We start from the raw sequence: 68985 nt of genomic DNA, 5'->3' as shown, positions 1-68985 counted from the left end.
AGTATTATTTTTGCATTCACACTGCCTTTCATCCAGAACTCCAATAAAAATGCTAAATATTACTCATCTGGCTTTACAGATGAGGAAAGTAAGACAAGAGATTAAATGACTTATCCGAAATCCCCAGCAAGTCAGTGGCCAGGAGAGGAACGCAGCTCAGAGCCTTCACTCTCATCCCACACTCTAATTGAGAGAAAATCGTGCTCTAGTTCTCCTGCTGATGCTCTCTGTGCCTGCGTTACAAATGCACAGTGCAGAGAATTTTGCTTCCAGGTACAAATCACAGCTGCTGATACTGATCTATAAATCCTTGTTCTTTATGGCTCAGGTCCTAGCGAGGTATCTCCTTCCCTGGGGACCACCGTGCTGGGAGCGAGCAGGTGAATCACTGTTTCTTAATGCATATAGCTGGAGGCAGGGCAATCTCAGCAGAGGCATTTCCACATTTTCCTTCTGCGCAGGACTCGGCCCCGCCAGGCTCAGCAGCGGGGCTCAGTCTCGCCTCTCGCAGTGGGGCAGTGGCTGTGGCGGAATCATCTGCCTTCAAGGATGCTTAACGCTGAGGGTCAAGCAACTTGTTTCCTCTGAATACAAGCTTTATCATGAGATCTGTGAATTTAGGAAGTTACTAGCTCTGTTAAAACACGAGTCTGTATCTGGAAAACATGCAGAGACAAAATATCAGTAATTACAGCTTTTAAAACAGCAGTTAAGTCAGTAAAAACTACTCATTCCTGCAGATTACAAGCTGCACAAGGGGACTCTTCTTATGTCCTTTAAGAGGCTCAACATACATGGAGGTATGTGAACATTTTGCAAGGCTTTACCCACAGTTTCCTTTGAAATTAAAGGTTTAATAAACTTTGGCCCAGATATCAATGCATCTGCAGCTTTTCCCACTCAGCACAGCTGACTGAAGAATTGTATGGTAGCCAGTGAATCAAACACTTATCTATTTCATGGGTTGTGGACCATCTTCTAAGTTTCAAAACAATAAGGGTCCGGGCACACTCAGGGCCTGACTCAGCAAGACAACGTCTGTTCTGGGAAGGTTGACTTTTTTCAGCTTTCTGCAGGTCTGAATGGAAGCTGATAACATTTTCTGCTGCGTCAGACTTTGCAAGGACATGGAATTAGATCTGGATGAACATGAACCTGGTAATGAAGTGATTAGAAGAGGAGAAAGGGGTCCAAGTTCAGCTGCAGTCAGAGGGAATTTTCCTACTGAGTTCAACAGGGAATAAAGCTGGGTCTTCGTTTCGCCCAGCCCCACGTGCTGCCCTTCTCCTGCAGCGGGAGGGATGCAGCCCCACACACAGACCGCCGGCGCAGGAGCCCGCTTTGCTGCTGCACCTTATCTCGTGTGCAGTGGGCGCTTGCGCGTCAGCAAATGCAGTCTGTCAACAGGGTGTTAAATCCCGTGTCCGCACCTTGTCTCTCCCTCGGTGCATTTTCCAGTTTATAACAAACCCTACTATTCAGGGACATCGACAGTATTACTGACATCATCACTTACACCTTCTTGAAGTGGGTAAAACCTGCTGACACCCCCACCCAGTGGATTTCTACTCCAGACGACCTCAGCAACAACACGAGGTTATGAGGCAAAGAGAGTCGAGTCTCCACACCGTGTCACGGAGAGGGTACGACCTGGTACCTCTTGGACACAGCCCAAGATACCCAGTGGCCCTTAACATTGCAGTTTTGTAAAAAACACTGTAACTTACCACAACCCTTCCATTTGTATGAAACACGGGCTGCCGCAGGAGTGTCTTTTCTGACCTCTGATCTAAATCCATTGCAATTGTTAAACCCCACCAGCACTTCTCCTATGTGGCAGCAGTGAAGGACTGAAGGGAGGAACCGCTACCCCCAGCACCTGCAGCAGGTTTGCGATTCTTCCCTGGTTTTGCAGCCAAGTTGCAGGGGTTGCACTGAAAATTTATACAGAGAAATGAAAATTAATCATAATCTCTCAGGACTTTTTTTTTTTTTCCATTCCAAAATAACCATTGCCCAATTGGATAAATTATCACAGGCCCAGCTGATGTAAATATCTAGCTAATATCCATTTGCTGATTTAATGAAATCCAGAAACAATTTGCAATCACATAATGAGCTTGGATTCCTGGCTGATAGAATCACAGGAGCAGAGAGCAGAAGTCAGCTCAGTAACACACATCAACAGCACATTTAAATGAAATTGTATTTGACACTGTACAGGGTAATAACGCATTATTATTGCTCTAGTCATTAAAAGTAAAGGTGCTGACTGCATGATGATCGTATCCTGATTATATGAACTTAAACTGCAGGAAAAAAAAGAAAGGAACTGGACCTCTCTAAACTTAAAATAATAGTTTTTTAAACTATAGTGAGGGAAGAATTGGGAAAAAATGCTCATTACAAAGATCTCAACATGAGTTTTTGAAGTGCAAACATAATATTTTCTTTACAGATGAGATTGCAGTGTACCATTAGGAATAATGACTTAATTATGTAATTATCAGTGCATATGCACATCACTGACAGCGACTCCTTCGGCTGGGAAGGCGGCCGCAGGGGTCACTGAGCACGCGCTTCGTCTCCCCCGGGCAGCCCTGCAGCGCCCGGGTGCGGAGCTCGAGGGTGCAGCGTCCTTGCTGGGGACCAGACCGTAAAGCATCACTCAGCACACACCAGCAGCTGACAAGAGGAGGCGGGTGGGCTCCACAGCCACCAGCCCGTTATCGGAGCAGACAGACAGGACCAGGGAGACTCCGCTGCTGCGGACGCCATCCCTCCTCGGACTGCAGCACACCTATTTTTCCGTGCCCGCTGTCGGACTGGGTGAAGCTACAGGGTAATTAGGCAGATGAGCAGAGGGGTGTGGAAGCTGGGGATGGAGGGCTGGTCCCAAGGCTGTGCTCCACGGAAGGTCTAGCAGAGTGCCAAAGGGGAAGCCCAGGCGGGCTGTTCCATGAGCTACAACCCTGGGGCAGCAGTGCTGCTGCCGTTCTCTCCCAATTCAGCCAGTACCGTGAAAGTTGCCCGAAAACACAGGAAAGGCTGAACCCCAACTGGAAGCTACAAATGCTAAAGTACTTTCCAGCCTTAAAGATGCTTCCCCCTGCGAGCACAGGGACTGCCGAAAGGATGAGGAGGCAGGAACAGGGCTCCCTTTACCACATGAACCAGCAGCCTGCGCCTTCCTCCTGCGTGACTTCCACTGGTCTCTCTGAAAGGGACATAGGATGGAGGCTTCTTATGCAGCTTCCCAAACGAGGAAGCGCACCAGAAACGCCCAGTGTCAGTCTGGTGACAGCTCTTTGCGATTCTGCAGAGCGGGGAGAAAGGCAAAGACTGATATGGGGTTCTGATTCGCAGGTTTTATAAACAAATATCATCGGAGGCTGCGAAACTCGCTGGGGGAGGAAGCACAAATCACGCTTCCCACTGCTCAGGTATGGCAGGAAACTGCTTATTATCATACACAGGGTTTCCCATTTTTTAGTCTAATGGCAGCATAATGGGCTGCTTTTACAATTTGCTTTCTGTGAGCAAGAATTTACTTGTCCAAAACTGCAGCAGCCTGGCATTTACTGCCAGAGGAGACTGTTGGCAAGGAAATGACCCCGAGAGAGCTCAAACAGGAGCTGAGACATTAGCCTGTGTACCTCTCCTGTCTTTAATCACAGGTGTTGGCTGTGAAGCTATATTTGAGTTAGTCTTCCAAGCAATCTGTTATCCCCACTACATTGCCCATCTATTCATGGCAGAGAGCTGCTACTGAGCAGTTTGCCGTGTCTGGTTTTGGATGGCAGAGGCGATTTTGTGTTTCAGAAGCTGGGAGACACAACGGGAGATGGTCCCAGCTTGGGGTGGTGTCTATCCCAGCAGCAGCTCATACCTACACAAATGGCCTGGCCAAGTAGAAACAGGCGTGATGCAGAGGATGGTGACAGGAGGTCCATATCATTTTTATGGCAGCAGCCTGGAGGCCCAGAAGGGAATACCCTCCACACACAGCTCTGCACACATACTGCTTTCAGTGGAAAGCTCGGCTCTTCTCTGGTAAGGAAATCGGAGGAGGTATTGCCTGCAGTTCCTTCACCCTGGGACTTTCTCCAGCTACTGATGTTTCATCCTTCCTCCCAGCCCACTCGTAAACATGGGTATCTACAAAGGGGAAACGCCAGAGCCGTCCCACCCCGCTGCTAAGCGGAAAGCCACCTGCCTCGTGCTTGTGCTGGCCAGTGAAAGTGAAAACAACAACAACAACAACAAATTTTACTCATCCATGAAAAGGAAAGTTCCTTACCCCAGGCGAGGGCTGCACGAGGCCATGCAGTACACTCCGGGATTCACTCTCAGAGCAGCCACTGGTGAGAACCGAGCACAGGGACACGCGTTTGTAGGACACTTGACAAACCCTCCGACCTGGCAGGTCTGGGTAATGTGGCCGTGTGGAGACCCGTGCAACACAGCACAGCGCCTGATTCTGCCCTCGTTTATCCCATGGACAAACTGGGAAGCGACTTGATCAAAGCTGCTGAATTAGCATGAGACAAGGCCAAAACGAGGGGACTGAAGCTCCCAGAGCCCCACACAGGAACGGCCGGGAGAAGCACCATCCCAAGCACAAAGGGCCGGGACAGCAGAGTTCAAGATGAGCAATAACAAGTGTTATTCTTTCAGCTGTCAAACTGCGCTCACAGCCCAAAGGCAACCTCAGCCGCATATTTTCTGCTATTACCCAACTTCTTCCTGTAGAGCCGAGCACTCGCTCACCCCACACGACTAGGTGGTGCCTTGGTGTGTCACCCCGGCACCAAACCTCATCCTCCCCAAGCAGTCCTCAGCTGGTTTCACCTGTTTCTAGGACAGATGCAGCTTCCAGGTTTCTACTTCCATTTTGTAGAAATCGGGCAGTATAGGGAAGGGGCAGGAAGTATGGGGGAAAAGAAACAGGAAAAATTAAAATAAAAGTTAAATGTTAAGGTTTTAAGTACTAGAGGAAGTCAGAGACATTCCTTTGACTTTGTAGATATACTGGTAACCACATACAATGAGGCAAACATCGCCTTGAGATTATGTGTCACATACATTGAAGTAGGAGAAAACCTAACTCAGCAAGTGCTTGCTCCCATGTTTCCCTTTCATGGGTTTTAAGCAGAAACACTTATTTTAAGTGTTTAAGCTTAAACACTTATTTTGTTTAAGCATGGTCACACAATGACAGCAGGATAGCCAGGGGGTAATTTTTGATTAGTAGGTAAAAGTAGCAATCCAGCTATTTGTCTACAAGCTGCTGGAAACCCCTTGAGATTTATGAGATTTCTTCTCTACCTGTTACCTGGTTTCTCCCAGTTGACAGCTGGTCCCTTCCAGGGTCAGTCCTGGTGGCTGCCAGCATCCAGGGATGGGACACGGCAGGAACTACAAGTCCTCAGACAGTCCTTCTCCCACTCTCACCCATACCAGTCATCCCAGGTCACCAGCAGCCAGTCAGAGCAGGCCCAGGGCTGCAGGACAGGGTTTATAAAGACTTCAGTGAGTTAATAATGAACTCACCTGTACCTGGATAAGAGATGTGTGTTTCCAATTAGTGCTGCTCTGCTGTCCTAAGTGGGCTTAATCATCCCATAGCCTCGGAGACCCTCCGGCACACTCCAGCAATCTCTTACTCCTTCTGCTTTCAGCTGTTCGCGGGGGCTTGTCTTAAAACAGCTGTTCCAGGAAAGGCTGTTTCTCAGCTCTTTTTATTTGTTGCTCCACTATAATTACGATTACAATAACACTTAGCCTTACGATAGCACTCTTCATTTTCCAATTGCTTCCTGAACGCAAGCTAATAACACTGGCTTTGTGCTTCTTGCTCAGGAAAGAGGAGGTATTTTCTAAGAGAAAGGCCGTTACTTTATGTTAACAGTAAAGCAAAGACTGAACAAGAGGGAGCGTGAGGCACCTGTGTTGCCTCACAGCCTGTGCTGAAAAGAAAAATGTTCTGCTCCCAAGTACGGTCGCCTTCGCCCTTTTGGGCAGAAGCAGTGTAGCCCGGTCACCGTCCCGCTGGCAACGCAACCACGAATTCCTCTCTGAAATCAGCTGTTGCCTCCTCACCAGGTCATGAGTCATTTCCACTCCAGTTGTGACTCAGTTGACTGGAAACTTTGGCTGAGTAAGAACTGGATGTCTCGCTTGTGGCTCTCCAACCCTCATGAAGTTTCTCTCCGTGGAGCCCGTGGGCGGGCAGCCCAGCGCTGGCGCCGCCTCGGGGGCTGGCAGGGCCACCCCGCGGGACCGGACACCTGCGGCAGCACCCGCTGAGCTGCCTCTCTGCAACCAAACATCATGGAAAGTGGTAAACTCTTCAAAAGACGAGCCACCGTGCCTGTCGCTAGCGAGCAGCGTGTGTGTCTGCATCGCCAGCAGAAAAGCAGCCCAATTACATCCTAGAAACATTTGGGGGTGCTTTGGTTTTCAACACTTTCCTCTGTCGCCCTTTGAAAAGAAAGTGTTTGTATAAATAACAGCAGATGCTTTTCAAAACAGCTCATCTCCCAGCCAGTGTTTAGCAATAGAAATGAGCAAAGATAAAACAGTTGCATATGATGTGAGAAACACAGCAGATGGGTTTGCGGGGAGAAGCGGGGCGGCCTGTGCCGTGCCAGCGCGCGCGGCCTCTCTCGCTGTCTGCCTGCACAGACTGCAGCGCGCGGGGCGGCGGCAGCCCCCTCCTGCCACTCGGCACCACCAGAAACCCATAGGGCCGCGGGGGTTTCGCCGGCTCGTTGCAGCATTAGCGAGGCTGTCTGGGCGCGAGGCGCCGGCTCAGCACGGTGAGATACGGTGCCGGTGCCTCAGAGCCCATCACGTGCATCTCGGGCCCCTCTGCTGTGGCTCTGCCCGGGGGCAGCGGCTGCGGGGGACCCCTCGTCCCGCTGCGTGGCAAGTGCTGTCCCCCCCCGTCCCGAGCGCTCCTTGCGAAGCACGGCCAGCCCTGCCGTGCAGCTCCAGCCTTCCCCGCGCCCTTCGCTGGTCACCCGGGATGGGGTTTGCAAAACTCATAACTGAGCCCAGAAGGTAGGAAATGGAGCATTTCCTAAAAGCACTGTTTGGTAATAATTTCCATATTACAAGGAAATGAGTAATAACTCTGAACTCCCGCTGAGGCAGGGCTCTTGATGGTGGTATCTGAGAAGAGAAGCTTTACCTGGGGACAGGCTCGTGGCTCGCACCTCTTTGTGACCAACTGCACGGAACGTTGGCTCCTCTCCCGGCATTAACATGCAAAACCTTCAAGATCTTTTCCGTCAACTCACAAGCCTTCAGAACAAATGCAGCCATTTGTTCTCATACGCAGTGCTTTGGTTTCCTTCTCTATTTGCCACCCAAACCTCTTGCTTTCCGCAGGCGTGCCCACTGGCATATGGCAAACTCTTGTACAGGACCGTGATGATGATGTAGGTGTAGGACTGACCACGGGGAAGATTAAGGTCTCACGGACTAAAGTAGTACCGTCATTTATGCCAGGCAGTGCCAAGTATTGGGAAAAAAGCTGAACCCACTGATGTCCCAGCGCACAGCCCAGCAATGGCCTGAGCAGTGTTGGGGCAAACAGCCGGGTTTTGGGTCACCTAGCTTCTTGGCTTCCCACTAAAACGGACGGGTGGACGTTGGACCGAGCCCCGCTCCAGGCAGGACCAGCGAGGAGCAGGTTGCCGGCGCTGCACCTGCGCGGTGGGGAGGGCTGGAGGGAAGCTGTGCTCCCAGGGCTGCTCTCCCAAGGAAGCGGCGTGCCGGGGATGGGGGGTTTATCTGCCGGGAGATCTCACACTTACTCAAAACAGCCAGGAAGTCTCCCGAGAGCTGCCGTCCCATCTGATATACCAGAATGTGTACTGAGCTCGGGGGGTGACTGCGGCCAGTTCTTAGAGTTACCTTAATAACACAAAACTCCACTCGTATTTCCAGAGTTACAGAAACCGCAAAGATATCAGCCCATTTAATCGCTTGTTTTACTGCCTGCGCTGTATGTTGCGGTGAGGTGCCGCATACCAGACTGACGGGTTCTCGCTGATGGCTCCTGTCACCACCGCACGCTGCTGCCGGGGCACGTCCCCGGGAGGGAGCCAGGGCTCCCGTCCCCGCCAGCAGCTCCTTTGCTCCTCCGCTGGGCTCTGTGCCCTCCAGCCCTCGCAGAGAGCGGAGCCTTCCCAACCCGCAGGTGTCCCGGCAGCCCGCACACAGGGTTTTTCCAGTGAGGTTTGATGCAGAAAGAGAATGACTAATATCTTGCACTTGCTAAGAAATGTCCTCGGTGTGGTTCTTCCAGTGTCACCCGTCTTCTCTGTGCACGGTGACTCGCACTGTGACCGGCACATCCCTACAGAGCAAACCCCTGAGCTGCCTGCCCACCGCCCTCACCCTGCCAAACCTGTGGTGCCTTTAGCTGAGCGCTGCTGGTGGCAAGGACATCGGCTACTGAGGACAACAGGCGGGTTTGGGCCTGGACCCTCTGATTTGGAGCTGTTTCTCCCCCAAGCCCAGCCAATACTCCCCCGGCACTGGTGACACGCCTGTGGCCCCGACCCCACAGCCCCTGTGCCAGCGAGGAGGAGAAGGAGGAGGAAGACAGGAGCTTCCTGCTCACCCAGCCGTGGGTGAGCCCACAGCAGGTAGAACAGTCTTCGAGAACTGGCACATGGGGATGGAGCGGGACCAGCCCTCCTTCTCAAAGGCAGCGTGGTGGGATGGCAATGCAGGGCTTTGACAGCGCGCACCCACCACTCTTGGGCGATGTTAGGGAGGACTGCAGCTTCTCCACCCTTTAAAACACGTCAACTGACCCACTCCCCCAAAGATGTGCCGCAGCACGGCTGGGCTGGACCCACGGGGTGCCGGGCAGGGCAGCGAGTTCCCCCCTTCCAAAGCTGGGTCCGGAGCAGGTACGTTTCCAGCAAAGGCCCCCGAATGACATCGCTGAGCCTCTCCTCCCCGGGGCGGCACAGCCTTCCAGGCTGCAGCTCAGGGTGGCCATAAATCGCCCATTTGTCAGTGGCCTTGCTATTTTGAGAGCCAATTACAATGTTTGCCTTGGGTATCCAAGGAACCTGAAATGCTGCGATTTATCCTCACACGGCATTATCTGCCGTGGACCCTTGGCCACGTGCTCGTCAGGACAGCAGTACCGGGGCTGCCCTGAAGATCCTTCCTGCCTTAATGACTGCAGAGCACAGCGTGAGGCCACGGCGATGCCAGGCAGGCAAGGGGGAACAGGATTTCCTCCATAAATTAAACTTCCACGAGATAAGGAAATCAAACACTTGCCAGTGTGCAGCAAACTGCTTCATACAGGGACAGCACTTGTCGATGGGTCTGTCTTCTCCGGGCACAGCTCTTCTCCCTGCTGAGCCGAGCGCTGAGTTTTGGGGACAAGGACCAGCTCGAGAGGTACAGCAGCTGTCCCACCGGGAGGGGGCACATGCTCACAGCTGGGGCGATGCAAACCCCATGCTGCCTGGACTCCATCCTGCCACCTAATAATGGCGGTTATATATACGTAAAAGTCAATCTCTTTATGTATATGTGTGTGTCCCACCCGGCTCTTAGCCCAGGTGCCCTCCCCATGCTCTGCTCGCACGGGTCCCACTGCTGCTGGCGTGGTCCCAGGGAGGGTCCTGCGTTCCCCCTGCTCCATCCCCGCACGGAAACCTCGAGCGGGTGCGATTTGCATTTCCCGCTGCCAAATGAGTGCAGCCCAGCTCAGCGGTTTCACCCCCACGTGTCTGAAGCGGAGCGGAAACGGTGAGGAGCTGAGGAGATGGAAACACCAATGCTTTATCTCAGCGTGCTTCCAGACATGCATTTGTTTCAGCAAAAAATTGTACTGGTTGTGCCATCCCACCTCCTGTAAACACGGCCATCCCATCGCCTCGCAGCTCCTCCTGCAGCTCTGAGGTGCTGTAAAGCTGCACAAAATAGGCACTAAATCTTATTCTTAGGCCAGTAAGAAATGTTATCATTTAGCCAGAAATACACTCAGTTTAAATTCCTTTCCACTGTAAGTGTATTGCAATTCCTCCCACGCTAACCTGTCTTACAGGCAAACGCCAGATACATCGTTATGAGACTCCCAAACTGTGTATTGAAGCAAGTGTTTAAGAACAATTTATTTCCCTAAAAATCAGGGTAGCAATCTTGGCAATGAGTGTCATTAGAAAAGCTGTTTTCTACTACAATGAGATCTGTGTGTGTTTTGCCGCAAACAGTAAAGAAAAATAAATCCCTTTTTTTTTCCCCTAAAGAACCAAAAAACATCTCTTGAGTTAATTGTAGAACAAAAGAGGCCTTGATTTCTGCTGTACATCATGGAAAGGGCTGGATCCAAATATATATAAATTAAAAATAAAAAGGTATAAACAATGCTTCCTTCCTAAAGAGCCTCCCCGGTGAGCCTGGACCCTCTGCCTCCGGCTCATCTTCCTGTTTGCGGCGGCTGCTCCGGCGCGGAGCCGAGCCCCCGGGGAGACTCCGGGCACTCTGTGCCCTCTCAGCACCGCTGCCCTGGAAAACAGTTCGTTTTCAATAGCGTCTCCAATCAAATAAAGCCCAAAAGTTTTTCCTTCCTCCCCGGCACCTTCGTTTGTGACTGTCCTTCGTTTTCTGTGGCGGGAAGCTGTTGCTGCGCGGGACGGGCACAGCAGCCGCCTGCCGTGGCGGCACCGAGGGGATGTACTGCAGAACGGGACCGAACCTCCCGGCAGAGCCCGAGCCCGGGGCCCAGCGAGTGGGCGCTGCCGCTGCGGGACCCCACGTGGGGACACGGCGGGGGCTTGGGGGATGCGGGGAGCACCGGCCCCGCGGATGCCCCGCGCATCAGGAGTGCTGCGCCTCTCTTGTTTTGGAGCCATGGGCTCCTACGCCTTCAGAAAGGGCCTGTGGGGTTTCATATGTTCATTCCCGTGCGAATTACTGTTCCTCGGGGGAAAGCCTCTGCTTCCACCTCCCAGAGGATTACTGCAGCCACAGCACCAAATCCCTCTGTTCGTTACACCCGTGTAAATCTAGAGTAAATCCTTTTAAGCCATTGGGGCCACTCTGGGCTTACCCAGACGTAAATGGCCGTACTATAAATAAGACCATAGTTTGATTAGGGAAATAAAGGTAGGAAAAAAAAATCACTTAAGAGATATCCAGGGGAACTACAAGCTCCCCCTCCCAAGTAGTTATGCTGTCGATGATGAATTAATCCATGAATGCCAGTCAGAGAGTGAGTCTTGTTTCATAAATCAATTACACAGATATTCCTATCCCTGAGCGCTCACCCACAGCGGGAGATTTCCACAAAACACAGCCGGTGAGAAGCCAGACCCGGGGGAAGGCAAAGGATGGAGCGAGGCACTCCCAGAGCCCACAGCCTTCGCCCTCGTGGCAACCAAATTCCAGGTGGTCCTGACCCAGGAGTCCCCAGTTCCTGAGGTCGGAGACATCCCGCCGGGCTCCCGCAGCTCGGGGAGCGGACAGGGCAGTAGAGCGGATGGAGAGAGCTGAGAAAGGGGCAATGGGACTCGATTAACCCCCCAGCCACTCATCAATATCCCCTGGGGGCTTCAGCAGCATCCGGACCCGCCTGCCATGTGGCTCGGAGGGGGCAGAGGAGGCACAGCGCGGCAGCAGCCCCCGGGAGCTCCTGTCCCTGCCCGGAGAGAGCCTGAGCGCTGCACGCTTCCCACGCTGCTGCTGCAGCCCTGTCTGCGTAGCCATGAGCCCCACTGCCTTGTACCGGTCTTTCCCTGGGCAGAAACCAGGCATTATCGGGTTTATTACATGTAATAACATTCTGCATATGATAAGCAGCTTTCATGCCGAGAAACGACGGTGCTTTACAAGCTGCAGCGTGACCGTTTCTCCTGGAAGCTGCCCAGGGTGAAGGTGACTGAACCCGTCCAGCCCACGGCACTGCCGGGCACGGGTGAGGGTGTAAGGGAGGGTGAACTCTGGTCAAGTATGCAGAGAGTTTGGAGAGGCTGAAAATAATTCTCTAACTTGAAAGGTAGCCAGGGCAAAGGAAACAGCAGTGCTATTCAGAACGTGTTAATGGGCTTTTAAATGACAACAAATGGCCGTGCCTTCAGCTTGATATTGGATGGAAGAGGCTGTATCTTCAGTCATTTGTCTAAATTTTGGATTTTCACTCAGGAAAAAGAAAGGCAGGCGTGTATTGTTCGAAAGTGAGCAAATGCTTTGCAGACCTCTGTTTAAGCACCATGAATACAGCTCATTTCCAGAGGGCTTTTCAGAGCCCAGCTGCAATCTCTGTGTACACCTCGGTAATACTCACCTAATCCGGGACACTTGTAGGCTGAGATGCAGCTAAACATTCAAAATTAAGAATAGTTCAGTGACCCCGTATCAAGCACCTATATCTATTGTGATGGATGTTAGCGCCACACATTCAGGGCAGGGTCAGCGCAGCCCTTCTTGGAGACAAACCGATACGGAGAAGCTGCGAAATGGGGTTTCCACCCCGTGTCCTCCATCCCCGGGTCCAGGAAGGGCAGCAGCAGCGGTGGAGCTCCAGCGGCTGCTCACCAGCAGAGCAAGGGCACTCTCCTCCCTCTCTCTCTTAAGAGAAAGGGGCTACTGTAAGTTGCAGTCCACTGCAGTTAAATAATTTGCTGATGGTCAAAAATAAGAGCTGGGAAAAGAGCTCAGGCCCTTGGCTCTGGTGTGTCGCCCTGTGCTGCCTCCCCCAGCCTTACCATACTTAGATGCAAAATTATCAGCAGGAGAGTTTATAAAACATCAAAACAGTTTCTCTCACATCAGCTAGACAATTTGTATAAATAGTGCCTCTTTAAAGAATCTCCTGCCGGCTCAAACCTCCCTTTCATCTCCCCGTGATTTATTTTATGCTATTTTTATGGGATTTTAAAACAATCCCTAATGAAGAGTGAGGATGGAAAGTTCTGTGCTGTGCAGAAGAGTCCTGGGCGGTGGTGGGTGCGCAGTGGGCACTGAGCTCCGCGGTGGGCACCGAGCTCCACAGCAGGCACCGAGCTCTGCAGGATCCCCGTTTGCTGCCACCTGCCAGGTGCCCGGCAACAGCCCCGCGGAGAGGCTTTCAAAAAGAAATGGTGAGATAATTTCCTCTCCTGCTACATGGGAGGTGAATGCTCAAAACTGCTGTCGCTTGGTGGGTGACGTCTCTGTATCGCTGTGCAAGAAGTCGCAGAAGCATCTCTGGGAACAAAACATTCCAAAAAGCTGCATTTCCCAAGTGTTGCAGCACCACTTGAAAGAGCAGAAGAAACCATCTGAGTCCTGTTTGTTCTGCAAAAGAAACAGGCTAGCACCACGCCGGGCAGGCTCAGACGAATACAGAGAAATTCTTATTTACAGGAGCCTGGGCAGGGACAGCCCTGGGCTGGGCTGGGGGAGATGGCAGCGCCACGATGGCACTATCCGCAGGGAAACGGGGTGGCCAGCCTGGTCCTTCGCTTTGCGAAATCGTCACTGCTGCACGAGGGAGCGATGGGGTTTGTTCAGCTCTCTGCCGCGTCGGTACTGGGACCTGGGATGGCCGCAGGCATCACCATATCTCGCTCTGGCCGCAGTTTTCCTCCCCTCCTGCCAGGTTTGCCGGGGGGTGTGCTGGGTGCCCGTGAGCAGCTCTCCTGCAAACACAGGGCAAGGGGGAGTTCATGCCACGGCGGCGAACGCTTTGGTGCCGGCGTTACCCGGGCTCTGCCAGGCCTGGGAGAGGTGCCAGCTCTGCGAGAGGAGAGCGCCCTGCGTGTGCGGGGGGATGCGGTGAGTGTCCTCAGCCCCTCCGGCAGCGCGGGGCCGGCACTGCACACGCGCGCACGCACGCCAAACCCACACCGAACACCAAACCTCCACAGCTGGAGGCCGGGGGTGTCTAACCCAGGGGTAGGTGCGCTGCGGGAGCAGCAGCTCCGCACGACGTGGGGCAATGGCGTGGCACCAACAGCAAAGGCAGCGCTGCGCTTTCTGCCCGGCTTCTCCGGCATGATGTGACGCGGTGGGACAAGGACCAGCCCACTGCCGTGTGATGTGTCGCAGTGCCAAAAGTCACCCGGTGTTAATGGGGAAGGGAGAGGAGGGCCAAGACCGTGGAAGGGTTCTGGCTACTGCACAAACGGGGGTCAGCTCTTCGCAGTGGCCCCCAAATCCTTTTGGCCCATAACTAATGGCTCAGCGGGAAAAACACAGCGTGATACAGTTCACTCACAGCCCCGGGTACTTTGAGAGACAGGAACAGCCTTGGGCAGGGGGAGCGGGATAACGAGGGGAATTGCTGATCCCATGGGACCCTTGCCATGCGGGTGAGCAGATTTGGCATCAAATGGGGTCCTGTGCCGCTTGCTCTGCCCTGGCTGCGGCTCCACCGGCTCTGTAGACACACCCAAAAAACCCCATAAAAAACTCCAACTATAATGCAATTAATTTTGAAATACATAAAAGTATAATTTGTCCGAGCCCCCGTCCCTACGTTCCCGCCCTGTTTGTACTCGGAGTACAGGGACTGACACCCAGCAGCCGTTTCAAAGCCGCAGCAGCCCTGGCCCTGCCGTCCGGTGGCAAACCCACCGCGCCATACTGGTTTGACAGCCCGGGCTCCCTCCCACACAGGCGCTGCGCTCCCTAACGAGCTGAGCAAGAAGAGCAGAGACACTCACTCCCAGGTTTCGGGAGGTTTTTAAACTCCAAAGCCACATAATCCAGCTGAGCAAAACCACACAGGGAGCGTAAGTATCACCCCAGTTCTTGCTGTTTTCCGAGTACAGGTTTCGCTCCCGGAGCAGCACCTCTCCCCTCGGGGCGCAGGGCAGCGCAGGGCATCTCCCCCCGCTCCGGGACCCCGGCGGAGGCGGCTCTGCCTGGGCGAAGCAGCAGTGTCCGGCCGGCGCTGCCCGCAGCGAGCAGCCTCCCAGGGAAGGGACGCCATCCCCAGACATGGAGACGGCTGCTGCGGGGGACTTTCACTGGCCCCCTGGACTTAAAATGACCGAAACTCTGCCCATCACGGGGCAAAGCCTGCTTGGGAGAGGCGCAAACCCACTCGACAGGAAACATTTCAGGGCAGCTTCTCCCTGCTCGCCCAGCCACACTCTGGCCGTGTTTCGGCAGGTTGTCAGCGTGCCCTCATCCCCACGGCGGAGCCCTGGGAGCGATGCCGGCTGCTCCTCTCCCACTGCAGTGTCAGGCGGCGGGCAGGAGGGACGGGCTGTCTCTGCAGGAGGTGCCCAGGTCATCACGCATGCTCCTTGAGAAATCAGGCAAAGCCACAGATTGCCATCTCCCAGGAATTAAAATTCCGAGCGAACGCCAGCGATGCAGGTTATCCCAGCGCTGCCGTGGTCCTCGCGGCATTCGCACTCTTTATTACCCCCCCGATGTCTCCCACTGTCACACCTGAGGCTAAGGCTGCCCGGAGGGCTGTGGTCACGCGTGCTGTGGGCTCCATGTGCTGTGGGCTCCACGTGCCAGCGCCGGCGGTGCAGAGGGCCGGGGGTCAGTGGGGGCAGAGGCCGAGGCTGCTGCTCGGCCATCCGGCGGCTGCCGCAGGCACCGGTGCGTCTCTCTGCACCATCTGCCGGCTCTGGCCACTGCTGTGCACACCGAGTCCGGCGTTTTACACACTCTCCAGCTTTACTGCTCTGCTTTAACTAACCCTCAGGACCAGCCAAGACTGAGACTGTGCACTGCTGTTGCACTGGGGAGCAGTCAGCAGCAGATACGCGTTTGCAGCCTTTTCTGGCTGTTCGAAACACTGCGGATGAGTCACCCGGCGAATTCCCCTGATTTCCAGCACGGTTCAAGCTCGGGGAACGGGATGTGGAAGGGAAGAAGAGCTTTCCAGATCTGATTCTCCACTGACAATTTGCTTTTGAGAGTGGTTGAAATCATCTTTGGAACAAAATCTGGATTCTAAGGACAGTGAACTTTGTCTTTCAGCAAAGCTGTATGTGTACCGGGTGAAGAGTTTTCTTCACATTTTCCCATCTGTGAGAAATACTGACTGTTTTTTTAACATCACTGTGCCCCCATACCCAATGGGGTGGTGAAACAATGCCCGAATTGGAAGTTTCAGAAGGAAACCAGAAGGACCCTGCTCCTGTCCAGCCCTTCCCAGCTCACAGAGCACTCTGCCAAGACCAGATCGACCCTCCTCTTTCCACGAATGGGGAAACTGAGGCACGGAGCAGTGACACGACATCGGTCACCAGTGCCAGGCTCCAGACTCATTCTGGCTCGTTATTCACCCGACCACAATCACTCTCTGTTAAACCAGATGTGACCCTGCTTCACATTCACATCCTCTCTCTGCTTTGCTTCCACTTCCTTTCCAGGCAGGGAAGAGCCAGGGCAGCGCTCGCCACTCACCGCCTCTTGGTTTATGGGCTGCACCTTTTCTTTTTTTTTCCTTTGAGGTAAACATTCAATTTTAAAGTCTCAGAAAAAAAGCCCTCCTCCACACCTCCTGGCACAAGAGCAGAAGCTGTCAGAAAGTACGGAAAGAGGAATGAGAGCACGGTACATTGATGCCTCAAAGCGCTGAGACCCGGCTGCAGCGAGCGCGGGCTCCGGGGGGGCGGCCGGGAGCCCCGAGCCCAAGCGGGGAACATGGGCAGGGCTGCCTGCATGGAGGATGCCTTTTTCTGCCTGCAAGTGTTGTACAGCCCCGCCAGGACAAAGGCGGCCGTCGCTGCTGTTGACTCACACGATAAGATCATTGTGTGGGATTTTTTTTTTTTCCTGCATCTTTGTGTCACTTAGAAATATATTTTTTTTCTAGAAAATCTGTTGTCCTCCCCTCCACCCGCAATGTGGAAAGGGAATCTGTGCTCAAAGCCGCAGCTGAGGTTGCAGATAGACCTTCCCTTCCTGATCCTTATCTCACCAGGATGTAGGAGGATCCTTGGGGAATAGCTGGAAGCCTTTCGCTGGAGCCATCCAAGGAGCGAGCAAGCTGACTACAGCCTTTAAATGGCAAATCCATCAAGTGCTCGGGGACCAGGATCCCAAACGCTGTTTAACCCCATCGAACTATGACATCCCCGGGCTCTGCCGCACGGGAGCCGCCCCGGCTCTGAGCCCAACCTGCCCCGGGCATGTGCTCCTCCTTGAGCCACCTTCTCCGCAGAGCTCTGTGGGCACCGCCGCGTCAGCTAAAGAACAGGATCTAAAAATACTCCTTCGAATCCTAATCTAAACCAAAGCCTTAAATTGCTGGCTCACAAACTTGTTCCAGCTGCGAGCTGCTCACAGGCGGGTAGTTTTGCATGGCAGCAACTCCACGGCTGAGTTTCTCTCTTGGGCAGGAGCGGGGGACGGCAGAGCCGGCCGGGTGCCACGCAGCAGGACTGGGAGTAAAAGGTGGTGGGGAACAAAAAGGGGTCTGGTCCTTTCCTCCACCTTGGGCTGGGTCACACCAGCTCTTCTGGGCGCAGCTCTGAGCTACAGCCGGGAGCTCTCGACAGCACCGTGGCCGTGGGGAAGGTCAGAGCCGCCCTGGGTGACCGGAGAGGGATGGGGGTCGGTGGGTGCTGAAGCTGCCAGTGACAGCCATGAACCCAGGGGCTGATGAAGACGGTATCATCCACCTCAGCATCATCCTCCCCCTCATCCAGAGCAGACTGCTGAGATGTCTGACAAACTCTCTGCTTTTGCTCGATGGCTGATGCCCACCTGATACCATGGAAGAATGAAAAAATGACCCCTGGACCCCCGGGCAGCCAAGCTTGATCCTTCTTACAGTCCCTCCTGCTGCCAGCCTTATCGGCCTGCACGAGGTGGCCTGCTTCAGATCACAACTGTTTTTATGAAAAAAAATATTACTGTATGTGGCAGCAAAGGTGTCCAAATAGTCCAACGACACCAACACAACCAGCAGAAGGATTATATAGTATGGCAGCGCATATTTATGTGTACACAAACACACAGAGTATAAATATCAGCAGCGATAAGCGGAGGATTGTTAGCACCGACGTACAGAGCTCTGTGGTCTGAGCTCAGCCATATGTTTCCCTAAGCCTCTTGGTGGGAGCACAACGCATGCTTGCGGGGGAGCAATTAGTAGAGAAGTAAAGGAGGGAACCCTTTGGTCAGGATCTGGGGTTGGATGCCTGTAAGCAAGTAGTGAGAAGGGGAGGGCAGAGCTGGTTTCCATTCCAAAATGCTCCCTGATCCCACGCACCAGCCCCATTTGGATCCTCTGTGCAGGGAGGGTTTAATCACTTTGCAAGCCATAAAAACCTCCAGCCCAGTGTTTCCTGATGCTGGGGCTGAAGGAGGGTGGTGGGAGAGAAGCCAAGCGCCCACAGAAGGAGGATGCAGGGCCGCGAGGAGGGATGCAGCACCCAGAGTCCCCCAGGGCATCCCTGGGCTGGGGACGAAGCCGCGCTTGTGTGGGGCAGAGACAGCAGAAGCGCTCAGGCTCGTCCTCCGTTGGTGACAGAGCAGTCGCAGCAGCCCGGCAACCCAGTCCTTTCATATTTAGCACAGGAAACAGATGCTGCCTGGCAGAGGAAACATCTGAAGAAAATAAGTGCACCTTGTGCCTCCCCCGGCAGGAACCCGGCGGGAACAGGGGGTGCTGGGCGGAAGTGCCCCAATTCGGCCCCAGTCAGGGCAGGTGCAGCTCAGCTGGGTGCGGTGGCATCACCCGCGGCTGCATCAGCGGGGACGGGGGCCCAAAGGGCTTTTTTCCTTCAGGTCTTCTTTTATTTCTCCTTAGAAGCGCGGGGAGCTGAGGCAGCACAAGCACAGCTCAGTTGTGTACTTATTGGGAAGGCGGTGGTCCCCTCCTCTCGCACCTACTGGTGCGATCCCGCCTGAGAGTCATGAAATGAGCTGATGACCATTTCTCACTTCACCTACAGCCCAGGAAATGTGGGCTCGGTGTACCGCGCAGTCTGGGGGCAACGCAAGACCCCTTCCCTCTGCTCAGGGGCGGGTGTCCTGTCGCAGTCACAGACCTGTGCAGGTACACGGACACAGGTTTGCTGAAGACAGGTGCTTTCCTGAACTCATCTCTAGTCCACAGCTGCTAAAAAGGACAGAAAAAAAGAAACCCAACATCCTGTGCCCTGGTAGGACCAGCAGTGTTGTGAGCATCTTTTAGACAGAGACAGCGTCCCCGTGGGAAACCACCTGCCTTCTAAGAAAAAGCTGTGGGATGATCTAAAGCTACTAAATTTGATGGGCTGATGCGAACAAACCCTTGCGCAAAGGCTGCTCCCTTTCCTCCCGTTCCAAAGCACCTTTCACAAGCGGGTGCTGCTGCCCCATTGAGCCGCGTCAGAGCATTTTCGGGCCACGAAGCCCCCTCCTGCCAGCAGCAGGGCTGCGAGCCCCCCGCCCAGGCCCGTGTCCTCTCGACTGCGTTTCGCTGCGCTGCGCTTTGTGCACACACAGACCCGGCAGCCGCGGTCCGGCTTCTCCTCACATCCTATAGCACCGCTGCATTTGTAGAGACATTTCTTCTGTGGCAACGTGCCAGAGCATTTCTTTGTCGCTCCACCAATTTGAGAAACAGTTTCCTTAAATAGAGCTGAAAAGGCAAAGAGAATACTCACAGAGGAGGAGCCGTTAGCGGCGGCAGAAGCAGTGCCAAAGGCTCATGTCAGCTCTGCCGCCAACCCGCTGGAGTGACCCGAGCTCCTGCAGAGGGGGGTCCTGCCCCAGCCCACCCCCGGCTGCAGAATGTCCGGGGCAGCCCGAGGGGGAGGGCCGGGGCTCCGGGAAAATGACGGCGGGAGGGTGAGGAAGACTCCGCTGTGGCGGGACCGGACCCGCGGGGCAGCGCTGCCACCTCCCGGCGGGTCGGGCTCTGCGGGGCGCAGCGATGCTATAGCATCGCAGAAGGGTTTGGGCTGGAAGCGACCTTGAAGATCATCTCGTTCCACCCCCCCCCGCCCTGGGCAGGGCCACGTCCCCCCAGCCCAGGTTGCTCCCAGCCCCGTCCAACCCGGCCTTGAACACCCCCAGGGATGGGGCAGCCACAGCTGCTCGGGGCACCCTGCGCCGGGGGCTCACCGCCTGCACAGGGAAAGATTTCTTCCCAATATCTAATCTAAATCTCCCCTCTTTCAGTGTAAAACCATTCCTACACGTCCCATGACTCCCCTCCCTGATGGAGAGTTCCCCTCCCCAGCTTTCCTGGAGCCCCTTTAGGCACTGGAAGGGGCTCTAAGGTTTCCCTGGAGCCGTCTCTTCTCCAGGCTGAACACTCCGAACTCTTTCAGCCTTGTTATGGCTTGAGTAATCCACAACAAGTTATTGTCGTTTAGATAATTATTTTCTCACCTGATGACCCCTCCCCACCTGGGAAGGGGAATCAGGAAAAATAAGGAAACCTGAGTGTTGAAATGTAAACAGATTTAATAGAATAAGACAAAATAATTAACTTTAATAATTCTAAAGAACCAATGTTGATCTCGATACCAATATAAAACATACAAGGATTATACCCAGCCCATTCTATCAGTAGAAGCTGTGCACTCCCAGCAGTGACAGCAAATGTGGGACACTGCAAGCGCTGCGCTATTTCAGTTGTTGTATGCAGCCCGGACAGACTGACGCGTGGTGCTCACTCCCAGCTCCACCGTGTGCCCTGTGCTAGAAATAACTAACTCCGACTTCTGGTGCAGTATGTAAGTCCTCAAGATGAAAGCATACGTTTCTTTGAACGTCGGTATTTTGAGGGCATAGATGAAGGGGTTCATGGCTGAGTTGGCATGCGACAGCAGGATGCCCAGGTACATCAGAGGCTGTGGGATGGTGCAGGAGGGGCAGAAGTACGAAATGCAGTTCAGGATGCCCAGAGGCAGCCAAGACAGCGCAAACAAGAAGAGGATGAGGGCCAGATATTTGACCATTTCATATTCCTTCCCACAAACTGTTCCTCCTCCTGGAGGACTTGCTGAGCTCAGGCTTCGTTTTAGCCACATGATGCAGAAAATCTCAGTGTAGAGGGCACACATGATGAGCAAGGGAAGGAGGATCCAGGCAAAGAAGCTGAAATACACCACATAATCCATTCTCATCACAGCCAAATAGTGACACTCAATGTAGCTGGAGCTGCCTGTGTGCTGATTCCACCCCAGCATGGGGACCAGCCCCACCAGCATGGACACGAGCCAGCAGAGTCCCAGAATCACACAAATCTTTCTCTTCGTGACAGCTGCCCTGTACCTGGGTGGGCAGGAACCACCAGCCACATTAGATGCAATTCTTCAGAAAAAAAGAACTACAATGTTCAGGAACTTGTGCTTTAAAGGACTCATTTCTGGTTGCCCTAGTTTGATTTAAGCACAGTTCTCACAGTTCAGTTGGTCCTTAGCAGCTTCTGATATTTAAAACATATTTTGAAACTACAGGGGAACCTCCAAATGGTCACCGATCCCTTTTAGATGAGAACCCAGAGATGCAGGATCAAACCCTTTCCTGAGAAATACTGGTTCATTTTGACTCACACCAGTAGAGTGGTATGGTTGTCTCCCAGGGGAAAACCTAAAGACCACCACCTTATCCAGACTTCAAGCATATACACATTTATGAGCAACCCTTCCCTGACTCTCTGTTGCTTAAGATTTTTGAGGCATTGCTGAATTGCCAGGAGTGCCCGGACTGCTGGTGCTCCGTTGCCTACAGTTTGGGAACCTCTCCTTTGTATGAGTTTCTCTCAGAGAACCAATGATGCCCAGGAAGCCCCATGATGCTGCAAATAGGGGAGCAGGGAAATATAAGGGAGGAGAGAAATGGGGAAAAGATGATGAGATGGGACCTTTGCCCAGACTCACCTCGTTGACAGCTTCACTCGCAGGTACCTGTCGACTGCGATGGCCAGGAGAGCCAGGATCGAGGCATGAGAGAAGACCATCATCAGGCAGCACATGAACAGGCAGGAGTAGAAATGGATGACGACTCCCAGGCTCACCATGACAGCCAGTGGTGTGACAAGGATCCCCATGGCAATGTCAGTGAGTGCCAGGGAAACGATGTAAAAGAAGGTGGACTTCTGAAGAGCTGGGTTCAGCTTCACTGCCCAGATCACCAAGGCATTGCCCACCACTGCAAGTATCCCAATAACAGACTCCGTCACAATATAGATCACATCCAGGCTGCCTAGTGACATCTTGGACATCTGAGGCTGTTTACATCCAAAATAATTAAATGCTGGGCTGAATTCTTTTTTTAACTCCAACAGCCAGGTGAGAAGCCAGCTCCTCCCTGATGTGCTTTAAATTAAGTTCCTCGTTCAGAATTTTGTATGCTTTCCAATCTGCATACACAACTCACTTTTGAAGATGAGCAGAGCAAATTGTTCGTGAAGATCCATTTATCAGACCTTCTACACCAAACCCTGTAGCATCTTTCTTTCTGTCTCCTTGAGGTTTCAGCACCTTTTTGCGCACACATTTTTGTACAAGAGTCAATGTTATATATGTTCACACTATGAACAAACCGCAGAGCCTACCTGTCGTGTGTGGTAATTTAGCTGGTCTGTGTTAGTCCCGAATGCACGACGCTGGCTGCTCTGCGCTGCCTAGCAGGGTGAATTGCCATCGCACAGCTCTACGGCACTGCGGCCCCGTTGCTCCGTCTCAGAGCTTCGTTAGAGCCTGCTCAGCCCATACGACGTGCAGTGTAGGTGTAGCATCAGAGAAAACGGGGCCAAGGGACCTCGAGTGATCCAGTCTGTTCCCCTGCCACAAAGAAGGGATGGGGACAGCAAACACGAAGCCATTCAGCTGGATTTTGGGTGAGCAAAAGGAGGAAGAAATATTTTCTTTTGACTGTGTTACACAAGCGGCTCCCCTCACGTCCCCCAGCGGGCACAGGGCGGCAGTGGAGGGTGGGCCCAGTTAAAGCCCCTATAACTCAGGTTTGCAGTAGCTGTCTCTGTGAGAGGCATCTGCCTGCAGCCACAGGAGTAGATGACGGAAAAGGAAGCTGGCGGCTGAGGTCACCCGAGGAGATGCACAGCGAGCGCAGGAAGCGGGGACCGCTCTTACCCAAGCTGGGCTGGCTGCCAGGAGCACACAGACATTTCCCATGTCTGCTCGAAGCTGCAAAGCGCTGCTGCCCACTCCTTCCCAGGTACTTCCTGGAGAAATAAGTCGTTCAGCTTGCAAAAGCCCAGCATACCTCCCAGCTGTGACTTTCACATGCGTCTCTCTCTCCTGCATCCACAGATACCCCGTGTCAGATTTGATTAGAAAACCAGCACAGCCAAGTTCAGTTGCAGACTGGGACCGTCTATAGACGGCTCACCATTTTCCCAGCAGTAATTCTACCAAAACGACCTCCAGTCAGGGGGCAAGAAGCACTTGCCTTGATTTCAAGAAGTGGAATTTGTCCAACTCTTTTGACAGTAGAAAATAATGCAGTCTCATTTATTTATGGCTCTGTCTCCTCCCAGGGCTGATTTCACTTCCCCATCCTCAGTTTTGCCAGAAAGTTGGGTGGAAGAGATGGAGAACTCAGTGTCTGGGGAACAGAATACTGCCCATGTTTGCTTAAGGCTTCGTTACCATCACATGGCACCATCCACCTGATCGTGTACTTGCTATTTGCTCACTCCTGGAGAGAGTGCGTTTCTGTGCCCAAGAGCCAGGTCACCCTGCGACCTGCAGACTGGCACGAGGTCGCAGGTTTGCATCTCTTCTCAGTTTCCTCTGAAATGGGAACAGCTCTTTCACTGCGGACCCACATCAAGGAGCGAGGAGGCACCACGCGCTGCCGGGCTCTGCCGCAGCAAACAGGTCACAGCTTTCACAGCCTCTCCCTGCTACTTCCCATCACTTCCCACACCTTTCCTCGGTTTCTCAGTCGCCATACTGATTTCTAGCAGAAAACATCACTGAAAACGTCAACTCCATTACAAGTGTTCTTGTCAGGCTGAGAAAGGTCCAAGTAAAGAGAATTTTTCGGCCACCTCAGGGCTTAACTGAAATGTCATACCCTGATTAAATCAAGTATTGGAATTTAACGAAACACCCTTCTAACTGTCCCCTTAACTGCCTCATTTCCTATAGTGACTGCAAAGTGATTATCTAGATTGATAAGTGGCAGCTTTGCACAGTCAATTCTGGTTACAGTTCTCCCACTTTTAAAACTGTGGCTTGGAAGAGGAAGCAGTTAAAGTGTTTGTTTATAGGTTGCTGGTAAGCAGACTTGTGGAAGCATTTCTGTTTTTTTCCTTCAAAATAGCTTTTGAAAGTACTTTACTGATACCAGGCTGCTGGAGGAATGCTGTGAGCTTCAGGAGGTGTGTCCAGAGTAGGGAACATTTCCTGGATGCTGAGGTATTTGCAGCTCTGTGGAAAGCAACAGTCGATTTGCTGCCTGAATACCAAGGAGGTGAAATACCGGAGGAGGTTTGCACGCCCAGACGCGGAGGACAAATCCCACACGAGGTCATCGATGCCCGTGCTCCCTTCTGCAGCTCGAGCCAGGGTGGGAGCATCTCCAGCAACTCGCCATGCCAAATGACAGCCTGGTGCTGAGCAGCCTGGATGGGATTTACATCGGTACCGAGTGCTTGGTTGCTTTGTTTGCCACTTTGGGTAACATCCTGGTCATCTGGGTGGTGAAGCTGAACTTGACGTTTCAGAACACGACTCTGTACTTCATCGTTTCCCTGGCGCTGGCTGATGTCGCAGTGGGGATCCTTGTCATGCCCCTGGCCATCGTGGTGAGTCTGGGCATCAGCGTCCACTTCTACACCTGCCTGTTCATGTGCTGCCTCATGGTGGTGTTCACAAACGCGTCCATCCTCTCCCTCCTGGCCATCGCGATCGACCGGTACCTGCGAGTGAAGCTGCCAACCAGGTGAGCGCTGGACCACCACGAGCGCCCCACTCACTCCATGCCTGCCAGCTTTCCCACGCTCAGCCTCTGCCCCAGGGGTGCCACCTCCTCTCTCCTCCTTAACTTGGCCCTTTTCTAACAAATATTTACTCTAAATGCAGGCTTGTGCATGGAGAAAATACCCGTGCCTAAAAGCCCACCCGAGATGAGCTTTCCAGAGCAGGACCCACTCCCTGCAGTTAATACTGCAGCACGGACAGACCCCAGGGGTGTTTGTGTGGGGCCGACAGCTTGCGGTCACTGCTGGCCAGAATTTGGCCGCAGGATGAGCCAGTGGTCACACAGCTGAATTCTTCGGATGCTTTGTTAATTGCATAGGATGCTGAGGGTACTATAGATTTCTTTGGGGTTCTGAGGCTAGTCTTTTAAATAGAACTCCTTCTAGTATTTGCTGAAAATACAAAAGAAGCAACAGACTTAATAAGGGCTAACTTAAGAAGTCATTCACTTTCCATATTTAAATGGAAAAGTACATAAGCTAGAAACCCAAAGTGTAACCTCAAGCATGAAAGAAGTCATATTTTTTTATGGAGAAAGGACCTATAAAATTCAAGAGTGAAAGAATAGTTTGGTGCTACAAATGGCCTAAACCAAATGTAAAAGTAGGGTACACCCAAGGAAGCTGAGAAATAAGATAGGACTGTTAATAGCAGAAAAGCAGTATCTAGGCAAGAGGAGCACTAAGATCATAATGAAACAAGAAACAAAATAGATGAAAACATCCAATTATAAAGAGGGGAAGTTCAGCATATTTCTTTGTAGGGTGCTGCAAAGTAACTGTTACAAATGAAGAGTTAGGGTGTGTCTCAAAATAAGATTCTATTCCCCCCCCCCAAAAAAAGTTAATGCTCCATTTTGTGACAATGAACCTGTAGCATTTGATTGTGCAAGTTCTTGAAACCATCCTCAACTGTTTTTAAAACTTCTGTTTGACGTGACCTGGGTTTTCTTACCCAACAGATATAAAATAATCACTACAGGGAGAAGAGTTTGGTGGGCGCTGGGTTCGTGCTGGTCTGTGTCCCTGCTGGTAGGATTAGTCCCCATGTTTGGATGGAACAACACAGAACCAAGAAGCTCTGACTTTCTCAGGTGTCGATTTACCTCTGTGATGAGGATGGATTACATGGTTTATTTTGGCTTCTTCACATGGACCCTTGTCCCTCTGCTCATCATGTGTGCTCTGTACGTTGAAATCTTTTACATCATCCGGACAAAGCTAAGTCAAGGTACAACCAACTTGAGAGGGGCAGGAGCTTTTTATGGACAGGAGTTCAAGACAGCCAAATCTCTAGCACTTGTTCTCTTCCTGTTTGCGATATCCTGGTTGCCTCTGTGCATTATAAACTGCATTTCCTATTTTTACCCTGAGTGTCAGATCCCACAGTCTTTGATGTACTTGGGAATCCTGTTATCCCATGCCAATTCTGCCATGAACCCCATTGTCTATGCTTGCAAGATAAAGAAGTTCAAAACCACGTACCTTTTAATTTTAAGGACCTATATCCTGTGCAAAAAAACAGACCCAGTTCTTACAGAGCAAACAACAGACCAACAGTCATAAATAAAGAACGAATGTTGACCTGCCAGTATATACCACACCATTGATAAACCACTTTGCTGTTAAGAAACTCATGGGGAAATGTGTGTTCTGTTTTATCTACTCCTGCTCTTGCACAAACTCTTTTATGATAAGCTCTTCTTACTCAATCTGATGCACATTCGACATTAAGCTCAAAAGTATCATTTACGATCTTCTGCATTATTGTACCCCAGAGAATTCTGCTTGGTGGTCGCTGTACCAAGCCCAGATCTTCCAGGTGAGCATCTTCATTTAACAAGACCTCCCAGGTTTTATTTATTGGCCTGAGTGTTATTTGGCAGACCAGCGGCCCAGAGCACTGTTAACAAGGCAGATTTTTGCTGCTAGTTCCCCAGCTCGGATCCATGGACAGCTGGTAAAATCAGTGCTTGTTCATTTCTAGTTTTAACTCAAGATCGAGAAGTCTTTGTTATAATTTTGATTTCTCTTTTTGCCCAGTTACGGGCCCTTTGATTACACGCAGCCAGACTTGCCCTGACTGTTTTTTTGTCCGGTAGCACCTGCCCAATAAAACTATAGCATCCCCTGCGACACCTCACGGAATCACAGTTTCAGAGTTGGAAGGGACCTCTAGAGATCATCTAGTCCAACTCCCCTGCTAAAGCAGGATTGCCCAGAGCACATTACTCAGGACTGCATCCAGGCAGGTCTTGAAAATCTCCAGAGAAGGAGAGTCCACACCCTCCCTGGGCAGCCTGTGCCGGTGCTTTGCCACCCAAACCTCCTCCTGCAGCTGACCTGCGTTGTGAAATCACCCTCACCTGCTGCTGGTGGTCCCGCTGCTGACCATCTCAGCTGAAAGGCCAGAAGCCACACTGACTTTAATGACCCTCCTCTTCTTTGGACGAGATCCTGTCAGTGGGAGACTTTCATTGCTTTTAAATCAAGACAATGCTCACCCCACAATCCTGCAAAATTGACCCCTGACATGGAGCACCAGGCAAGAGCTGAACACACTGAAATGATTCACTAATGAGATATGCTGGGGACAGAGCAGCATGCCAGTCAAAAGATAACGACTGTCAAAAAATAAACTAATGATATATCTAGGTTCTTTCCTGCTTCCCCAGCTCCTTAACCAAGGATAGAATCCACTGTCGCTAAACCATTAAGGATGCATTCTCCTAATTTTTACTAGAAAACATCCATTTTGTGGATTCTTCCTGCACAGCACATTCCCACACTTAATTCTCCCTACACAGTCACAAACTGTTTTCCTAACACCTGATTTAAAACTACTTTTCTGCAAGTCTCCTCTGTAAACCTGAAGAACAGTTGCTCTTTTTGTAGCAACCTGTTACAGATCTGAAGACTACTCTAAGTTGTATGTAAATATGTGCCTATATGGTCTTTGTACTGAATCATTTCAAAATACAGAAGAGGTACTTAAGACAAATTTTGTCCAGTGTTGTTTTTTTTTCCATAAGGATTGGTTGGGTCCACTGAAAAACAGGATAAATATGTTCTTTGTTGTCGTAATACAATCGCAATCCAAGCATGTCCTCACTGACTATTCTTACAGCCTTTGTCTTCTCTATCAGTTTAGACTATATATAAATTTGAGTCTGGTCAACTTGTGCTGCAGTCAGTGTTGTCACATTTTTATGAATAATAATAAATATTAGACAGATGTTATCTTAATTCAGTGTACTCTTCTCCCATGACAATCAAAAAAGCAGCCTGCATGAAATCTCCACGCCATTTTAGTCGGTGTCCTGACTAGGATGGCACAGAAATTGCAGTAAATATCTCACCATTGTTGGCACAGCCTGGTTTTCGGGAACATGGGTCAAGCTGAAAGTAGGTCATTAAAGGACTTTTTTGGCCTTTAATGGTCTTTTTTCTCCATCTTCAAATAATAAAAGTGGTCTAGAAAAAGGAACACATCATTCTGCTATTTATCTCAGAAAGTGTTGGCGTCTGCTCCTTTAGCTGAGATCAGACATCTCAATTTATTATCTGATGTAACCCTTGTCACAGGCCAAAGCTCTGCCCTGTTACACAGTTCAGCTCTATGAATAATCAGGCCAGTAAAGGAAGTCACTGCCTAAGTACAACACAATTTTGCTACATGATCTCTCATTATCAGTTGATAGAACTGATTGGTTTCATGAGAAAAACAGGTCCCACCTAGAGAGCAGAAAATTATTTGTTAGAATGATGCACAGCAAACTTTGCCTATGTATTTTGGAGAAAGCGAGAAAAGACGGAGCAATGCCACACCGAACTCCCTGCCAGCTGCTCGACAGAGAAAAAGAACAGAAACTGACAGGACCGAGAGCAGGGCAGCCGTCCCAAAAGCACGCTGCAGAGGAGAGCGGTCTCAGCAAGCTGACCGAGCCCACCCAGCGCCCCGAGAGGGGACCCCAGGCAACAGCTCACCTTTTTGTGACGAAGCAGGATGCTCAGCACCGCCGGACACAGCCTCCCTGCGTAAGGCAACCAGAGGAGCCGCCGCCCTGCTGTGGGAGAGGGCTCATCACCCGCCTCCGGCCAGCGGTGGTACTGGGTAGACAACGTTCATGCTGGTCTGGGTCCCCGGTTCCCACTTCCAGCACTTACTCTGGAAACAGTTGTGGCCTTCAGCCCCAGACAGGGACCAAACAGGCTGAATAATGCTTCAACTCGATGTGAAGGTGGGTGAAGGCACATGCCAGCAGCCCACGCGTATACAAACACGACTCGGGGAGAGCAAAGGATTTTGCTCTCCTGCGAGAGCTCTCATTGCTGGCTGAGGGAAAGGCAGCCCGACAGTCATGTCAACATCATCACTGCAGCTCCAATAATTCATCCTCTTAACGTTGCAACCAGATGTCAGTTCCAAAATATCAGGGAATATCATAGGCCACTGCTGTCCATGCATCCTTCAAAGCACCATTTAACCCGTGAGCCGTTCCCAGCCACCCTCCCAGGGTTGGACAATTCGTACTGGACTTTCCCATACCCATATATTTTGCCTTGCAAATTCCTGCTGTGAAAGTTTGTCTTTAGGGAGACCACAAGTACAAACACTTCTAGCAGAAACCTACCAAAATAGTAAAAATGGGAGAGCCAGAATAGCAAAACAGCAGACACAAAACACATCCTCTATTCTGATGAGCAGATGCGTGTCCCAAATTCCTCTAGCTGTCTGTAAAACAAAGAGTTGGCTGATGGATACCATTAAAAGCTGCAGATGACTATGCAGAGTGCTCAGCATGGGAAAGGGAGAGAGAGACGGATGCTCTGGGATGAGGCAGGACCACCCAACGGGCTGGCAGAGGTGCCACCACTGCTCTGCGAACTGCTTCTCATAAAGCCACCAAAGGCAGCAGGACTGAGCTGAGCTGAAGCCAGCTGCCCATGTGCAGCTTCGTGCTGCCATGGGACGGAACATCCAGCCTCGCTCATCTGAAGCCCCTCAGATGTCAGACTTGTGCCTTCAGCCGCAGCACGCAGGAGGCTGGAGGACCCGCGACACTTGTCCTGCCTAAGAGGTTCCTCTAGAGAGGTGCTTACAATAGCACGCACGCAATCATCTGCATTTTCAGAAATGAGAAATACCCACCAGAATCTGACACTCTCTGCTGGCCAGAAACAAGGCGGCTTCTGGAGCCCCGAGGGCCAAGGCGGCAGGAAACTTCGCTCCGACTCAGCCTTGCCGGAGAAGCATTGTAGGACAGACGGACATCACTGTACTGCCCCGGACAACAACCCTCGCACCCGCGGGCACAGGGACGTGTGAAGATGCTCCTCTGGGGCTGTAAAGACTGAGTTGCTTGTGGTAACTTTTGCACAGTTTAAGAAAAGGCAACAATTTTTAACTATTTACAATGTATATAGAGCACTATAGGTAATAACACATGAATGAATGTTTCCAAAAATTTTGATGGTCACACTGTGATTGTGCATTTCTTTTCTGTGACCCAATCAGGAAGCATACATTTGCATACAAACATTTCATTATCATAACTTAAATAAACAAAAAATAACTCATCAGAGCACTTGGCAACCAAAAAACCAAGAAAAATGCTATATTCTGACAGAAAAGGGAAACATAAGGGCACAGACATGAATAGATGCAGAGTAACTTTTCCATTTTCAGTTCTGTTTGGTAGTCCAAAGTCCAAACACACAAATGGAAACTTTACAAGTGCATTATAAGGAGTCACTGAGATTTCTACAGATGAGGAAATACAGTATAAAAAGCAATTTTCCACAACTGTTGGCAAGCAGTTTGGAATAGGAGACAGCTCATTTTGTAGTTATAAGGGGAAACTAAGGATGTTACATACGGCAGTGCTCGCATTTCTCAGAGCACTATAGGCCTTGATATAATGTTCTGGTAGCATTTGATGTGCAGAAAGTGCAAGCATCTTCATTTCACTAGAAACTTCATCATCACACAGCCATCGGTGTCCGACTCTGCTGGAAGACCAGAGTGGTGTAGGCAACCTCATTCTGGGGATGTGAAAGAAGGCACAAACATTAGAGGGAGTGCAAGCATCCCATCTCAGCGTGAACTTCCTGCATTTAACTTGTCCTCGGCACTACACACCATAAGCAGCCACAGTCTGCCCCTGCACATGGGAAGTCTAGCAAACGCTATGCTGGCTCAGAGCAGCTCTTAGCCTAGCTCAGCACCCTGGGCCAACTCTGCGTTAAGGGCTTCCAAAGAACCGATATCATGAATGAAAACTGCAGAAATACTTGCCCTTTAAAAACATTTTCCCCTAACCTGCCTAATTAGGGGTTTAGTTTCACACCAGAACCCTTGAAATGCGTGGGGAGTATGGCATTTGAGCCCTGTGATAACAGAGAAGGAATATCTTTCCTCCTACTGTCAGGTACCTCCTCAGGTAACTCCCCGCAACTATAAACGCAGGCTGAAGCCGGGGATGCACAAACGAAAGCACTTTTCCTTAGGCCAAAGAAGTGCCAGCTAACGCTTGAGTCTTGCAAGAGCAAACCTCTTTTCTCCCTCCCCCCTATCCCCAAGTTCATATTTACCATTCTATTAAGAATCTGAAGTCTCTGCATAAAGTATTATAAATAAATAGTTGTGACCTTTACCTGGATGTTCTTAGCAGATTCCTCAGTCGCTGTCTGGGAGGGAGTTTGCTCTTGCGTGTTTTGGTGGGATCTCTTACACCCTAGGAGGGAGAGGGACACCAGTCTCAGCCGTCTGCACGGTGTCTGGGGACAGCAGTGCAAGGGAGGCACGAGAGCGGGGTGACGGAGCAGCACCAGAGACCGCATGGCTTAGACGTGGCTTGTAAAGTCTGTCACAGATCTTTGCTGCAAAGCGAGCAGTCTGGCAGCCCGCGTCCCTGCCCTCCGGTTGGAAGTGGCTGGGATGAAAGCAACCGATGAATTTGGTGAGAATTCTGCATGGCCAGTGTTAGGATGGAAAAAAACCACCAACACAAACACAACCAACAAAACCCACCGCAACTCATCGATGCTAAAGTTAATTCTTCCATGAAAGCAGCCTCTGGGATGATTCATGAGGAGTTACTGCCAGGAATGACCTATTTATCAATACATTAATCGTTGAAGGGAGATAATTTGAGCCTCTTTCGAAGTAAACTCTGCAGAAGTGACTTTGAAACCCCAGTGCTGTAAGATGCAGCCGGAAGAGCACAGAAACTCAGCACCACCCGGGTTAAGATGTGTGGCACAAGGCGTTAAGCGCTTCTCTGCCACCAGGTCTGGACGGTCACGCTGCCATTACTCCCTCAACCGCACCACTTACTTTTTCTGATGAGGTAGATGATTGCAAGAACCACAACAGTCGACAGGATGCCAGAGAGAAAGACTAGCGATATGTAGAGTATTTCATGGCTGTTGATACACAGAACATAGCATCAGAATCCTCAGTTTTAACAGGGTGTTGAAGAATCAATAGTGCTCAAATTCACCAAAATTTATGAAGTGTAATACATTATTTATCCCAAACCCCATGAGATTAAAAGGTGCGTTTCTGTATTAAGCATCACTATGAATTAAATAGCGCACAGACTAGGAAATTATAGGCAACCTTTTAAAACCCCAAGACATAAAACATGTTATGCATAACTCCTCCCTTACAGGAGGGAGGAGTCTGCAGTCCCATGGAACTCTGTGTTCAAAGTCAGGAAATAAAGGTGGAGCATTTACTTATTAATCCAACATTTGACTTCTGGTTTTAAGTCAGCCACAGTGGTATGTATGGTGGTGTGTACAGTGACAGTAGTAGAAATGGGTTCTGGTTTAACTAGAAGTGAATAGAAGAAAAAGTATCAAAAATTGGTTTTAAAACATGTCACTTTCTCCCGTAATATTACAAGCAACAAGAACTACAGAAGCATACACCTATTCGAGTACCATTGTAAACATAACATTTCTCTATCAAAAGGCTGAAAGTGGAAACACCAGACAAAAAAAATATTTGTATTATTACTGTCCCACAGCAGTCTTTGACAGTCACACAGTTATTCCCAAATGCATACAGCTCCTGCTAAGCTACCCCCGGCTGCAGCCCTTTCTGAGTTGGAATAATATCAACTTAGTCAAGAATACTGCATCTAAAAAAATCCTTAAAGAAGAAAATACCTGCATTTGCTTTTGAGGAACCACCTCCCATTCTCTCCAAACACTAATGAACAGTAAGAGAAGCTAGAAGGAGGGGAGGGGGGAAAAAAGTTGTATTTATATACGTATACATACACACACACTAGAGCAAAACAAACCTCTTCTAACCCACAGACTTTATTTATTTTTCATCAGTTTCAGACATTGTACACAAACTAGAACAAAGCCACAGCAGCAAACGCAGAAATTAGCACAAATCCGACTGCCCTGAGCCTTGTTCCTGTGCACGCACGTGCATGTTCACGGCACTTTGATGAACGCACTGCCTTCTTTCAAAGGGATGGAGTGTATTTGATAACAAAAAAAGCACCCACAGGATTATTTTTGCAGAAGCTAGAACTGAGTGAGCTTTATGAACATTTTCATAGTTAGAAACAGATTTGACAAAATGCTCTTTCTCAAGTTACACACTTTTCCACTAGAGCAGGAATGGTAACTTCTCAGATTTGGGGGTGGAATCTTAAATTGGGAAATACCACTCTGCTACAGAACTCCTACCCTGGTATTTCTCACTGAATGGGTTGCAAACTGCACGCTGTGAATAGCATGGAAGTATTGCTGACAACAGGAAAGAAAACAGCCTGCTCTCTGTCACTGCCACCTTTTCCTACCGCACGCCCGTTGCTGCCCATTCCAGATGGGTCAAACGGTCAAGACCTCCCAGTTTCCTACTCCAAGAGCGCGTTGTATTTGCAGTAACACAAGTAACGCCAGTAAGTGACACAGCTCCATCTTACCTCGCACCATGCGACTGCTGGCTGCCTGCCTGCCGGTAGCAAAGACTCCTGCAGCGTTAGCACAGCAGCTGAACCGCCTGCTTTGTGAAAAGAATCTCTGTCAAACTAGTTAGAGCTCAAGTGTCATTCAGATATGGGGTTACACAAATGTGGAAGTTGAGCAACTTCACTTTTTTTTTTATTATTAAAAAAACAGGAAACTATGAAAGACACCTGCGTTCTCAGGAACCGTTCATCTAAAAAAAGTAAGTCAGCTTACTTCTTACTTCTAAAGAACATCTTTTTTTGCTTCTTCGTTGTATTGAAGACTGTAGAAAACTGCCATTTTACTAACTCCCCTAAAAATAAGCACTTCCCTACTCTAGTAGCAATCCATATAAAAGAGGCATGTAAGCACACCCTAGTCTGCTTGCTTCGGCTTAGTTACTAAATAAATCACTTCCCAACACAGAAAGGATGAGACTATGCATGGGTAAGTGTGTTGCTCAGCTGGGACGTTTGAGATATAACATCCTTCAGGGAAAGAGTTTCCTAAAAAAAGAAAATGAAAAGGCTTATACTGTGTATTATCATAATACACATAAAACTGTTTTCCTTGTTACACAAAACAGAAAAAAAAAAAGTAGCTTTTTTAATGAAAATTCAGAAAAACCCCCACCCTCTGGAATAAACTGACCTATTTCACTGTTTTAAACTTAATGCTTGCGAGTTCAGTTGCAGCCAAGTTTTCTGGTAGCTTTTGGCAAGTTGCCTGCCAGTTACATCCTCTTTTCCACAGAACAGGAAGACACTTTCATCACTATCTGAAGCTCTGTTATGAAAGGTTTCCAGTTCATTTTTAAAACAAGGACATTCATTTCGAGTACTCCAAGGACTGGACTAGGAAAATGGGAGCACTGGCACTCATTTTGATTTTAGAACATGTTTACAATTACAGTAGATACCTACAGGTCATTATCATAAAGAATTCTAAAGCAAAAACCAATCACTGCATCAGCACACAGAATTTTTCACTGTGAAGTTCTGTACCTTATCTCTTGAAGCATTCGTGATCAAACAAGGAACCAAACAGAACCCCCACTATAAACTAACTGTAGTGGTTTGCGTGTCTGACCTACCTACTTCAAACACAAAAAAGAAATTACTGTTGCTCCTGGGGCTCACCCTGGCCTTCGTTCTTGTTCAGTGTTTTTCTCAACAGTTTTCCTTTGACTGCAGTCAGTAATTAGCCAGCAGCAACCTGCTTCAGTCCATTCCCCTAGTTCCCCTTTCATTGCCTATACCTATTATGTTGCTAAAGGACTTTTAGAATAAAAAGGTTACATTATTGTTCAAGCTTCTTTCAAGTTCTACTCAATAGCTGTTAGCTGTCACTAGGATTGTTTGCTACTGCAGTACTTAGGACCCAAAAGTAAATGCAGTAGTTTAACAACCAGTCACCAAAAGCATAATAAAAATATGTAATAAAAATGTTTGCTTTGTCTAGAGGATCTCATTTTTATTTTAAAAAATGATTACTCTCTGGTGAACATAGTTTTTTCACTCTTAATGAAAGTTATTCCTGCCCACGGCAGGGGGGTTGGAACCAGATGATCTTTAAGGTCCCTTCCAACCCAAACCATTCTATGATTCTACTGCTAGTGAAAGACAGCAGAGTTGTTTGTTTGTTTCTTTAATGATAGATTAGAATCATACAGTTTCCAACAGTAGGTAATGAGACATGTCAGTAGAATTAGACGTGGTTACACTGCTGCCTGTGCACTCTTCGATAACGCCTTCAGGTCCAAAATGCACTTTGCAATACTCTCTTTCTGCTGCAAAAGAATGGAAAACAGCTTTCAGAAGAAAAACTTTATGAAAGACATTTGAACAAGCAAAGTACGTATTCTAATGCATTTTAGATACTCCTTTTTGGACTCATAAAGAGTTACAGATTAAAAGGGATATAATTATAGCTCATGAAGTCAGAGATTCAAATCCAGACAATAACCCGCATTAAAGCATCTGCACGCAATGCTAGAAATGCATTTTCTTTTTTTGTGCTCAGCTTCATTCCTTAAAAGAAATGACATCTAGAGCCCACCTGCAGATCTTAATCTGCCATGGTCTTACACAGAGAATTTTACAAGTGAGTTCCCTGACCCGTTAGGTATACACCTAAGGACAGGCTTAGCTCTGTGCTGCAACAACAAACACCACATGTGATTCCAGCTTAAATCATCAGCAACACAAGCACCTGGTACCTAGTAACTGGGCTTGTTAGCTCTTACCCAGCAGCAGGAATGCGTTGCAGCCACGTTTGGAAGTCACCCAAAGATGACCTAGCATCTTCTGGCTTAAGCCAGAATCACTGGATAGCAAATATTTGTACAGACTAAAGTGTAAAGCAGATTAAAAAAGGAAGTACCTGTTGAGGTGTGATGCTCTGGACAACATTTTTCTCCACCCACCGAATCATGTGATCTTGTTCTTTCTGATGCTTTAAATTCTGCATAGCCACTTGGTAGTCCAGCCTTTTCTTTACTTCATTGTACACCATCAGTAATCTTTCTCGATAATTAGTTTCCAGCAACATTGCAATGTTATTCTAGACACAGAAGATGAAATCAAAGTGTTAACTTTTGGCAAGAATATAGAACAGCAGGAGAACACATTCTATAGCAAAAGTCACTGGATCAAGCAGTGGAACTGGCCCTGTCCACAACGCACAGAGGGTAAACGGTTTGTTATCATTAGCAATTTAAGAGGCACCCAGATTAGTAGTGGAGACTGCAGTGGAAGCAAACAGTAGAGCTGGAACTGCATACCCGCTTGGCGTCAAAGAGGTAACTGCGGCCTTCGACCCGCCATTGCTCCTTCTTCTCCTGTTCAATGGCAGTCTCAAGATCTTTAATAGCCTCATTTTTCACCTCTAAAGCTTTAGCAATTTTCTCCTGAAAGAAGAAACAAAAAATAGGCCTCAGCATGTAAGATGCAAGGAAAACAAATTATCTGTAATTAACTTCTGAAATTCTGCATTAAGATTTGAGAAATGCCTGCATAAACTGACGGAGTTGAGGCTAAAGGATGACAAGGCAGAAGAATTAGGGTTCACAATCAATCGTACTTTAAAAAAATCATTCATGCTGGTATGAAGTGTTTTATTTAAGATTTATGTAATAATACCAACATAAGGTCTAAAACATACCTTATTTAAGCAACGTTCTGAAGATACTAGAGTCAGATTTTTATAACAGCCTGTACACAGTATTATTTTAAACATTTAAGCAAATAACTTAGAATAGTTATTAACCGCTACAAAGTTAGATTATGGTTTCTTTTGTTACCTCATTAAGTTTGTCAGCAAAAGCTGCTACATCAGACCCAAATTTTTTTACGCCATAAATGATGACTGATAATATGCAGGCAGCTGCAACTGTCTCGTGGTTAACTACATAGATTTCCTTAGAAAGAAAGTACAGCAGGAGTCCAGTTCCCAACATATAAGGCCCTAAAGAAACAATAAAGCAGCATTATTTGTACAAAGCATGAAAAGGCTCACTAAAGACAAACACCTAAGAGCCAGCTAGTTTAAGGCGTACAAGAAGATCAGGAAGCGTTCTCTTTTACCATGACAAAAAGTAGGAATCCGATGCACCAAGGGGAAAGGTGCCGAGGACGTTCATCACAAGCAGAAGCAACTTGCACCTTGCATAGACCTGCTGCTTCTGCTCATTCAGAAACAGGCAAAAGTCTCTGTTTAAAGGCTTTGAGGATCAGCAGACAAACAAACCCTCCTTCAAGATCAAGCTCATGCCATTCTTTTGGCCTTTATTTAAAGCACAGGTGTCTAGCTTTACAGCCAGGAAGGGCTGCACTGGCTCATTCTTCACAACTTCCTTCTGCATAGGCAAAAATAATTTTCTCGAATATTTTACCTTTTCCTCATCCAGAAGAAGCATAACTAAGCACACATTAAAAAAAAAATTAAAAAGTATATATTAACCTGTAACTCCTGTTTTAGGATAGAGAAACTGGAAAAACTCCTCAGGGATCAAACCATAACGAACTTCTCCTCCTTTCTCAGGCAAAGGTGGCAAAGGAGCCAAACACTGCTGAGCTGTATGCAGCGGTCTTGTAGCATGCAATATGCTATAAATAATAAGAAAGTTTCCATTAAGCTTATTTAAAAATAAAAAGCGCCAAACCACCCTTAGATGAGGCTCAAAGACATTTACAATTGAACAGATAAACATTCATTAGACACGCCTCCTTTGAGGAAATGGGCGGGACCAGATAACCTCCAGAGGTTCCTTCCCATCATAACCATTCTATAAGCCCCCAACATTAACTAAAAAGACAAAAATGCGGAATAACGTTATTTAAAAACGACCGGCAGGTTTCTGAGGCGCTACCAGGCCGCCCGTCCTTAGGAGGGGGCGGCAGCCGGCCGGGCCGCCCGGCACACCCGAGGCGCCGCTAGGCCTCAGCCGGAGGTCAAAGCCCCCGGCGCGGCCCGCCGAGGCCCCCGCGCCCCGCCGTACTCACCCCAGGGTGCCGGGAGGCGGCAGGCTCCGCAGCGCGGCCGGGGCTGAGGGAAGAAGAGCAGAGAGCGCATCAGGACAGAGCTCAGCCGGGACACCCCCCCCCGCCCGCCGCCGCCGCCGCCCCTACCCCCACCCCAGGGAGACGGCGCTGCCCCCGGTCTCACCAGCGCGGAGAACGAGGCGGGAGAGCATGGCGGGGCAGGGCAGGCAGCGGTACAAACACCTTCGTCCCGGTGACCGCCGGACGCCTCCGCACCAAAATGGCAGCGGGCAAGCTCTCGCGAGACGCGCGCGGCGGGGATGGGGCGGGCGCTCTCGCGAGAGGCGGCGGCGACGCGCGCGCGCGGCGCGGGAGCACGTGGGGGCGCCGCCGGCCCCGCTCCCGCCGCCGCCATGGAGGAGCCGCCGCCCGAGCAGCCCCCGCCGCCCCCGGCACCCCCGGCGGGCGAGGAGCCCGCAGCTGCGGCCGGCCCGGAGTGGAACATCCCGCCCAACGCCCCCGCCTGCATGGAGCGGCACCTGGAGGGCGCGCACTACCGCGCAGGTAGCGGGGCCGCCGGCCCGGGGGAGGGGGGGAGCGGGGTGGCGGGGGGAGGCCGGGCCGCCCGGCCCCTCGGGGAGCGGCGGCGGGCGCTCACCGGGCCTCATCTTCCCCCGCCTCTCCCGCAGACGGTGCCCTGCTGCTGGGCGCCTCGGGGCTGAGCGGGCGCTGCTGGACCGGCTCCCTCTGGGTTTTCGCCGACCCCCGCCGCGCCCCCAGCGAGGGCTTCTGCACCGCCGGCGTCCAGACGGAGGCGGGCGTCGCCGACCTGCGCTGGGTGGCTGACAGGGGCATCCTGGTGGCCTCCGACTCCGGTAAGCAACGGGCATCCCCCCCCCGAGGTGCCCACCGTCCCCCCCATCGCTGGGGCGGGTGTCCCCCACTGAGGTGGGTCGTGTCCCCCTCCGCCCCCCAGGCGCCGTGGAGCTGTGGGAGCTGGACGAGAACGAAACCCTCATCGTCAACAAGTTCTGTAAATACGAGCACGATGACATCGTGACGACGGTGGCCGTCCTGGCCGGCAGCACCCAGGCCGTCAGCGGCGGCAGGGACTTCTGGTGAGTGTCCCCAGCCCGGCTGCCCTGCGGCAGGGCCGGTGCCGGGCGCTGACTGCTCGCTCTCGTCCGCAGCGTGAAGGTCTGGGACCTGCCACAGCAAACGGTGCTGCACTCCTACAGAGGTGAGTGCCACGCCGGCCCCGGCGCCCCGCTCCTCCTGGCCCCTCCTGGCCCCTCGCTGGTTGCTGCAGGCTGAGCTCGGTCCTGCAGCATCGCTGGTTATCTGCCGTCCGCCAAACCACGCTTGGGGCCGTGATCTAATAACGTGTGCTAATCTGTGAAGTTTCCGGTGCAGCCTTATTTCTTTGTCTGTAGTTCATCTATCACCGCAAAATGAGTGGTATAAGGCTTAGTTTGCCTTGCATCTCTGAGCGTATTTTAGAGTATTTCTTCTGCACTGAAGTCTCTCTCCCACCTGCATATGATCACGTGATCTCCTAACCCATACTTGCTTTGAACAACAGCTCATTGGAGATGCTGATCTCTGGAGATCTGGTATTGTGATTTCTAGCCATGGCAGAGGCCGTATTTTGTTTGATCGTCATGTCCCGTCCTGCCCCAGCCCCTTTGTAACTGACTCTTGTCTGGAGGGGCTGTCTCAAGCTTACGCGTGTCACAGGGACTTGACCGCAGTGGCTCTGGTTGGATTTGGCAACTCATCAGTTTGGTAGGAAGCAGTTGGCTATCGCTGAGTAAAAGTTAACCCTTTATCTGGACATAAACTATTCTTTATTATACTGCTGTGCCTTCAGAGGTCCTTGGGAATATGCGGGAAAGTTGGATACGATCTTTGAGGCTCTTTATCCTTTTGTGCTTTTGGTAGCTCACTCCGGTTCAGTGACATGTGTGGCTTCCTGTCCTGGTAAGGACACTGTGTTCCTGTCCTGTGCTGAGGTAAAGCTTGCTTTCTGTCTAAATCTACCCGATAAAAATGAGATTTAGTTTTAGTTATTTACAGTTAAATGCACTTGCTGAGAAACCACCTGTTGTGTTACAAGCTGCATACCCGCGTTATTTAAACGTTAGTCTGATACGTTGCCAGTCAGCTTACCAAGATGACTTCTACAGGTTTGTATTAAAATGTGGGAGTTCCCAGCTCTGTCATGGGGATGACTGAAGGACCAAACTTGCAGTTAATGGCAGCATCATTTTAACACAAAGGAAGAGGTGGTGTGGGTTTGAATGTGGGTCAGTAGCAGTTCTGCAGTGAATCTGAGTTTATGCCTACCCCCTGCCACAAAGAAATTGTAAAAACCTTCTCTTCACTTTGGATTTATAGGATAGCAGAACTTTACTCTGGGACACCAGATGCCCCAAACCAGCTACTCGAATTGGTATGTTCCTGTGTGCAGTCGCTGCTTGTGTATGAGTTTTTGTTGGAAGACATAAATGATTTTATGCCTGACTTTACTATGTCTAATTTCAAATCTAGCGATCTGACCGTTTGGGCAGAAAAGCCTATTAAAACCCAGTACTATCGCAGAAGTACAATAAGCTTTTAAGTATTTGTCTTAGTGCAGTAGCAGTGCTAACTGAGATAATGTGGGAGTATCTTTGTACTGACTCTTTTCACGCACATCCCAATTTATTTACTCACAGTTTGCAGTGCCTGTAATCACCTCCCTACCTCAGTCATGTGGCATCCACAGAAAAGTGACATCTTTGCTTTGGGTAAGAAGTGATATTATTTGACCTTCACCAGACAAATCAAGGTCTTTTCACATGACAGTTTTACTAAAAACTTCATTCTCCCTTTCTCTCTTAAAGGTGATGAAAATGGAACAGTTGCACTAGTAGACACAAAGAATCCTGACTCTGCCCTCAGCTCCACTGTGCATGCCCGAAGTATCACGGGGTTTGCATTTTCTGCACATAGGTACAGTCTGATATACTGGCATGGAACATGTGACTACATACACTTGAAAGCCTTATTTGTTTTTAGAGTAAAAACTTAGGGAGTACCAGTTTTGGTCTCTTTATCAAGAAGATCAATAGTGAATAATAGAGTAAACCAAACAACGTCTCACTTTTGACAAGCGTGTGAATATACACGAGAACACTTGCAGTATTCAGAATTACTGACCCACTCGCTGTGGGGATTTTTCTAATTTACAGTCGCCTCTGCCTGAGGAATGATTACTTGCTTTCCAATGCTAATAGAATATTCTCGCTTAGTGTGCTGGCAACCTGCCAAATAATGATGAAAACATTTTTGTCAGATTGGTGTCTGTTATTTCATTGTACCTGCATCAGGCTCACAAAGAAGTGTGCCTTTCACAAGTTTATCCCTAAGAAGCTTTCTTGTATTTGTTTTTTCTAACCATGGTCTCTCTCTCCTCTAGTTCACCCTTACTGGCTTCAATCAGTGAAGACTGTTCAGTAGCTGTTCTTGACTCAGACCTCTCAGAGGTGTAAGTACTAGACAGAATGTATTCACTAATATAGCTGTTTGTCTTCTTAGCTTCTCATTAAGTTAATTTTTTTGTCCATATGCTGAGTGGAAGATGAAAATACTCCTTAAATAAGGGAGCATCATCCCAACAAACTAGCAATTAGGAATTGCACAAGCCCATAAACTCTCAGTGACAGTGCTTTGTGGCTAATGGGGTGTTCATGTTTTCCAGGTTCAGAAACCGTTCTCATCGAGATTTTGTAAAAGGCTTATCGTGGTCTCCGTCAGACGATGCCTTGCTCACTACAGTTGGATGGGATCATCAGGTTTTACATCACACTGTCCCCATACCAACTGGTGAAGCTTCTGGAGTCAACTGTGTAAAAGAATAGTTTTTTAAACTCATGGTCCAAATTCCTTCCTGGCATTACTTTGATTCTGCTGAAGTCAAAGGTGTGTGTGAACTGGAGCGGGTATGGTCTGTTGTGACTAAGAAGGTTCCTGTAGTAATATTGAATTAGGCATAAGTTAGTTACAAACCAAGCTTTACCCTCTCCTCAGGAGCTGGCTTCACCTGTGATGAGACTTCAGTATTTTACTCTGAAAAAAATTGACTTCAGGCACAGAGGAGACTTGGAGACATAAGGAATTGGGTATAATTAAAAAAAAAAATATCAAAAACACTCACTTCCTTCCTCAGTTCTCCAAACATGGAATTAATATAAATGTTTTGGGGGGGAGTTTAAGAATACTGCCTCTTGCCTCTTATGGGTTGGATGTGAGAGCAACACTCTTAAGCACAGTTCTTTGTTATGTAAATCAATTGTTCTAACTGAATGGGAAGATGTGTTAGCATTTAAAGGCCAGAGGGGGTTCCACTGCTGTCCTTAATGCAGCGTGTGGTTTAGAGGGTTGGTCTTCACTATCTGCTAGTGTGGATCCTATGAGCACTGGTCATGCACTTCTGCTGCCTTGATGGGTGCCGGAACACCAGTGCTCGGTGTGAGGAGCCGCGTATGCTGTACGACAAGGATCCCAGCTGCAGCCCTGTAATTAAACACCTTCACAATAGTGCATGACCTGTGCTGAAATACTGGGCCCTGCGATGCCCCACGCCGGCTTGCAGCCGAGGCCCGCTCAAAGGGGCTGTTACTGCCGCGTGCTGAAAGCCAAGAGAAGTAAGCAGTTGCTGTGCTGTTTGACACCACGTTTCATCTCCTCTGTGCTGAAGACAACTTATTCAAAGCTAAGACCTGTGAACAAAAGCTTATGTAAGGGAAAAACTGGACTAAGGACTTGCATTGTCATTTGCTTGCTCCTATAAACAGACTCTGCTTAGTGATAAGTGAGACTCCTCATGCACTTGTGACTTGTGTTGGAGACTGAGGGGACCAAGCGTTCCCATAATCCCCCAAACAGACTCCACATCATCCTTAGAGGTGTTTTTTGTAACATACCACACACTAGTCAAACTAAACTGTTTCCCTGGAACACATTTAACTGAAAAAAAAATCATTGCTCTGCATGCATTGCCACTGCTCTAGATGCGGCCTGGTCTGGCCTAGTATTTCCTAGGCAGAATAAAGCAGGTCCTGACTAACAAAACAAAAAATCCTATTGAAATGACTGCTACTCCTGTTTCTTTGGCATGACAGCAACACTAAAGTGTACACCGCTTCCAGTGGGCTGATCCCTGCATAAACATAGGTTTTAGTTGATCCAAATTACGCAGAGCCCACAATTAGTTTTTAGGCAGACTAACCTTTCCCAGGCTTTGTGCTTTTCTCATAATCTTTAAACCTCATTTGCTGCTTTTTTAATTCTCATGTCATACAGGTGTTTACAGAGCAAACTTCCTAATCTAGAGCGGTGTATGACAAGGAAAAGGTAAATGATTACAAAAACTGACAAGTTTCCTCAAAAGTACCCCTCGAACAACCAAAAAAAAGTTACCCGTTAGGCACCTCTGATGGTGTACTGAAAACTGAAACAGGTCTTGTGCTGCTTGTGAAAGGAGTTGTCATGGAAAAAGTGGAAGACGGTTTTTAAATAAATCATAGTTTTCATTTGTACCTGGGTGTACGTTTCACCGGGCCACTTCTGTAGTACTGAGGAGCCAGCTGAGATCGCTCACACAGCGTGAATTTCAGTACCTGAAATTAAAACCGTTCTTAAATAAATGTGCACCGTATTACTTTAATGCTAAGGTACTCTCGTTCTTCAGCGCTAGTGCAAGGCAGGCTCTAAGTCCTGCTTCTTTTCAGGAAGCTTTTCTTTCAAAAACTTGAAGTAGGGTTTCTGTTGTGCAAAGCTAAAAAGAAAAGTTTCAAATGTCAAGTATTAAACCACATTAAGGTTCTCGCATTGCCACCCTGTGAGCAAAACGCAACAGTCCATGGCAAAAAGCATAATGGTGGAAGGTGAAGCCTATATGGACAACAGGACATTATTGATATATTAAGCCTGCTTTTACGATTGCTTAATGACTTTTAGTGTGGCAGCACAAAAAAATAACTGCTTCAGCATCTGGGAAATCTTTGGGTGAAGCTTTATGTTCTGCCGCAGGAGGGCAGCAGCTGCCAGCCTCACAAGTGGCAAGGCAGCTTCCCCCCAAAAGGTTTGCAGGTTTCTTTTAAGAGTATCTAGTCATTTTTTACCACTTACACTTGGGGTTTTTCACCATTGTAAGAGAAGCACAGAAGAGTGACAGTTTATCTAGGAGTCACTCGTATTGTGTTTGCTTGACTCCTTGTTGATTGCACCGTTGCTAGCAAGGCGCTATATATATATATTAAATAGTCATGCCACTGTGCAGGCAGCACGGCAGAAACACTGGCAGAGCCACATCAAGGCTTGTTGACTTCGTAGCTATCTGCAAAGGAACTGGAGAATTCTCTGGGTGTTGCGGTACGCTCACACTGTCTGGATTACTTTATGTGCTGTTCAGGCTTAGAACACATCTGTAAATACACTGTGGCTAGAGTAAAAGCTTCAAGATAGGCATTGCACACTTCCCTCCCGGAGAACCTGGTTCTGTAGGCAGAGCTGGATTAAAGAGGTGAGAATGCAAATAAATATAATTTTGAGCAGTGGGGAGAATAAGCCACTAAGTATGAAGACGAGCCTGCCTTTTATGTTGCTGCTTGCATTGCTCACACTGTGTTTTCAGTTTTAAGTACAACATTCTAGTTGGGACTTGCAAATAAGCATGCAAGTTTCATTACTAATGAAAAGCTCAAACCCAAGAACTATTTATAGAAGCGTCGCAGGCTGAACTGCCCGAGCTGCCCTGCCAGCCTGCCTAACCAGCTGGGCGCGAGGGGCGTTCTGGAGCGACGGGGCAGTTGGGGCTAGCTGCCCCATCATCAGCCTCCTAAAAACCACTTAAATTGCCACAGGGTTTATAGCAACAACTGGTAAGTAGAAATGGGCCCAAGGCCTAGGGAAGCTGGAATTCAGACTGTCGCGGAGGCCAGTTTGAGCTGTTTCCCCGTCCTTTTAATCTTACATGCAAAGATCCGGATCTCGGAGCAGACGGACCACTTAAACAATTCTAAGTAAAGTCAGACCACACACATAATAAAACAATACGTCCAGACATATTTAATGCAAGAAGGTCAGTGTTCAATGGCACTCATAAATAAGAGACTTTGTTCAACACTTTACAAGTAAAGCTATCAGTTATCCTACGTTAGCAGGTACTTTTGAGGAAGAGGCAGCTGCAGGGGATAATTTAGGTTGTATGGAGACTCGAATGACCAAACCGCATCGGAGAGGGTTGAAGCAGAGCGGTTCCATTGTCACTGTCAGCGCTGGCACTGGGCAGTAAGGTAGGTTGCTTTGCTCCATTACTACCTCTCACTTTCTACCTCCTCTGTTGCTGAATTTATATAGCGAAACCGAGGTGGGAGAAGGAGCAGGAAGAGGGATGGGAGTGCGGTTTCTCCGTGTGCTGTCCTGACAGAGTTACCTGGCGGAGAAGGAGGGAGCTCTTCCCATCCCTGCAGGCCAGTGGTCCTCCCTCTCCATTTCGGATTTAACTCTCTGCGGGAGCTTTGGCTGCCAACCACGCTGACAGTGCTTTCTTTGTAACACAAATGGTTCCCAGTGGCCCCAGCATAAACGGGTAGTTGTTACCAAAATACTAGTACTTTGCTTAATGCATCCAAAAGAAGCAGGGATAGCCCAGAGAGTTTAAAGAATAGAAGAGTTCCGCTGCTTAAAACATTCATGCTAACCAGTTGTACAGCTGTGAGCAGTCCTACCTGATTTAGTTACACCATAGGCCACTACGCATTCCCAGAATGGGTGTTCTTTGAGTAATGGCTATTTCATAAACCTGACTTACATTATCACGCTTCTAATGGTTAATATAAACAAATACACGTCTGCTAGAAACAAGACACTCCACACTATATAACACCATATTACAACTACATATGAATTGCATGTCTGGGTGAAATAGTAAATGTGAAATTCAAAGCAAGTGCCACCAGTGGAGTTTCACATTTTGCTCAAAAAAAGAAGAACCCAAACAAACTTATGTTGGGATACACTCAAATTTAGGAGACTTCTTGAGGGTACACTGTCCATTTCTGGGCAAAGTTGATCTCCCAACAAGCCTTTAGATTTAAAGCTGCTTTTGAGAATTAACTTGCAGTTATTATTTTGAAAAAAAAAAAAAAAAAGTATCAGGAAGAAAAATCAATTAGATTGCAAAATTATCAGAGAGGCTTCTTTGTTTTGTTTCAAGTTAAACTGCTGAAACTTCATCCAATACTAAAACATGTCCCCAAAGCCACTCAAACAGTATCACGGCTTTACCTCCATCGATAAATAAGAATCTTCAAGATGCTCCTCGCACAGAGAAACTTCCATGTTTTACGGGGTGTGTGTGGGTAGTCTACATGACACTGGCACACTTAAATACCAGATAGTTGCTCCATGGTCACTTTTCTCCATAAACTTTTTTTTAAAATCCAACAGCCAGGTATTTAAAAAATGTTATTTCAATACTGGCTGGGGTGAGCATGTCTGGAAGTCCTCCAAGTAACTGTCACTTACTGGCATAAAAACGCCATTTGAATTAGCTATTAGACCGATTATGGTATTTGCATTTTCCTTTCATTCACAGCAAAGTAAAGTTCAGAATACTTTGAAACTGCTGCAATATTTGAAACAGCTGTTAAATTATTAGGTAAAGATGGAAATAACATAAAACGTAGAACGTCAAAGACATGACATTAACATCAAGGCAACTCTTTTGAAAATTCCACTGGGAAGGAAAATTTATCAGTGAGTTTTGAGTCGAATTATAGATCAAAATCTGCTTCCATGCACACATACACACGTGCGTGCAATGCAGGATAAGCTGGAGCTGAACTAATGGTATTGTATAGCATTGAAAATAGAAAGTGCTTTCCATAAAAGTAGACTAATGTCTCAAAGTGCTTTTAGTTTGTCAGTGATTAGAAAAAATTCTCTACAAGTTTTTACACTTATCTTACAGTGATTTTCAGCAAGTTAACCTATGAGGAAGATTACATATATCTAATTTCAGGAATTGGCTATTCAAAACTTTGGTCAGCTATCGTGAGACCGTGTTGCTCGCTCTGGAGTATAAAATACCCTCTTTAAGGCTACTCATATCTCCCACTCAACCACATCCCCTCCACTGGCTCCTCCAGAGGCACTGGCAGGAGGCAGAGACAGGCTGGCATGCGCGCCCAGCACCCGGGCAAGCGCTTGTGGGAACAGCGGGAGCCGGGTCCCTTGGGTATGTCACCGCAGACATTCCACACGCCAGGAGCACCGAATACTCCACAGTCACACCAGAACTAACTTCTCAGTCCCCCAAATCAGACAAACTAAAGCCAAGTCTTGGTGTAACAGTTTATAAGGACTACATGGCTTAGCTTCTAGAGGTGGGGTTTACGTGGGTATGAAGTGGCAAGAGACCCCTCGAGGAAAGCACCATGTTGCGGTGAGTCGCTGACACCCACCAGCTGACACAGGAAAAGGGTTGCTCAATGTCTTAAGGCTCCAAAATGTTTCACAGCCATCCATCCCCGCCTCACAGCCTTCTTCTGTGAGGAAGAATTACTAACAGAAATATTTATGGTGACCAAAAGGCACAGAAAAGCAAGGGCCCGCAGTCCCAGAGCCCCCCATGGTCGCTCCCTGGAGAAGGGGACTCAGACCTTCGGGGCGGAGCTGCCCCCGGCTCGGCAGGACAAGCACAGAAAGCCAGGAGCTGTTTTTAAGGCATCAGCATAATTGATTTGGTCAAGGCTGTTGAAGGAGGTGGGGACAGAAGAGGTTAGGTTCCAGATATCCTGAACATCTTCTATCCCATTGGCCTCACATTCTTGTTTTAATTCCCCTATGTTTAGCTATATGCTGGCTTGCTTCCATTATGCACATCTCCCAGTTGGTTTCTCCCCACTCCTAAGCATGTTGGATTTAAACCAACAAAAACAAACAAACAAAACAATCTGTCCAGCAGTGATGCTCTTTAAAGAGAACTAAGGGCACTTTTTGACTTTCTTAGAAGACCCATCAGGCTGCAATTTTGAAAATACTACAGGGGGGGAAATAGGAGAAAGAAAACCGTGTTTGCTCACGTAAGAAGACAGAAGCCAGTCCTCTGTAGTAACTACTCTCCATGACAGTCTTTTGAGAAGAGTCCAAGTCCCAAGTTCACTCCCTGCTTTCTCCATCAGTAGTATCATGCAGTGCATTTGCTGGCTGGGTTGGGACCATCCCTGGTGCCCATGGAGGAGACAACCCACCCAGGCACCTTCTCACCCTTTCCCAGCCAGACGAAGGTGGCAGAGCAGCCCTGAGGACAAGCCTATCGGTGGCCGCTCTGGTAGGCGTAGGAGATGGGCTGCCGTGCCCCAGGCCTGACTGTGAAGGTGTTGGTAGGTCCGCCGTACTGCAAGTTGCTGTGGGCAGGTCTGGAGGGAAAACAGAGGGAAAGTCACTGAAAACTGAGGAAACTCTTTGTTTTTATTCAAAATTACAATATTTTCTTTTTTTTTGTCTCCTGCTGGAGCAAGGTGACTTTCACATCGCCTCGTGCCTCCCTTGAGGAACACATCAAGGAGAAGGCGATGGGTGGCAGGGTTATGGCTGGGACCAGGGAGGACCTAAGTGGTGGGACTTCTCTAGGGCTCCGCGCTGCTCCAGGGCCAGCCCAGGGCTCAGCCCTCCTCTCCTTCAAATCAAGGGGACACAGAGGACAGGGAAGGGGACAGCTCAGGGGACACATACCTGCTGGCTGCCACTGCGCTGGCAGGCGAGAAATCCCCGTTCTGCCCCTTGTACTTGGTGTCAGCTCCGGTGCTGCCGTACGGTGCGGCTTTCCCAGCAGCATCGATGGACGTCCGCCTGCCCTGTACGCTCGTGGGGCTGTTCCTGTGGGCAGAGCTGAGGCGGCGGGCGCCCTCCCCGGCCGGGGAGCTGTAACCCCCGGGGCTGTAGGAGAGGGTACCTGTGGCCCGAGGGGCTGCGGCTGCCCGGGGGTAGGAGCTGTCGGGCTCAGAGACATACAGGCGCTTCTTTATCAGCGGGCGGGGGTTCGGGCAGCGGCCAAAGTAACTGGCCGAGCTGATGTAGTCTGGGTACTGGGGCATGAAGTCACCATTCCTCCTGCTCTTCTCTGAGGGCAGCGGGGCCGGCGGCTCATGGTTGCCCCCGTAGCCACGGCCGTAGCCGGGCCACCTGAAGTATCGCGGTGCTTCCGAGCCCCGGCTGCAGTCAGGGAAGCTGGGGCACTTGCGGTTCTCCTCCCGACTTGGGAGGTGTCCCTCAGCCTCATCTGTCTCGTTGCTGAATTCGGGGGGTGGGGGGATAATCCCATAGTCCAGCGCTGTCTCCCCCTTCTCCTCCTCCTCCCTGGGCACACCATGGCGGGCCAGGCCGGACTGCTTCGGCTGCCCGGACTCGAGGAGGCCTCGCAGCAGGCTGGAGGCAGCGGCCCGCTGGTGCCCGGGGAGGCTCGGGGGCTGTGCCTCACCCACCGCCCGCATGTCCCGGCCCTGCTCCGAGGAGCTGGAGAAGGATGGAGGTTTGCTCCATCCCGACCCTGCTGTACCCATCGCGGGCGGCCGGGGCACCACAGTGAAGGAGTAGGGCTTGGACTCGTGGCGGTAGAAGCTGGTGGAGGTGGTGTCCGATGAGGCGCTGTTGAGTTTCAGGGGTGACTTTGCCCGCAGCGCAGCTCCCACCTCACCGCCCTGCCGGCCCCGCTGGGCACGCTGCCGGGCGGCCAGGAGCAGCGCCATGGGGGACCCCCTCTCCACCCGCTCGCCCGTCACCGGGTGGATCAGCACCTCCTCTTGCCCTGCTCCTGAGGCACCTGGGGGGCTCCTGGCCAAGCTGGTGGGGCATGGTGGCTCGGCCGAGCTCGAAGCACAGGGTGGTTCGGCTGAGCTGGCCCCAGCCCGATGCACTTTGTACTGGAAGATGGCTGGGCTGGGCTGTGGGGCCGGGCTTGGGACAGGAGAAGTGGGGGGCGAGGGGGAGTTGGGAGCAGGGGGCTCCTCCACCAGTCCCTGGGGTGGGTCTGGGGGACTCGTGCTCCTGTCGAGGGACCCCGGAGCAGGGGTCAAGTTCTCTGTGGCCTTGCCAGCAGCAGGAGCGGGATGGTCCTCCTGCTCTGTCTCATCCTTCTCCACTGCAGCTGCGGGTGCTGGCAGTGGGCTTGGGGCCAGTTTCGGCAGCGCTGAGTCACCTGGGTCAGGGGGGCTCTTCCTCGGGTCAGGGGGGCTCTTCCTCATACGAGCGGTGCTGCCACCATTCTCGGTGCCCTGCTTCTGGCTGCCGAGCCCCAGGGCAGGTTTCCCTTCTTTCTTCAGGGACAGCACAGCCTCCAGCTCGTTCCTGATTTTCATCACGCTGCGGGTCTGCGTGGCAGGGTTGTTCTCTGGAGCAGGGAGCCCCGTCCTGGGAGAGCCCCCCTTGGCACTGGGCACCTCCTTCTTCTCGCTCTCCCTTCCCGTGGGCAACCATGTGTCCTTCCCAGCAGGTCCAACGAGTTGGGGCCCATTGAGACCGGGCTCATGGCTGCCGGTGCAGTTGGTACCGCCATCTGTGGGCTGGGGAGCAGCCGGCTTCTCCAGCGGCCTCTCCTCTCTCCGTGGGGAGCGCAGGAGGGCCGAGAGCTCGTGCCGCAGCCTGCTCAGGTTGCTGGCGTCCCTCCAATCGTCCTCGCAGGTGGGATAGTCTGGAGGGGGGAGGTCCAGGTCATTCGCAGAAATAGATTCAGATTTTGGAGAAGAGTCTCTCTCGGCTGTTTTTGGCTGGGGAACCTTCTCCATCTCAGAGCCTGGCAGTGGGGACCAGTGACCGGCGGGATTTGTCCTTTGGCTGAGCTCCAGGCCCGGTTTGGGGCTCAGGGGTGGAGGTGTCGGCACAGCCGGCTTTGCGACCGCCTGTCTCAGCGGGGAATTTCTTTGCTCAGCTTCTCCTCTGGCGTGAGCCTTGGCGGCGGGTCTAATGGTGAAGCAGGGCGGGAGGGGAGGCCGGGTGTGAGGCTGCTTAGGGAAGGGCTCCTGCCGGACGGGCTGGCTCTCCTGCACGGGGATGGAGGACGACCGAGCTGGGGTTGGGGGGGGCACCTTAAAGGACCTGGGGAAGGTGAGGTGGGGCTCGGGACAGAGCTTGGGCTGCAGACTCTCCTTTGGGCCGGGGGCAGCCGGCACCCCAGCCTCAGCCTGGCAGAGCGGCCCCTCAGCATCCGCCTGCCTCGTGTTTAGCACCGTCTCAGACTTCCACTTGGAGATGCCAGAGGTGAAGGGTGCTGGGGCCAGGCTGCGCTGTGAGGCACCCGGTGGGGCTGGTGGGATGAAGTCTGGAGGAGCCGGTGTGCTGGGGGAGGACAGGGCAGAGGCTGGAGGTGGCGGAGGTGCCATGGCAGGAGGTGGTGGCACCATCTCAGGTGGTGGTGGTGGTGGAGGCAGCACTTCAGGTGGCGGAGGGACTGGCGAGGCTGGAGGTGGTGGTGCAGGTGCTGTTGCCGTTGGAGGAGGTGGTGGGGGTACCGACGGTGGCGGTGGGATGTCTTCGTCCAGGTCATCCCCCTCGAGAGCCCGTGGGCGCAGGTCCCCCACCGAGCTGTACATTCGGTAGTTCCCATTGATCTGGGAGCCAGAGCCTGCAAGGAAGAGTGAGAGCACGGCCGTGTGAGCACCTTCCCTGTCAGCACTGCAATGGCCAGCATCGCCTCTGGCCAGCTATCCTCCAAGGAAGCCAGTTTATTTGCTCAGCAGCTGTCTAAAGCTTGCTGAACTGTAACAGCCACTACGCCTCACCCCTTAGAAATGAATTCATTTTCAATGGCTTAAAAAAAATAATTAATAGTAGAGACTATTTTAGCATGAAAGTCTCATGATCAGACTGTCTGCTCCAGAGCTCGGTACATGCACGCTTCCCTCCCCGAGGGCACGGTACTGCCAAGCACTTCACACCGTCCAGGACTGAGCAGAGAAGATTCCTTACCAAGAGCTGCTTTTTCCTCAAAGTCTTCTGGCACCGACGGTGTTGGCACAGCCACCCCGTGGGATTCTTGGGCATTCTGCAACAGTTGAGAAAACGGAGCTGTTAGTTCTACACACAGGGCACCAGAGCAAAGCGCTGACAAGCGGGCCCTTGCCTGCACAGCTGGTGATTTGTCTACACAAACAGGAGCCTGATGGGATCCAGGGCCGTTTCTAAGACACAGAGGTCTGTGCGGTAGCTGCTGTTGACAGGGCTTAAGGGGACAAGTCTTCACTCCTGTTGAAGGTTGCTGAAGCCATGGACGCAATTCCCCTGTGCTGGTCAGGTGCAGAGGGGCCGGAGAGGAGCACGGTCATGTCACACCTAAGCCTGGGGCTCCCCAGCCCAAGGTCAGCAGCACTAGGTTCTCACCATTCACGTACCAAGCAAATTTAATAGCTCCCGTGGGTTTTGTGGGCATTGCTCTCCGGCAAGCACTGCCAGCCCATGCTGCAGTCACGTACACACCATGCTGAAGTCGCAGACAGACTTCCAGCTTTTTGGGAAACTGGCACCAGCATATCTGAACACACTGGGGAAAACTGCTACTTGTGTGGTTTGTGTTTCACTCTCAATTACTCCCTTCGCATTCATGCTGAAAAGTCAGCAGTGCATTTAGGTGGTACATGAGCGTACAATTTAGCAGCCTACACATTTGCGAGGATGCTTACAGCTAGGGCACTTTGGATAATTACAGCCACCCATCGTGAGATATTCATGGCACGCTGACTCACCAGAGTGCTGACCAGGGCTCCTGCCTCGTACACCTGCCAGAAGCAGAAAGTCTCTCCTTTCCTCCAGTGACTCACTGCTAAGATTGCTCTGCAGAGGGACTGGAATTGCTCATGAAACGTACACTAACGCACCCATGTCCGAAACACAAACTGATGCTGAATCAGGCTGTCAGCACAGACGTAGATGACTGCGACAGCGGACTGGGCTTTCACATACCAGTGCTGGGAGAGACCCACAGCGAGGAAATAACATTCCACAAGCAGCAGGAGCTCACAGACCCCACGGGTAGTGGTCAGGGGCATACTGCCCCGTTCCCAGACTCCAGGGTCCACCCTGTTGCACTCCTCCTCATCCCAGGTGGCTGTTTGCATTAGCTGTTAACAGCCCCTTGGGCAAAGGAAGCGTTATCCTACCATCAGCCTGCACCCGCTCAGTGCCGTGCTTTCCTGTGTACGAAAGCCAAGATAATGATTAAGCCCCTGCCCTTTGCCTTTCACTGGCATCACTATTTTTACAAGAGATTGCTCTAGGATTCCAAAGTCTCCTTGATCAAAGGTCAAGCCAGGTTTATACTGCCAGGCCCATCCAGGACTCAGACAGCACATTAACGTTACACACCGCCCTGGGTGCAGAGGGTTCAGGAACTCCCTGGAGCTGCTGGGGCAGAGCTCGCATCAACAGCAGCAGCCCGGGCTCCTGAAGAGCCCTAGAATCCCCCAGCTTCCGACAAAATAATAAGAAAATGCACATGCTTCACTTGCAAAGTCCATCATCCTGCAGATGACCAAAGATCCTCTATAACCACAAGGGAATGAGCCAGGAGAGAGTGGGAACTCCCGTTCCTGGGATTGCACAACTGATCACACAGCTTGGTGCTGATGGAGAAGCCAAGGTCTGCGAAGGCATTAGGACAGATCTGTTAGTGGCAAAACACCAGACTAGGTGAGCCTTACAGCCTCATCTAAGACCTCCTTTCTGGTCCCAAAGATACAGTACAATGCAGAGGAAAGATTCTTAACTTCAGCTGGAAGCCAGAGGGGAGACAAAGGCTAACTCAGGCACTTCAAGAGCTCATAATGAAATTGTCCAGAGCAATGAGATACCAAAAAAAAAAAAACCCACCCCACAAAGAATAAAACCCAGCAGTTCCCATTTGCTATGGAAATTCATTGCTGCCAGTCTCCAGAGCACGCTGAGGATACCTGCTCATTTACAGGGAAACAAAGATGTCTGGGCAGTGAATTAAAAGCAACCTATGCATCACATGATTGGATAGGAGTAGAAAGAGAACGGCAGTCGGAAGAGATCTATGCAAAGCCAGAGGAAACAGAGTCTGCATTTCATAAATGAGCAGTAATTTTGGACATGTCATTTCAACAGGTCCTAAAAACTGGGCAAGCCTGTTTCACACCAAAAATTTCTATTGCAGCTGCTAATGCTCAGCATCTCTCTCCAAAACCACCCATCCTCACGTCATGAGCTGGCTTCTAAAATGGAAATCATCTCCAGTACGCTGCCGGCCTCCAGAGATGACTAGAAAGATTGTTTGCCTCTGCCGGGTTTGCCGGGGGTGGGACCAGCCCAGCAAAGCTCCAGCTGATTCAGAGCAGGCTGCTGCCTCGCTGGGGTGGTGCGCCAGGAACCGGCATTTCCAGTTTGCGGTACCTACGTCGGGTTTGTGTGTGCCGAGGATCCAGTTGAGGGGAGCTTTCACTGCAACCACGAGGAATGGCTTTTCAGCGCTGGAACAGAATTAGATTTCCCCTGTGCCCAGCGAAGGGGACCCTGCCTGTCCTCATGGGCCCCAGCTCCCCTGGTCTCTTGGGAGCCCACACTTCCTACCCACTAAAATCACAGAATCCTAGAATCCCAGGTCAGAAGGGACCTCAGGGATTATCTGGTCCAACCTTTCTCGGAACAAGCATGGTCTAGACAAGACAGCCCAGCACCCTGTGCAGCTGAATCTTAAAGTGCCCGGTGATGGGGAATCCACCACTCCCCTGGGGAGATCATTCTGCAGGCTGATTGTTCTCATTGTGAAAAATTTTCCTCTCGTGTCCAATTGGAATCTTCCCTGGAGTAACTTGTATGCATCACTCCTCATCTTTTCCATGTGACCCCTTGTAAAAAGAGAGTCTCCATCTTTTTTTCTAGCCACTCTTTAAATACTGGAACGTGGTGATAAGGTCTCCCCTGAGTCTTTCCTCAAGGCTGAACAAACTCAGTTCTCTCAGCCTTTCCTCATATGGAGAAAAATGAGACAGGTTTGAGGCTGCCTCATACAAAAAAGGCACCAAAACATGTCTGCTTAGCACCCTGGGACCTCAGAGAGGCCAAGGATTTCTCTGAATTTGAAGTAATACCCCCAAACTCCTTATTTTGAAGCAGAGTTAGGGAAGTTTGGTGGTTAGCTACAGGAATTTATTCCCTCAGGATGCCAAAGCTCTGCCTGCACCTGCCGTGCCTGGGAAGCCAGGCGGGCAGGGGGACGCGGTGGTACCCGCGAGGCGGGCAGCAAAGCCCCCTCCCCTACAATCCCTGCACGACTCAGCTCGGGGCGGCCAAGGGCCGGGCGGTTCGGGGGGAAGGAGCCCGCTGCGCGCGGGGAGAGCTGCCAGGCACGGGCAGCCCGCGGGCCGCTGCCGGGCAGGGTGTGTGCATCCTCCTGACTCACAGCTACGCAGGCAGCTGCTTCTCAGCCTCAGAGCGGGTGGGTGGAAAGAAGGGGTTAAGGCTGCAGAACAGCCCACTGCAAATATGCATGTGGCAGCAGAAGCCTCTGTGCCAAATCAAATCATAATCAAACCTAATCAAAACAATGCAAATATCCAACACAGACTGGTCCTTAAAAAATGTTGCTTATTCCTACTAATTTCTCCAGCTAAACCTGTTACCCTTGGAAGAGAAGCACAGCGGGAGGGACCCTCACAAGGGCAACTGAGGGGAAAAAAGCCCCAGGGCCGGCTGTGCTTCTGCGGGCAGCAGGAAAGCGCCACGGCTAGGGTGACCGCCCTTAGTATTCATCCCAGGGACATTCGTGCTGTTTATTCCTCTACCACATACACTTCCACTACTAAAAAAACTTGAAAGCTCAGAAAAATATGCAAAAGGCCAATTAGACTCTAAAAACCTGGTAATATAGGGTGCCAGCTGTGGTTGCGCACCCAAGCCCGTGCTACCAGAGCAGTTTCTCAGGCACCAGTCCTACGGTTACTCGACTGGGAGCCCAGGCGAGATTTTTCACCCGCTGAGACCTTTTGGAAGGCATCACAGAGGGCATAACTCCTTTGTAGAACCTGCATAACCCCGTAACTTCCTAATTATGCTCTCCAATAGATATCTAAACTCCCTCTCCCCCCACAGTTGTCCTCCAAATGACACCTGCACAACCCCATTGACTCCTAATTGCACCCAGGTGACAGCAGACCAGCCCATTTTCTGCTGTAGGTGACGGCTGCTCTAAAGGACAGGGATCTATGAGGAAAAACATCCCCTGCCCTCAGAGAGGATTTTCTTGTCAAGACCAAAGGCTTTTAAGTGTTTTACTGTCTTCACTGACCTTCAGTGACCTGTGTGCATCACTTCAGGTTTAGCTATTGCCGTCTCCAAAATACCTCTGAGCAATCACGCGCTCCGCTCTGCTCTTTAGGGGACAAGGCCTTCGCAGAGGTGCGCTACAGGAGGAGGCAGCTTGCTCAGCACACACAGCAGCGGAGCGTCGAAGCCAGCGATGCACACGTGCGGCTTCTGGAGTCCCAGCTGGGTTAAAGCCACCTCTGGGTCCCACTGTGTTGGCACTTGCTGCTTCGGCCCCTGCATCCGGCTGCTGCGGGAGCACGGGCAGCTCTGCCGGAACAGTTTCCCTCACACAGACATTGGAAAATCAGCCCCCGCACAGACACCTGCTGCATCGCCGCCTCCTGCCCCGCTGGAAACAGGACACAGCTTTGCTCCTGCTCTCTCCAGCAACGTGCCTGATCCAGAGAGAGATACTGCCAGTAGCGGTTAGATAAAATGCAGTGTGAGCCAGATCTATCATCTACATGCTCAGCAATTTTTTTTTAATTGAAAATACAAGTCGGATGATGCTTACGTCTCTTGCCTGAGTATCTTGCCTATGTCCAACACAAGGCTTGAACTCAGATCACCTCCTAATCCCTCATATCCAGCATTATTATAGAGTGATTTTACTTTTCATTTAATTTCTTCCCCCAGGTAGAGGATGAGAGAAGCAGCCAGCCCAGCTGGTTCTGGGCACCAGTTACACACACTGCTGTAATGAATCCCAGCTGCGTGCCGGATACTCACAAGGGGTAAGAAAGTCAGCAGCGGCCGGACTCTCGGACGAGGTTTAAGTGTTGCTGTGCCAGAGTCGGTCATTGTCCCAAAGCGATTGTCACCATAGTACACTTCAATCACATCACCTGAGGGGAAGAGAAGACTGTTAAGCAGCAGCACTTCGTTTGAGGCAACAGGAAAAACAACATTGGACACCACCTAATTTTAAAGAGTGCTGTGAAGAATTTGCTGTATCAGCTCCCAGGAATAGGCAAACCCCATCAGATTCTGAGGAGTATCTGAGTGTTTTGGAGCTGAGTTGAAGATGGGAGAACAAAAGCCCCAAATGAGCAGGACCCCCGGGCAGGCGCTGGCAGCCCTGGCACATGCCCTGAAGGCGCAGAGACCCTTCCCAGAGCTCCAGACGCTGGAGTTTAGAGAGCACAGACGTCAAGCCTGTTCCAAAAGGCTTATTTCTAATTGTAGATAACTTAAATTTACCTCAGGAGGGTCAAAAGTTAGCACAAGAACTCAATTCACTCCCCACTCAGCTTAAGTTTAGAGAAGGAAACTGCTTGAGGAGCAACTGCATCAGCTCTTTATAGCGCCATGAGGCTCCGACCCACAGGAGAGCGGGAGGTGGGTCCAGGGCAGGTGCCCGCAGAGGTGACACAGACCAGCTCATAAGCGTGGGCAGGATCTGACCTCGGCCGATCCGTCAGCAGCTGGAATTGAGGGGGGAGGCAGCAGCGGGCTCTGACCATCAGCCATGCCAGCCGCAGGGAGAGCCCCTGCCCTTCCTCGCCGGCCACCCGCTCTGGGGGCAGAGCAGCTGCATCAAACCACTGAGCTAATTACAGGTTCTTCACTCAACCCTATCGCGACAACAGGTCCCTGCCACTTACACAGCAGAGAGGGACGCAGAGGTGTCCCTGGCCCCTGGCTGCGCACTGGCTTGTGCCAAGCAGGACCAGAGCGAGCGGAGGGGAACTCCTCGCTGCACCGCTCGGACACAGCGATGGAACCGGGACACACAGGGGCTTCCCAAGGAGGTGTTTCCCCTGCACGTTTTGCTGCTGGCGGCTGAGGGAAGTGCCACGCTGCTCTCCCTGCTGTGGACAGACACCACCAGCGCCCGCAGCATCCTTCAGCGTGCTGCTGGGGTAGTTTGTCTCTGACCACTGATGCAATTGGCACCGGAGGACAAATCATGCTTGCCACAAGGCTTTCACGCTGCAGCCTGCCTTGCGGAGAAAGGCTCAATGTCTTCCCATGGAATACTATGAATGGAGACACTATGGCAGAAAGCAGTCACCAAGCCCGGGCGTTACAAGCAGGAGAAGCCGTCGGGGACTCCCGGTTCCCAGCCCTGTGCTTTTACCTTGAGCCACACCTTTGGGGCCGGTTTATTTCTGACAGTGAATAAAGCTCATAAAATTAGTTTAATTACGTTCTTTGTGTCTGATTAACAGCATGAATTAACAAGCAGAAGCACTGAAGCATGTAAACCCCACCTTGGCTGGGAGGAGACACACAAATAATTCGTAGCCACGGAGACCAACATTAAAGAAAAAACGAGGGTTTGAGGAAGGGGGGGCAGAATTGCTGCAAAATGGCTGTGATCAGAGCGAAAACGCTGCAGGAGTGTTTCCACCTAACAGAATTCCATAGTGGTTTCAGTGAGAAGGAAGAAGCAAACAACCTCTCCCGCCACCCCAAAACACAAACACCAAGAAGTAAACAGCTCCCCCCTCCCCCCCCGCCCAAGAAGTTTGGAAGCAGTTCTCAAACCCGACCCCATGCTACAGCGTGAAGCACAGAACAGTTTCTATCAAGTGTGGTACAGCAATTAAAAGGCGAAGAGCAGAAAGGCGCAGGTTGTGTAAGCTCCGCACACACGCAGAGGGGCTGGGCTGCGTTTCCAAACCTCCGAAACCCGAGGGCAGCGCTCGCTGAAGCGGGACTGCCTGCCCGAGGAGTCGGCTGTGCCCCAGTCCCCGAGATTGTGCAAACAACTGGCCACCCCACGGCCCCAGCCAGTGTCCCTGCTCCCTCCTGCACGTCCCTGCTCCCGCACGGCCCCTCGCTGGCCCGAGGCACAGCCTGCGCCCTCCGTACGCTGCCAGACCTGATGATGGGGGTCCCCAACCCATCATGGGCTGCCATGGCACGTAGCTGTGGCTGGCACTAAGTTTCTGCCCTCCTTGGACAGGCAGAGATCAGGCAAGAAGCTCCCTTAGAAACAAAGTTTAGCTTAAAAAAAAAAAAAAAAAAAAAAAAATCAGACACGCGTGTGTGTATTCCCACAGAAAAGCACATTCATGAACACCTGGAATGAAGAGCCTGACCACGCCAGGGGCTGGGCATGAGCTACCTCAGCCTCTGCTGGAGTTGGGGGTTTGGAGGCAGATGAATTCCACACAACCTTGAAACATGCTGCTGAGTCCAGCAAACACGTAAGCTTTTCCTTTTTCCTTTCTCCCATCATCTATACCACAAGTTACCCTGTGATACACCCAGGAGTATCCATCATCCCATCACTGTCCTTACAGTCGGCCACAACTTCCTCTCCCTTATCCCAAACTTCTCCCCCTACAAGGGATACTTTAAGAAAAGGACATTTTCTCCAGCTTTCAAAATGCTAATCAGCCTGCACTTCAGTTAGTGTGGTCCTACCAACAGCTGACCATGTCCCTGCCTGTGAGGGGTCCAGGCACAGAGGAGGAGCTGCTGGAGTCCCGAGGACAGCTGAGATGCCAGAAAATTATTACTATTTTTGCATAACCCCTTGGGTGACCCCACATTCGGTGAGTAAGCAGCAAGAATTAAGGCCAATGCAACATCAGAGTTTGGGTTCAGACAGCTTTGTGGAGCAGAGATAGAGTAGTTCAGAGACTTGCAATGATGAGAGTTTTATATTAAACAAGACACTAGGTAAACTCAGTGAGAAACAGGATTAAAGATCATAAGGTCTTTGATCCTAGATTACTAAGCATCACTAACCTGAATGCATTTAATTAAAGTAAAATGAAGTGCTTGTAGTTGTGTTTTCTTTGCTAGATAAACAGGACTTGCCTGCTAAGAGCCGGTCACCAGTAAGACCTGTGCTCTGCCAGCTTTGTTTCCTGGAAGGAGGGATGGGGAAACACGCCTTCGGAGGCTGTCGGAAGCAGCTGGCCCTGACTACGTTTTGGCCACTTTTTGACATTCAACCTGTTCTGGAGACGTTTGTGTCCTCTCAGTCATAGGAAATAAAATAAACAATCTGCAACACATGTAATGGAACTTCTTCCTACTTCAGGGTTGCATCACCTGGAGTAGGTGTAGCAGGTTTGACGCTGGGGTATCCACAGCTCACAGCGAGGAGGCGGCATCAGTCACTATATTCAGGAATCTCTGAGTCAGTGACATGCAAACCTACACCCATTCCACATTGCTTAACTTGTGTTTACTTTGTATGAAAAACTAAGGTGGGGATTAGCAGTGGCAGTGGACTCCTTTTGGCAGCAGCGATGGCATGAAACTATGCAGCAAATATTCAAGAGACAGGGTCTGGGATGGGGCTCCGCTGGGTAAGACCGTGGCACTGAGGAAGTCAGGATAGGATAGTATCTCTCCCTTGGACTGCTTAGCTGTAAGCACGCTATTCCTCGCGACGAGCCCACACCTCACCACATGTTACTCCAAACGCGGTCACTCAGCTTCTGCATGTCACACTACCCACCTGCCCTACCCAAACGACATTAATGATATAAACGCCAAGAGGATGCTAAGGAGCGATTCAACAGCTTTTATTTATGCTCAGATTTCAAGGACTCCTGGCTTTTACTTTGCAAGCTGATCCGCACAGCAGTTCCCCACACCTGAAAGGAATGCCTTTGTACTGCAATTGCAGCCACGGAAATCAGGCTTGTAATAAGCAGGCACAGTGACTTTTTTTTTTTTTTTAATCCAAACCACATCAGAGGGAAGCTTGAACCCTCCTCAGATTTACAACAGTTAGAAATCAGCAATTTTCCTTTTGTGTTTAAGAGTTGCGTGAAACTCTCCCTCACATTTTCATTTTATCTCAGTTTCACCAGCTCGGCCTGCAGGGTGTAACCGCCTCGCAACAGCTCTAATGGACAGCGCTCCGCATCGCCCAGCTCAGCGAGCGGCGCTTCCATTTTTTAAGCTTGGAAGTGTTTGTTGGAATCTTACAGCCACCAAACTTCATCCACAAACTACTATCTTTTATCTCCCTGGCTCCATTACTATTAATTTGGCTCCCTCCTACATGAGCCTCCAGGGCACAGTATTGCAATTAAACCCACAAAGAAATACAAATAAATCCTGAGGAATATGCAACCCCCAACTCCCCCCGCGCGCTCGGGCCAAGAAACAGGTTTACAAGCAAATACCTACAACCTGGGAAGGCGCAGCTCAAACATGGCGTGGGAAAGAGCTCCCGGCAGCAACAGAACAGCCTCGCAACTTTTTATCGGCCCCTTCGGCCGGGTTGAACCTCCCGCAGCGGGTTACGGCCCGGGGAGCGCACCGGGGGGGTCCCGTCGCGCTGTGCGGACTCTGCGCGTCCCCCCGCCCCGCCCGGAGCCTTTGCCGCACCGCGGACCGAAACTCGCCCTCGGGTGGCCCGGCCGGGCCGCCACCCCCCCCCGGCTCCCCCATTGGGCTACCAACGGGCCACCGCCGCCCGCCGGCCCCGTCCGACGCCCCCCGCCCGCCGGCCCCGGCCCCTGCCCGCAGCCCCGCCACGCGTGGGCTCCCACCGGCCGCCCCGGGGATGGGACACACACACTGACCGGTGCCCCCCGCGCTGTCCGAGGTCACCTCCTGCGTGAAGATCCAGGGCGGGTTGGTAGCGAAGAGGGAGGCGGCGGCGGGGCTGGCCTGGCGCTTGCCGAAGAGGCGGCTGAAGGTGCCCTGCACCGAGTGCTGGTGCTTCTTCATCCTGGCGGAACCTGCCGCTGCCCGCCGCGCTCCCAGCCGGGCATCCCCGCCGCGGCGGGCCGGGGCCGCTGCCGGGGCGGCTGCGGGGCGGGGGCGGGCCGGGCCGGTCCCACCTTCGGCCCCTCCTTCCTCCCAGGTGCCTCCCGCCGGCCCCGGGCAGCGCCACCGCTCCCGCCCGGCGCGGCGCACCCCCGCGGGGCTTTATCGGCAGCGCCGGGCCGGGGGGGGCCCAGCCCGAGGGGCTCCTGCAGCCGCGGGGGGTCTGGGGGGTCCCCGGGCCGCTGGTGGCAGCCCCTCTGTGTGCCCGGGGGGCGCGGGCCAGAGCAGCCCGGGTAAGGCAAACCTCGGGGGTCAGCGGGGTCTGCGGTGTAAGTGGGCCCGTAGACCCTCGAGCTTGGATTGGCAAATCGGGTGGGCCGACGCGGGCTGCTTTCCCGTCGGTTGCCGCACAAATGCGTCTCACAGAGTGGCGAGGCAGGGTGGTCACTAACATCATCAGGGACCAGGACAAACTGGTGGATGATTACAAATACCATGACGCTCACTGGATGCTGGCAGTGACTAGGTGGCTGGGCCATCTTAACTGACCTGGAAAAGGAGCATATGTCCAACATACATGCTCGATAAATAGCTGAACATCTGACTCCTCTTAAAAAAAACCCAACCCAACAAAAACTATCAGTCGTTTCAAGTTGGGCGTATATGAAGGATTTAGGTTTGAGAGTTTTGATCTCTCCCTCACTGTCTCCTGCGTTTCTCTGTGTATTCGCTTGCTGCTGTAGTCCCAACCAGAGGGCTGAGCTCCTCTGCCTCAAGACTTTCTGCTTGCGCAGTGCCCTGGGACCTGAAGTCCCTGTCTGAGATGTGCAGGTGTCCTTGTGATACAAGAACATGTCGGCCAGAGTCAGGGCAAGCCAAAGCGTGATCCTTTCCCTCTGCCGTGTGTATGCCAGGAAGAAAATGAGCACCAAGTTCTTAGGAAGCATCTTACTAAGCATTAAACTCCCCATTCTCCACATCTATTAGTGCCTCTGCAGATCCCCACTGGCTTTGGTGGGACGATGCACCACCAGAAACATCTCCCTGTCCAATGTGACCGCCTGTGACTAGGGCTTGGGGGTTTTGATACAAAAGCTTAAAGGCAGTGGGACTTGACCCCAACTCATTTCTTCTTTGAGGTACAAAAGCAAGTGCCTAGCATAGCCAACAATCTTCTGTGCAATACAAGTGAAAATTGAGAGTTAATGGGTAACATCGGTTATTAATAAATGCTGAGATTTCTGGAGAACTTTAAACCCAACATAGCTGTGGAAACATTAACTCTGAAACACAGCTTCAGGGTAAGGTTATCCTGTCTTACATCTATTTCCATTTCCACCACATTTTGAGTCAAAATTATATAGATTTCATTTTTCAGTGATAAATATCACATATTTAATTGCTTTGAAATTATGCTTTTCACAACCTCTTCTTGCCACAAAGTACAAATTAGGGCAACACATTCAATCACCTGTGAACAATGAAAAATGAGCACTGTTATGATATTTCAAAAGGAAAACCTAATGACAGCACAAGTTGTCAGGCAGAACTTAAATAAAGAGAATTAATGACAATGGCGAAGAGGGGGAAAGAAAAGGAGTTAAAATGTGGTACGGCATGGATTCAATCCTGTGCTTGTAATACAGGGGTTATAATTACTTAAGACAGTTTTCAGAGACTCTAGCCTGCTCTCCAGAGCTGCAGCTCCATCCAGCCGCTCGCTGCCTCTTCCCGGCCGGCAGCGGGCGGCTCCGTGGGCAGCCTGTGCCCGGCTCCCGCCGCCGCTCCCGAGATCCGCTCGAGGAGCAGCAGGTGATGCCGAAGGGACGGCTCTGTGCCGTGCACGAGGCCTGCAATTAGTGGGACGCGCACCCTTTCTGACAGTTATCTTAACTGCTGTTTGCGTGAGACAGGGAAAGGAAATGATCCTGCAAACATCTGCAGGAGGGTGACTCCTGCACGCCCGGAGCTCGCAGGGAACACACCGCAGGGACCTGCCGTCGTGTTTTAGCCGAGATGGCAGTAAAAGGGGTCCTGCCTGCAGATAAGAGCGGTAATAGGATGGAAACTGTGAAACAATATTCCTCCCGAGAGAGCGGCGCTGGAGCCATCTCTTCACAGGAACCCATCGAGCTGAGCCCCAGACATTTAAAGAAAATTCCCTGGCACCTCTTGAAAGCAGAAATCAGATGAAATGAAGGACCCACTCACTACTGGAAAGACGAAGGCCACAGTATCTTTGCAAGACAGGCAAGGCATATGTGCTCGCTGATGTTCACAGTCTTTGACTGAACAAATTGAACACGGCATACAGAGAGATGAAGTCACAGAAAAGGGGAAGGAGAAGAGGAACTATTTTAAGAAGAGAAGCCAATAAAATCCCATGGAATGAGAAAGCCTGGGCTGGTGCATGAAGGCGTCCCACAAAATGTCACTAAAACAAAGAGACTTCAAAGGGGCCGCAGGGCTGCAGCGATGCTCTGCGGGAAGGGGACAGTGTGATTCAGCTCCCTGACAGCCGCCGCCTTCCTCTGCCCCCGCGGCCGGGGCAGGGGCAGGGGGGATCCAGAGCAGCACCCGCGAGCTGCGGGGGCGGTGAGCTGTACGCGTGCCACCCCACCAACGACGGTTTTGCCTCACCCTGGGTGGTGAGCGTAGGAAAACATATTCCTCACAACATGAAGGGATGTGTGTTTTGAGGTGAATTTATTATCCCAGAGAACACAAGCTGCTAAACAAGTCTGCAAGAGCTCGTGTGCACACTCCCGTGTATTTGTCCCAGATGAAAAATATTCGCACCTCCCAGTAGAGCACAGACCTCCCCCCAGAAGACCAGAAAGAGCTCAGGACTGGCAGGCGGAGCGCGCTGGCTGTGCTGCTCGGCAGCCTGGCTTCTGCAAAGTGCAAACCCCAAAAAGATGCCCAGTTTGGTGGCATGGCTGTATTTTTAAGGGAGGACGAGTGCCACTCACCACAATCTCCTGAGCGATAGAGGCCACACAGCTACAGGTGGGCCGGGCTGGGCACAAAGCACGGGAAAGCACTTGGAAGATGGCCAGCAGATTTTATGGCACAGAAATGGCTGTGTGAGCCCTGCTGTGGTGTAACACACCGCAGTGTGAGGCTGCCTTTGATCTGAATAAGGGTAAACACCCCAGAACAATCTGCCTCTGCATCGGCGTGAGGAGCTGCACCCTGCAAGACGCAGATCTTTCCCTTCCGCGCTCGCGGGTGTACGAAGGGCTTCTGCAGCGCAGGTCCCCAGCCGGGCCCTGAGCATGGCTGTAAAACTGCAAACTACACCCATGGAAAGGGAAAGAGCTCGTGTCTATAGCGGGGAGTGGGTCTGCGCTGCCAAGGCCACGTTCCGGTGGGGGTGGCGGGGCCAGCAGAGCAGCCCGGCGTGCTCTGGCTGGGTGGGCAGCAGCGATGGCCCCCATCAGGGTGCGACCCTTTCCCTGGTCCCATCAGCCCAGGAGAAACAGCACCCTCCTAATCTCCACGGCCGAGCCCCTGCGCTCCTCCGCACCCTCTGCCCAAGGAGCCCTGTTCAGCCTGGGCACCCCTGTGACAGCCACCACCCGGTGACACCCCGCCGGTCACAATGGCCCCGAGTGGCCCCCATGGCCCTGACGACCAACACTGCCCACTCCGGCGGCACTGCCTCCAGCCCCTGCCCCAGACGGCCCCGCGTACGGGGGTCCCCGCCGGGAAGATGACCTCGCAGGTGGGCTCATGGTTTGGCAGGAGGGACTCCCGCTCGCCGTGTCCCCTTCCTGCGGGCAGGGGACTGGAAGACCCTTGCCCTGAGGGTGGCCAGGACAAAAGGGTCCTGGTGGTGTCCGTGTGATGCGTCGTCCCTCCCCTGCTGTGCAAATCCCGGCTGCACTGCTGTCAGCCGGCTTTGCCCCTGCGGTGGCCAAGGGCTCAGAGCAAACAGCACACGGTAGTCCTGGGATGGCTCCGCGGGGACGAGCGAGGAGCTGCAGGAGTGGGGACGCTGCGGAGCGAGGGGACAGCAGCGGCAGGGGGGCAGCGCCGGCAGCCGGGCAGGGGAACCCGTCACCTGGGGGGGACGCCTGAACCCTTCCCGCTCTCCTCATTAGCACAGTCTGTCCTCCCTCTGTGACCGCACCCGTGAGGATCTTCTCTGAGAGACAAGAGACAACTTGGGAGGGATTAGGGAGCTCTAAACTATGACTGGATGCAACAGCATTACGTGGGACTCAGTTCAGGCACAGAGCTCCGCAGTGCCGTAAATAGCGCTGTGGACACTGAGCTGGTGCTTCCCCTCAAAGGCAGTGATCACGTAAGCAGGTGCACTCACCTGCGCACAAAGGATGTTTCTGCCAAACTTTAGATGCCCCAGAGGATGAGCAGGAACCCCCAGGGCAGATGAACCCCACCGGGAGAGCAAAGCCCGAAGCTCAGCCCTCCCTGGGACGGTGTCCTGTCCGTCACTGGCAGTGACTGTCAGCCCTCTCTGGCCGAGCGTGTGCGAGGCTTGCACATCTCGAAAGCATCTACATGACTTAGCAGTTGGCTTTGCAAAGTAGCTCCGGCCTCACCTCCACACCCCAAACGCACTGCTTTAATAACGTCAGTGCCGCCCTGCTGGGTGGATGCAGTTGCAGCAGCGCGGTCGTGTGCGTACTTGTCTGTTATCTCCCACAGCGAGAAAGGCCATGAGCTATAATCGTGCATCTATGTGAATATAATAATTTCTGAACGAGTGTGTTCAGGGCAGGGATACGCAAACCATGCTGAAATGGCTGTCATGGTACAAAATCTGCTCTTCAGGAGTCAAAATCCCATTATTTTATCCCCTGTGGAAAAAACGGACCGATGTTTCCTTGTGGCAGTGACTGCTGAAGTAACGCTTCGCCTGAGCTCCTGCAACAGCCGCTTTCAAAGCATCTGGCAGGCGGCTGTACCGGGGAAACCTGTGACAAAAAGAGGTGGTGAACCTGTGGGAATCTGGTCATTTCCCTCAAAGGCTTTAAGGAGATTTCTCAACAATTTGCGGGTGTCCCCCTCCTAATAGGTTTAGGAGCCAGCGTTCAGAGCCAGCTACAGGGAACAGAAATAGAGCACCAAGTAAGCCAGGGCGTCACGGAAACTAGGAAACCTCTTTACAAGGTTAAAAATAAAGCCAGACAGCAAAGCGTTTATTTAGGACGCCCAGGAGTAAAGCGGATAATTGCTGGGGGAAGAGCCAGTTTCCATTAGCACAGAGGTGTCATCAATGAAAACAAGATAACTGAGTCATGGTTAAATAACAGCAGCAGAAATACTTTCCCAGTCGAGCACAGCCTCGGAGCAGCCATGGGCGACAAGTCAGCCCCATGTGTGTCCCGGGGCACACATCCACACTGCCTCCTCGGCAAAGGGTTTGTGCAAACACACAGGCAAAACAGGCTGTTTCTGCGGCCCTCGGTCCCCGCGCCGTGCGTACGGGTGGTGGCACTGCCTTTGCTCCGAGACTTCAGAAATGTCACCCAGCTGATGATGAGGACGAGCTTGCCTCACAAGAGTCACCAACCCTCATTTTCCCTTCACATTTCTAGGGAGGGAAAAACCCAGTGAGAGTTATGGCAAGAGCGATCAGCCCGGCGGTAGGAGGTGCGGGGTGGTGCTGGGCACCCGCAGAGGGACCCGGAGCTGGCGGAGCCGCTGCCCCGGGCTGTGTTTGCAAAGGATGCTGTTATGTTTCTGCTGTCACTGATATGCTCCATTGCCTCTTGTGGGTCAGGCTGGGTTGAACCATTTTCATGGCTGGTTTGCTGTAGCTGTGGTTTGGTGCAGACTTTACGAGGAGCACGTACTGCTGTCACTTATGGGTGTTATAATTGAGACCCCGACTTGGGAGCGGGGCTCCCCTGTGCCAAACACAGCGGGAAAACATAGTATCCCCCAAAAGTGATGAAAGGGTGAGCCAGGTTAGACCGACAGTGGGACATCAGAAACTGGGTAGCACTATATATTCACTCTGCACTGTTACAAATAACTGGCTGAAATGCAAGTCAAGAGAGCATCGAGTCCTTTGAGACTCATCGTGTGCGTTCCCTCAGTATACTTTGTTTTATTTTCACTAAGTCACTTCCACATTTCCAGTACATCATTTGATTTTAAACTCACTTTCTCTTTAAGTAACACCACCTTAGATTTTTAGCTACAGAAATGTAAATACCTGACTTCTCAGCATTCACACTGCGCATTGACTGCCCTCACAGCGAGCCTACGCAGGCTGGCACTCCCTAAGCTCTCCTGGTTCATTTAACTTGCTGCTTTTTGGTCACCAGTACACAACTCTTTCGTCGGGGCCTTAAGCACTGATGAGGATGGCAAAGCGTGAACACAATTGCAATGCATTTGTCTGGCTTTTTTGCTCCACAGGTGACTAAAACACCAGAAGTCCCTGCCAGGGACCACAAGACACCAAAGGGAACGGAGGAGACCAAGGCGATGCAGGGGGTCTCTCACACGCCGCCCATCCCAGTGAGCCAGCAGTCTCCAGCATGTCACCAGCCGTTGGCCACTCACTTTGTTCCCTTTGTTGCCCATTTTGGGGGCCGTCAGCCCGAC

General features: G+C 51.1%; 6 protein-coding genes across 7 annotated transcripts; 2 read left to right on the top strand and 4 right to left on the bottom strand.

Annotated features, from left to right (window-relative positions):
• Positions 1-17438: 17438 nt before the first annotated feature.
• LOC309680862 (adenosine receptor A3-like) lies at positions 17439-22150 on the bottom strand (the record flags this gene model as incomplete). Its single annotated transcript, XM_082494613.1, has 4 exons — positions 17439-17700; positions 18990-19060; positions 20607-21207; positions 21816-22150. The coding sequence occupies 4 exons, from the start codon at positions 22148-22150 to the stop codon at positions 17439-17441; spliced, it is 1269 nt and encodes a 422-aa protein (XP_082350739.1).
• Positions 22151-24402: 2252 nt separating this feature from the next.
• On the top strand, positions 24403-26452 carry ADORA3 (adenosine A3 receptor; the record flags this gene model as incomplete). The annotated part of the gene is made up of 2 exons (XM_082494663.1): positions 24403-24849; positions 25849-26452. The coding sequence occupies exons 1-2, from the start codon at positions 24500-24502 to the stop codon at positions 26450-26452; spliced, it is 954 nt and encodes a 317-aa protein (XP_082350789.1). The 5' UTR covers positions 24403-24499.
• Positions 26453-30707: 4255 nt separating this feature from the next.
• On the bottom strand, positions 30708-34437 carry LOC309680809 (transmembrane protein C1orf162 homolog). Its single transcript, XM_082494549.1, has 6 exons — positions 33841-34437; positions 33065-33127; positions 32630-32726; positions 32226-32314; positions 31544-31623; positions 30708-30931 (listed from the first exon to the last, which is right to left on the bottom strand). Exons 2-6 carry the CDS (start codon positions 33093-33095, stop codon positions 30872-30874), a joined length of 357 nt encoding a protein of 118 aa, XP_082350675.1. The 5' UTR covers positions 33096-33127; positions 33841-34437; the 3' UTR covers positions 30708-30871.
• A 1059-nt stretch (positions 34438-35496) lies between these two features.
• ATP5PB (ATP synthase peripheral stalk-membrane subunit b) lies at positions 35497-38634 on the bottom strand. Its single transcript, XM_082494505.1, has 7 exons — positions 38531-38634; positions 38368-38410; positions 37826-37971; positions 37167-37330; positions 36648-36773; positions 36248-36427; positions 35497-35654 (listed from the first exon to the last, which is right to left on the bottom strand). The coding sequence occupies exons 1-7, from the start codon at positions 38556-38558 to the stop codon at positions 35583-35585; spliced, it is 759 nt and encodes a 252-aa protein (XP_082350631.1). The 5' UTR covers positions 38559-38634; the 3' UTR covers positions 35497-35582.
• Positions 38635-38759: 125 nt separating this feature from the next.
• On the top strand, positions 38760-44036 carry WDR77 (WD repeat domain 77; the record flags this gene model as incomplete). 2 transcript variants are annotated; one of them, XR_014269987.1, is made up of 11 exons in its annotated part: positions 38760-38910; positions 39036-39221; positions 39323-39464; positions 39537-39586; positions 40288-40358; positions 40744-40798; positions 41064-41135; positions 41232-41340; positions 41807-41875; positions 42089-42309; positions 42418-44036. XR_014269987.1 is itself a non-coding variant. In XM_082494448.1 (10 exons), 10 exons carry the CDS (start codon positions 38760-38762, stop codon positions 42246-42248), a joined length of 1065 nt encoding a protein of 354 aa, XP_082350574.1. In that variant the 3' UTR covers positions 42249-44036. The 2 variants fall into 2 exon arrangements, 1 of the variants encoding a protein (XP_082350574.1); XM_082494448.1 differs by having other exon boundaries at positions 42089-44036.
• Positions 44037-48709: 4673 nt separating this feature from the next.
• LOC309680692 (uncharacterized protein C6orf132) lies at positions 48710-62361 on the bottom strand (the record flags this gene model as incomplete). The annotated part of the gene is made up of 5 exons (XM_082494372.1): positions 48710-48815; positions 49132-52015; positions 52360-52435; positions 57442-57557; positions 62214-62361. 5 exons carry the CDS (start codon positions 62359-62361, stop codon positions 48710-48712), a joined length of 3330 nt encoding a protein of 1109 aa, XP_082350498.1.
• Positions 62362-68985: the final 6624 nt, after the last annotated feature.

The sequence above is a fragment of the Vanellus vanellus genome (genome assembly GCF_965231255.1).
Source record: "Vanellus vanellus genome assembly, chromosome: 23".
In the NCBI taxonomy this organism is placed as follows: Eukaryota; Metazoa; Chordata; class Aves; order Charadriiformes; family Charadriidae; genus Vanellus; species Vanellus vanellus.
Note: the sequence above shows the minus strand (reverse complement) of the source record. Positions and strands in the feature narration are given on the sequence as shown.

Bases quoted from the DNA above. Each gene is read 5' to 3' on its own strand.
- LOC309680809 (XM_082494549.1), bottom strand. From the start codon at position 33,095: ATGGGAGGTGGTTCCTCAAAAGCAAATGCAG. The intron at 32,727-33,064 runs GTATTTTCTTCT...ATTCACTTCTAG, and splicing joins TTCCTCAAAAGCAAATGCAG to TTAAACCAGAACCCATTTCT. The intron at 32,315-32,629 runs GTAAATGCTCCA...GTGTATCAACAG, and splicing joins GTCAAATGTTGGATTAATAA to CCATGAAATACTCTACATAT.
- ATP5PB (XM_082494505.1), bottom strand. From the start codon at position 38,558: ATGCTCTCCCGCCTCGTTCTCCGCGCTG. The intron at 38,411-38,530 runs GTGAGACCGGGG...TTCTTCCCTCAG, and splicing joins CCGCCTCGTTCTCCGCGCTG to CCCCGGCCGCGCTGCGGAGC. The intron at 37,331-37,825 runs GTTAATATATAC...TTGTTTCTTTAG, and splicing joins TCCTAAAACAGGAGTTACAG to GGCCTTATATGTTGGGAACT.